This window comes from Antechinus flavipes, chromosome 4 (genome assembly GCF_016432865.1).
Source record: "Antechinus flavipes isolate AdamAnt ecotype Samford, QLD, Australia chromosome 4, AdamAnt_v2, whole genome shotgun sequence".
Classification (NCBI taxonomy): domain Eukaryota; kingdom Metazoa; phylum Chordata; class Mammalia; order Dasyuromorphia; family Dasyuridae; genus Antechinus; species Antechinus flavipes.
The window spans coordinates 382,055,178-382,113,959 of record NC_067401.1 but is presented as its reverse complement, the minus strand read 5'-3'; the positions used below and the strand labels follow the sequence as shown (position 1 = coordinate 382,113,959).

At 36.8% G+C, this 58,782-nt stretch overlaps 1 protein-coding gene across 1 annotated transcript; it reads left to right on the top strand.

Annotated features, from left to right (window-relative positions):
* The first annotated feature begins 11,960 nt into the window (after positions 1-11,960).
* Positions 11,961-35,940, top strand: LOC127559946 (uncharacterized). Its single transcript, XM_051994113.1, has 6 exons — positions 11,961-12,054; positions 22,797-23,051; positions 28,280-28,325; positions 28,556-28,662; positions 33,791-33,840; positions 34,813-35,940. Exons 1-6 carry the CDS (start codon positions 12,024-12,026, stop codon positions 34,987-34,989), a joined length of 666 nt encoding a protein of 221 aa, XP_051850073.1. The 5' UTR covers positions 11,961-12,023; the 3' UTR covers positions 34,990-35,940.
* The last annotated feature ends 22,842 nt before the right edge of the window (positions 35,941-58,782 follow it).

Here is a 58,782-nt window from a genome sequence, read left to right as displayed (position 1 = left end):
TTATGGAAAATTATGTCAAAATTTGGTTGCCTGGAAAAGCTTAGCATTACCATATATCAATTTCATGGCATGCTTGCCCAGGTTCTGGATAATGGATCATAACTCACCCTTTCCCAGTCATTAATGTAGTGGAACAAGGCTGTCTGCTGGCTCCCATGCTTTTTAGAATGATACTTTCAGCCATGCTGTCAAATGCTTTCAATGAAGCAAACATGGCATCAAGGTCAGCCATTGCACTGATAGTAAGTAAATTCTTCAACTTGAAAAGCTTACAAACCAAGACTAATGTGGAGGGAGTGTTGGTACATGATTTTTATTTGCAGATGATTGTATACTCAATACAGCTTTTGAAGCTGAGATGCAACAAAATATGGAGCAATTTTCTGCTGCTTGTGCTAATTTTATCTAATCAACACCATGAAAACATCAGTGCTCTACCAGCCAGCATCACACCATCCATTCGTGGTACCATTACAGGAAATTGTGAAGTTTTGAATTCTGTGGTAAGTTCACTTACTTTATACTTCCAGAGATGTCCACATTGCCAGAGCTAGCTCAGTGTTTGGGAGGCTCCAAAGTACAGTGTGTTAAAGGAGAGGTATTAGACCGATTATCAGACTGAAGTTCTACAGAGCTCTTGTGCTGACTTCACTGTTGTATGCTTGTGAAATCTGGATAGTGGAGCAGCCCCATGCCAGGAAACCGAATCGCTTCCATTTGAATTATTTTAGGAAGATTCTAAAGATCACCTGGCGGGACAAGATACCTGATACTGAGGTTCTTTATGGAACTAAATTGCCAAGCACTCAAACTCTACTGCAGAGAAAACAACTCTGATATTTCTGGCCACATTGTTCCAAGGCCAAATATACATTGGCCAAAAAGACTACTTTATGGAGAACTCACATGGGAGTAAATGCTCACTTAGTGGTCAGAAAAAGAGATGCAAGGATACTTTCCCAGTCTCGCTTAAGAACTTTGGAATTGATTTGCAACATTGAAAACACTAACACAGGACTGCCCAGTATGGCATGCGCTCATCAGAGAAGGTGCTGTGTTCTACCGGCAAAGCAGAATTGAAATAGTTTAGAGGAAAGGCAAGACGGGCAATTTTAGAGAATTCTACCCAGATATTTATATGGACTATTTGTATCCAATTCTGAGTTCATATTGGTCTGTTGTGATACATTGTAACTTGATTCTAACATAGTGGTATCATTTTGGTCCTCTTCTAGAAAAAAGAACAACCAATAAACTACCAAAGGCAGGATTTGAACCCATGTACTCACAGAATTGAAGGAATTCTGGGGGCTAGAATTCTCTTAATACCAAACAAGGGGTAGCAGCAACCCCAAAATCCCAGGTTAAAGGAGCAGAAAGTCCCAGAAGCTTTAGTGATACCAAGTCCCCAATTCTTAACCCATGTGGACTTTTTCTTGACTCTCTTTTCCTTATGGATTTCATTAATCAAAAGTATGGGATTAATTGACAATTGGGATTCATGGCCTTGGTCTCTGTCTCTGTCTCTATTACTCTGTCTCTCTGTTTCTGACTTTGTCTCTCTCTTTCCCTCTCTTCCCAGCCCCAGCTGTCTCTCTCTGTCTCTGCTTCTCTCTCTCTCTCTCTCTCTCTCTCTCTCTCTGTCTCTCTCTGTCTCTGTCTCTTTCTCTCTGTCTCTCTCTCCTTCTCTCTCTCTCTCTCATTCTCTCTCTCTGTCTCTCTCTGTCTCTGTCTCTTTCTCTGTCTCTCTGTCTCTCTCTGTCTCTCTGTCTCTCTCTCTCTCTTCTCTCTCTCTCTCTCTCTCTCTCTCTCTCTCTCTCTCTCTCTCTCTCTCTCTCCTTCCATTACCCAGGAGGAAGAGCCTAGGCCATTGTATTAAACCATTATTTGGTTGTAGAACTAGAGTAAGAAACAGCCCAGGTTTCTAGACATAGCCATAACTTTTACCAAACTGTATAACCATGGGCAAAGTACTTTATTTCCCTATACCTCAGTTTTATCACCTGCAAAATGAAGATTATCATGTTCACACTTCTTGCATTGTGAAGAATACACCTACTTTGTAAACCTTTAAAAAGTTTTAGTTTAGTGAGGTAAAAAATTACGTGAGACAAATTATCTCACGTAAAAGAGTCAAAAAGCTTTTATACTGGAGGGGAAGATGGGGGAAGAGAGATAAAGTGAACTTTTATCTCATTAGAATTGGCTCAAAGAGAGAATAACATACACACTCAATTTGGTATAGAAATTTATCTCACCCTATAGGAAAGTAGGAGGGGAGTAGGGATAAGAGGAGGGGAAAGGTTGATAGAAAGGAAGGCAGATTGGGGAGAGAGAGAGACAGAGACAGAGAGAGACAGAGAGAGACAGAGAGACACACACACAGAGAGACAGAGAGAAACATACATACACACATACACAGATAGAGAGAAAATGAAGAGGAGGAGAATAGGATGGAAAGAAATACAGTTTAGTAAAAGTAACTATGAAAAAAGCCAAATATTACTGAAAAATGACTGAAATTTTTTTTTTAAATTAGTAATTCCACAATTAGTCTCAGAAGGACCCACAGATGGAAGGAATAGTTTGGGGAGAGATTATGGAAGTTGTGTTTTGATTCATCATTTAGACCTGGGGGTCAATGATAGTGCTGAGAGGGGGATACATGGAATTGTAAAGTGGTGATAACTTCTTGTTGAGGAACTACTTAGAACATGCAGCAGAACATATATTTCTGACCACTGGGCAAATCTTTCTGAGACCAGAGGTAATGTCAGTATGGAGGTTGAGTAGTGCCATCTGCTGGAGAGTTATGCACAGAATGATGGCACTCAGGATGCCAAATTGTAAAGAACCTATTGTTTGTTCTTCTTTCTTCAAGAAGACCAATGACACTATGAGAATGATGTTTTCACTTGCATGTGACTTGGACTTACATGGACAAAGTCTCCAGGATACTCTCCTACAGAGGCATCAGAGTTCCATGGCAAGAAAAAGATTGAGTAGGGATAGTCCAGGAGAACCTTTAGAAATGTATACTGAGGTTCAAGTTACTATCTATCCCAGATGCAGATAAATCAATCAATCAATAAATATCTATTAAGTGCCTATTATGTGCTAGGCACTGGGAATATAAAAAAGAGTCAAAAGACAGTTCCTGACCTCAAGGAGTTTATAATCTAATGAGTGGGAATATAGGTCTCTGGAAAAGAGATAGTGTTATTTCTGTGAGTTCTGCCATTTTCTCAGAATTGCCAATAAATTTCTCCATCTTTTGAGCCTTGTGAACCATATGCTTGCAAAAGGAATAGGTGACAACACATGAAGGTGATAAAAAATAATGAAGTTTCCAGATTGTTTAGAAGGAGGGAAATAAGCCAGGAAGCTGAGAAATATCCTCAGCTGTCTGTACCTCTATGTCATGTGAAAGCCTCCAATACTAGGTTTACATCAGTATGTTGAGTAACTTTGCCTTCCAAGCATAAAAATGTTGCAACTTCTGCAATAAGAAACCTTGTTTTTGGTCTGAAAAATTACTATTCAATGACACCCAGGTTCATTTTGAACTGGCAATGCCGTAGTATAAAGGGAAAAAACCTGAATTTGCATTAAAGATTCTAGTACTGATTCTGCTATTAATTAGCTAGTGTGGCCTTGAGCAATCACTTTTTCCTATCTGAGCCTCAGTTTCCTTGTCTGCTAAATAAGGAATAGTAGTAGAATTATAGTTGTATAGATTGTGCAGCCCATAATCTCCCTTCGTGTAGACCAAACCAGATCAAAATGTATTTCTATCTGATTTTAACATACCAATGTATTTTTAAAAAAGAAATATATGAATATATGGCACGCTAAATCAATATGTAGCCTATAGAAATCCTTATGCAGGTTCCAGTGGTTCCATTTTTATTTGAGTTTGATGCCTCTAGACTAGACCATTTCTAAGGACTAGGCAATCTCTATGTGTTCAATTAAATTCATTCTTGGAAAAAAATAAGAAAATGTCTTGTTATGTTGGAGATGGCTTCTGCTCCAAGAAGCAGTGTGGTTCAGAGGGGAAGGTACTGGCTTAGGATTCAGGAGATGAGTCTGAATGTCACCTCTGGATGCTGTAAGTCAGCAAACCTTTCAGAAAACTATTTCTATAAAATGGGAAGCACAATACCAGCCTCTGCATACGTTAATGAGGAGTTGTGTGGGTTTTGTAAGCATTTAAGAAATTCAAGCTATTATAGGGGAGGGAGCCCTGGGGACTCCCTATGTGTGTATTGGATGTTTGTTTTTTTTTTTTTTTTCCACCTGGTTTGGTTTTCTTTGGTTTGGCAGACTGAGCTTTTCTTTCCACAGCATCTGAAACAAGTACTATCAAATGTCTCTGCTGCATTATCTTGCCAAGAGATCAGTCAGCTTGGGTGTGACTTTCCCCAAATAAACCTGTATCAAGATGGAGGAAATCAGATTAGGTAGAGGCTTTTAGCAGCTGATAACAGGTATGTCTCCAGAATCCTAGGAGTCCTTGAATTTGGGAAGATTCATTTCACAGGGTAAACTGCCTTCAATCCAACAGCAGAGGGCACTTCATGCAGGTGCAACATGCCTTCAAGCTCTGTCCAATTCCACCAGTTAAGATGTCTGTCTATTTATGCTGTTCTGTGGTTCTGCAAATGCTGAGGGTGTGTGTGTTTGTGTGTGTGTGTGTGTGTGTGTAAACAGCCAATCAATCAGCAATCAACAGATATTTATTAAGTATTCTCTACAGGCTCAGAGCTGGGAATACTAATTTTATTGTTCAGTTGTTTCAGTTGTGATCAACTCTTTGTGACTGCATTTGGGGTTTTCTTGGCAAAGATACTGGAGTGATGTGCTATTTCCATCTCTAGCTCATTTTACAGATGAGGAAACTGAGGCAAGCAAGGTGAAGTGATTTGCCCAAAGTCACATAACTAGTAAGTGACTGAAGCCTGATTTGAACTCAGGAAGATGAAGATTCCTGATTCAAGGAGTTTACATTCTGGTGGGGAAAGGCAAGACATAAAAGGAAGATGAAAAGGGGGTTAACTATTTCTTCCTGTGCCTGTGAATGGTGCATTTGATTCTGTGTATAAAGTAACTTCTGTATGTGTGTGTGTGTGTGTGTGTGTGTGTATATCTTGTGTGTGTCTGTGTTTGTATATGTATGTAAGTGCCAGGACAGATGCCAAAATTTGTTCCTCCTGGCTCAGACTGACTAGGAAATATACAAATTGCTAAAAACAAACTCAGAGAAAAAAGTATTTGTGTCAATAAGTTGCAAGAGGTCTTAGTTCATTTTGGACTAAAGTGAAAAGGGAAGACTCTAGAGAGGTGACATTTCAGCTGAACCTTAAATGATAGGAACGTTTTCTTTTTTTTTTTTCTTTATTAAAGATTTTTATTTTTCAAAACATATGCATGGATAATTCTTCAACATTAATCCTTGCAAAACCTGGTGTTCCAATTTTCCCTCCCTTCCCCCATCCCCTCCCTTAGACAGCAAATAGTCCAATATATGTTAAACATGGTAGAAATATATGTTAAATCCAATATATGCATTCTTATTTGTACAATCATCTTGCTGCACAAGAAAAATCAAATCAAACCAGAAAAAATGAGAAAGAAAATAAAATGCAAACAAACAACAATAAAAAGAGTGAAAATGTTATATTGTGAACCCCACTCAGTTCCCACAGTCCTCTCTCTGGGTTCAAATGACTTTCTTCATCAAAAGATCATTGGAACTGGTCTGAATCATCTCATTGTTGGAAAGAGTCACATTCATCAGAATTGATCATCATATAATTTTGTTGTTGCCATGTACAATGAATGATTTTCTGGTTCTGCTCATTTCACTCAGCATCAGTTCATGTAAGTCTCGCCAGTCCTCTCTGTATTCATCCTGCTGGTCATTTCTTACAGAACAATAATATTCCATAACATTCATATACCACAATTTACTCAACCATTCTCCAACTGATGGGCATCCACTCAGTTTCCAGTTTCTGGCCACTACAAAGAGGGCTGCCACAAACATTTTTGCATATGTGGGTCCCTTTCCCTCCTTTAAGATCTCTTTGGGATATAAGCCCAGTAGAAACACTGCTGGATAAAAGGGTATGCACAGCTTGATAACTTTTTGAGCAGAGTTCCAAACTGCTCTCCAGAATGGTTGGATCAGTTCACAATTCTGCCAATAATGTATCAGTGTCCCTGTTTTCCCACATCCTCTCCAACATTTGTCCTTGTCTTTTCCTGTCATTCTAGCCAATCTGACAGGTGTGTAGTGATATCTCAGAGTTGTCTTAATTTGCATTTCTCTGATCAATAATGATTTAAAGTATCTTTTCATATGATAGAAATGGTTTCAATTTCTTGCTCTGAAAATTGTCTGTTCGTATCCTTTGACCACTTATCAGTTGGAGAATGGCTTGAATTCTTATCAATTTGAATCAGTTCTCTATATTTTAGAAATGAGATCTTTATCAGAACCTTTGAATGTCAAAATGTTTTCCAAGTTTATTGATGATAAGAATGTTTTCAAAAGTCAGGGAGGCTATCCCACATAGGAAATGGATTTAGTAAAAGTGTGAAAGTGGCAAATAGACCAGTTTGGTTGGAGAGATAGTGGAAGATGAAGCAAGTTGGTTGGGGGCCACATTGGCGAAGCGCTTGAGATTAGAGTTTATTTAGTAACTAATGGGAAACTGTGATGGAATTTTAATCAGGGAATGACAGAATCAAAGCCCTGCTGCACATGGGATCGATTGCATCAAAGAGAAATTAGAAGCAAAGAGATAAACTAATAGGTGATTGCAATAATACAGGCAGGTCTTAATATAGGACTGAACTGGGATGCTGGCAAGAATATGCAAAGAGAGAGATTAATGTGATTAATATTGCAAGGACTCTTGAAGAATTACAAAAAGGGAAAACATTTTATGTAACATGAAGAACCATGAAAAATACTAATTAACTGCAATAGACAGAAAATTCTTCATTGGTCCCAATTATATTTTATGCTATAGTTTGTTTGAGCTTCATTTTACAGATAATAAGGCTTGGACAAAGTGAACAAGACTAAGAATAAATTTGTGCAGTTAAAAAAAGGATTTGTTGTCAAATGTTAATATATATTCATGGTAATAATAGCTGACACATATAGCACTTGTAAATTTGTCATGTACTTATGATACATGATCTTAAGCTGAGGCAGCTAGGTGGTGCAGTAGATTGAGCATCAGGCCTGAAGTCAGGGAGATTTAAAGTTTTAATCCAGCCTCAGCCATTACTAACTGTGTAATCTTGGGCAACCTTGTTTGTTTCAGTTTTCTCAAGTGTAAAATGGAAATAATAATAATAATACCCACTTCCCAGGTTGTAATAAGGATCAAATATGACATTAATTCTAAAGTGTGTAGAACAGTACCTAGCACACACTGTATTATTATTTATTTATGGGGCACACACTAAGCACCATATAAATGTCAGCTATTATTATTATTATGGATCAAATAGGTGGTTCAGTGTATAGAACTTAAAATGAGGAGGACATGAGTTCAATCCAACCTCAGACGGTAGGTAGCTGTGTGCTCTTCACCCTGTTTATCTCCGTTTCCCATCTGTACAATGAACTGGAGAAATGGGAAACCACTCCAGTATCTTTGCCAAGAACATCCCAAATGGGGTCACAAAGAGTCAGATATGACCGAAATGACACAATAACATTATTATTATCTTAACTGATTCTTGAGACAACCATATCGACCCAATCAACATATAGCATGTCACAAAACCTATATATTTGTGTTGGAGAAGCTACAATTACGATTATTTTTCTTGCATGTGACTAATTTCATTTGTCCTGCCTCTGAAATATCCGAGTTTTATGATTTGGGGAAATGTGTTACATGACTTTTTAGCACCCCAAACAACAAACCATGGCTTTCAGGTTGTAGAGTAGTTAGCTATCTGCACTGAGGGAGGGGTTTTCCTCCTCCGGAGTAGGTCCAATTATTTTCTCTATGCAGATGACTATTAGATCTTTATAGCCAGTTCTCATTTCTCTCAAGCTCATTTCGAATTTTGTACCTGTTGGATATCTCAATGCAATGTGTCTGGAAAATAATTTGTTATCTTTCTCCAACTTCCCTCCTTTCAAACTCCCAATTTGCTATCAAGGGCATCACCATTTTTCAACCTTGAGTTTTCCTTCTCTCACCTCACATAACCAATTGTCACTTCTATTTCCACATCTCTCCTTTATTTCTCCATCTCTTTACTTACATGGCCACCCTCCTCACTCTCTGATGAGACTATTGGGATAGTTTCCCAATCACTTTTCCCATCTCAAATTTTTCTCCCCCATCTCCATTCCATCTGTCACATAGCCACCAAAGACTAAATACAGGTCTGATCATGTCCATCCCTCCTTAATAAACTATATAATATATATTTATATACACACACATATACATATATTTATATATACTATATATATATAAATTGACTGCAAACTCTGCTTTCTACCTTTTAGTCTTCTTGCACACACACACTACTATGGGAAGCTAAGTGATGCAGTACTGAGCCTGGAGATAGGAAACCGTCTTCCTGAGTTCAAATCTGGCCTCAGACATTTCCTAGCTGTGTGACCCTGGCCAAGTCACTTTGCCCTGTTTGCCTCAGTTTCTTCATCTGTAAAATGAGCTGGAGAAGGAAATAGCAAACCACTTTAGTATCTTTGCCAAGAAAACTCCAAATGAGGTCATAGAGAGTTGGATATGACCGAAGCAACCCAACAACAATGACAATAAAAACAACAGCAACAACACACACACTCATTGTAGATCTACTAGCCTATTTTTTGTTCCAGACTCTCAATCCCATTACATCTTTGTACTGGCTCTACTGTGTTCCTAAAAGACATTCCCTTCTCACCTCTGTTTCTTAGAATCCCTGGTTTCTTCAAGATTCAACTCAAGCCTCACTTTCTTTTTTTAATTTTTTTTATTTTTAATAGCTTTTTATTTACAAGTTATATGCATGAGTAATTTTACAGCATTGACAATTGCCAATCTTTTGTTCCAATTTTTCCCCTCTTTCTCCCCACCCCTCCCCTAGATGGCAGGATGACCAATACATGTTACATATGTTAAAGTATAAATTAAATACAAAATAAGTCTATATGTCTAAACCGTTATTTTGCTGTATAAAAAGAATCAAGCCTCACTTTCTACATGAATTATTTGAGTGTTCAAATTTGTGGGGCAAATAGGTTGTACATGTACAATTATGTTACATATATTTCTACATTAGTCATATTGTGAAAGAAGAATCAAAACAAAAAAGGAAAAAAAAAACTATGACAAAGAAAAAGCAAACAAAAAACAAATAATAAAAAAGTGAAAATGGTATGCTTTAATCTGCATTTGGTTGCCATGGTTCTTTATCTGGATGTGGATAATTTAAGTGCCTTCCAAACTTTTATTAATTTTTCATATATGTGTGCATAAACAGCACCTAAATTAATTTACACATGTACATGTGAGTGTGCATGCATGTACATATATGTATATTTTAAGTGAATATATGTGCTCTGTTGCCTACATCATCTATGTCTACATATATGTACACACATATACAATATGTGTGTTTAAAGAGCACTGGATTGATTTACTTTGGGGACTATACCTTGCATTTATTTATCTGCATAGTCGCCACCTTTTTCTTAAACCTGGACAATCAACAACAATTGAACCCTGACTTGTAAAGTGTGACCATCACTTCTGCTGCAAATTTAACAGATGGCCCTTTATAGCCAATAAGTGTGGGTTCGAACATTCCCCTGATCCTAGAGCATCACATTAACTTGTTCTGTTTTCCAGTCTCTGGTGCCTTGTACAATGCCTTGCACAAAAGCAACCACTTAATTATTATTTTTTGAATCAAGCTGAATCCGTGGTCCAAGCTCTAAAGCAAGCTCTATCCCTTTTCTGGACCTCAGTTTACTCATCTATAAAATGAGAAAGTTAGACTAGAAAACCATATCTATAATTCTAGCCTATTTTATGACTTGAAGCATTCCCAGTTATACCTTGGGGTCAAACTAACCAGTCCAAGGGTTCTACCAGAAGATAGAAGAATCAGTTATACAGGTTGTACAGGGAGTTGGCATATGCACAAATTCATATATTTTGTATTTTAATCGCCATTTGATTTTCTTTCCAAGATTATTGTCATTTAACTCTGTAATGTTTATTGCTTTATTTAAAGTGACCTCAGTAAAAGCAACAATGTGTGATGCTCTGTTATGATAAATTTAGCTCTTCTCAGTAATAAATGATCTAAGATAATTCCAAAAGACTCATGATGGAAAATATCATCCACATCCAGATAAAGAACCACAGCAATCAAATGCAGATTGAAATATGCCATATTCACTTTTTTATTATTTGTTTTTTATTTGCTTTTCCTTTCTCATGGTTTTTCCTTTTTTGTTTTGATTATTCTTTCACAACATGACTAATGTAGAAATATGTTTAACATAATTGTACATGTACAACCTATATTGAATAGCTTTCTATTTTGGGGAGGGAAGGAGAAGAATCTGGAGCTCAAAATGTTATAAAAATGAATGTTGAAAATTATCTTTGCATGTAATTGAAAAAATACTGTTAAGGGCAACAAAAATAAATAAACTAAATAAATAAATGAATGAATAAACAAAAAAGAGAAGAAAGGAAGGAAGGAAAGATGGGAGGGAGGGAGGGAGGAAGGAAGGAAGGAAATGTAATGCCAGAGAAACTGAGGCAAGATAGAAATTAGAGAATATTTAATAATTTATTTAAAAGTTAAAGATTTACTGGGACCAAATGGATCCATGGTTTGGCTCCGGGCTGAATGAAACTATTATCTCCAAGAATTCCAGGCAACAATGTGCATTCTCAATGACCTATATACACAAGACTCAGACTCAGGGTATACTGAGGCGGGGGCAGAGTCAGGATGCTGAGAGCAGGAACAGGACTCTGATAGGATGGGACGAACCACTGGAGATGGGATGACATAATGGGGGGAGGAACCCCAGAGATGAGGAGAGGCATCTTGATAAGATGGCATTTGATATTCTGATAGCTTGAGATGAGGAGAGGCATTCTGATATTCTGAGTATAACATATTTTATCCTTATCAAATATTCTGATTAAGAGGGAGAGAAGGTTTGCAGGATTGAGCAGAACAATTAGGGAAACCTAGGCAGGACAATTCAGGGAAACTGAGTCAGGACAATAAAAGAGAACTGTGCATAACAGAAGAAAGGAAGGAAGGAAAGAAGGAAGGAAGGAAGGAAGGAAGGAAGGAAGGAAGGAAGGAAGGAAGGAAGGAAGGAAGGAAGGAAGGAAGCAAAGAAAGAAAATTAAAAGAAAGAAACATGACTTGCTGAGCTCTTTGATTCAATCTCTAATCTAGGCCTTATTCAAGTGTCATCCCATCCAATATTGTGACTAGTGTACAAAAGGAGAAAGGAATGAGAAATGTGTTTGTCGAATTGTTTAAAGTGAATTCTCTTTTGTTCCTGACACTGCTTTTGTCCAGTTACCAAAGCCCCTTAAGTGTCCTACAGATTATTAGGAAGAAGAAGTTTACAGAGAGAAGCAATTGTGACTCTTTATGATTCCCAGACACTGCCTTCTTGACCAGATTTGTTTTCAGGGTGAGAGTGGGAAGAGAAGTAAAAACCAAATAAACAAAACAAAACAAAAAAAACATTCAGTCCTCATTTTTCAGAGGAAGAAACTGAGGCTGGGAGCTAGTTCTTCCACAAGCCCTATTAAGTAGTAATTTGCATGTTTCCCTCTAGGCTGGAGGCTGGCTTCAGGAAATGAAGACGTTCTCTCATCACGAGGGAGGGGCCTGAGAAAGACACTGGGGATGGAGAGGATGGAGGAGAATCCATCACAGCACAATTTGTGGTGAAGCTTCTTCTCTGGAACAGACTTGGTCTCCTGGAGCCGATGGCCCTGCTGCTTCTGATGCTGGTGGCAGGTAACACCTTCCCCCCCCCCCCAGTTGGGTTCTTTTTCCTTGGGGTCCCACTCATTTGTGATTTGGGATCATTTAATTGGACTGGGTTGGTCCCTCCCTGTACTGAACTCTAAGGGTCCTGAGGGGAAAAGAGCTGAGTCTCAAGTGTAGGGGCTTCTTCTGAGACGGGGTGCATGGTGATGCTTTCTTACATTATTGCTTATCTTTTTGACTTCTGTGTCCTGTCTCTTCCCTCTTCATTGTAAGGTCAGCAAAGGCAAAGCTCTTTTTCCACTTTTTCTTCCCACAGGACCTACTTAGTTTAGCTAGCATCATCTTTTTAAAAATTAAATTAACTAAAAAAGTTAATTTTTATGAATGATAATGTACTTTTTCTCCACTGCCACTCCCAACCCTGAATGCAAAGAGAAAGGAAACCCTAATAATAAAGTGTGGAATCTCTGAGGGGGTTGGATTGGGTCTCACTCCAATACAGTGCCTGGTTGTCTAAAATAAATAGCAAAAGCAAGCGTGGATGAAAGGGAAATCGAAGCTTTTTAGAAGAGAGCAAGCTATTTTAAATGGCTCTTGTAGGTAAAATTAAATTTCAGATTAGCCTCTATTTATTAGTGCAGTCCCATCCAGACCTCTAATTAGTAATATTCATTTGCATTTAGAGAGCAGCTAGGTGTTGAAGTAGGCAGAGTGCCAAGCCTGGAGTTAGGGAGACTCATCCTTCTGAGTTCCAATCTGGCCTCAGATATTCCTAGCTGTGTGATCCTGTTTGCCTCAGTTCCTCAACTGAGCTGGAGAAGGACACTCCACTATCTCTGCCAAGAAAACACCACGTGGGCTCACAAAGATTTGGACATGACTGAAATAACTGAATAACAACAACATTGGCATTTAGGGAGTTGTTGTGAGTTCTTATAGAATAATAAAAAGTTGAAGTGGAAGGATCCTTAGGAAATAGCTAGACTAATCCTCCCATTGTACAGATGGAGAAATAGAGACCCAGAAAGAGAGATTGACTTCCTAGGGTCACTAAGATATTTATTGGCAGTTAGGGAGTTGCATTGTATCTTTATAGAATCAGAAAGTCAAGTTCTTGGTTCTCTCTACTTAGCTTGATGATTTTGGCCAAATTACCCTGTTTCTTTGAACTTCAGTTTTCTCTTCTATATGAGTTGAACTAGATGATTTCTACCACATTTCCCAGATCTAAGAAGCCTGGATTCCAGCTGCTGGAGTATTTGGCTCTTCCTCCATGCCTCAGGGAGTGTATGCAATGAAAAGTTTTATAGTGAAGCATTGTTTAGTTGCTCTAGCTTGTCCCAGTGGGATGAATTTAGGGAATCAATTGATCTATGGACAGTTACACACCTGAAAGGGGTCGGGCACCATGTTGGGCGCTGGGGACAGAAAAGGACCAGTGATTTTTCGTTGGTATAGGGCACTTGAGTGAGAAAATCTGCTACTTTGCAGAGTTGCCCAAAAAGTACCTAAGTCTCCACAATTGATATGTGTCAGAAGTGGGATGTGGATCCAGACCTTCCTACCTACAAGCAGCCCTCAATGCAAAGGCAAAGTGAAATGAGTATATATATATAGTGTGTGTGTGTGTATGCTTGTGGGTATGTATATTTATATATGTATACTTGCATATGAACACACATACATCTCTATGTATATATGTGTGTACACATATAAATATATGTTTATGTGTATGTTTCATATGTATGTATATATGCTTGTGGATATGTATATTTATATATTTGCACTTATATACATACACATACACCTCTGTGTATATGTATGCATGTATGTGTGTTAGTGCATATATTTATATGTGTGTATATGTACTTTGGGTATGTATATTTATATGTGTGTGCACTTATATACACACACCTCTGTGTGCATTTATACAGGTATGTGTACCTATGTTTATACACGTATATTTATGTGTCCATGTGCATGTGTATAAATACACACCTGTGTGGCTGCATGTATATGTAAATGTACATGTGTATAAAACAAATACAGGCATGTATGTATGTTTGTGGGTATGTGTATTTGTATGTGTAGGCACATACATCTTTCTGTGTGTATGTATGTTCTATGTGTATGTATTTAATGAATATTAATTGATTTATGGACCTCTGCCTCTCGGAATCCCTAATTTTCTTCAAGACTTAGCTCAAGCCCCACCTTTTATATAAAGTCTTTTCTGATTCCCCACTCCCAACTGCAACTGTCTTTCCCCCCAAATTATCTTGTAGGTGTATGTACGCATTTATGTGTAAGTATATATACATACATGTATGTATACACTTACACACTCGCATATATGTAGTATGTGTGTCTATATATATATATCTGTACAAGAGAGAGAAACATGTGAAGTCCCTACTATGTGCCAGCCGCGGCGTAAACAGTGGGAATAGGAAGGGGAGCAAAGGATAGTTCTTGCCCTCGAAGGCTTCACATTCTAATGGGAGAGACAAGATAAATATGTATAGACAAGCTATGCAAAATCCGTAGGAAGTAATGAAAGGAGGGAAAGCCCGGGAATTTGGAGGAGGTTGAGAACAGCTTCCTGTGCAAGATGGGATTCCCTGAGGACTTGGACACCCCGAAGCCATGAGATGAGGAGGGAGAGTACTCCAGACCTGTCGACAGACAGAAAGTTCTGGGAACTGAGAGATGGAGAGGGCCAGGAGGCTGATGTCACTGAATAAGATATAAGAAGACTGGAAACCTGGATTGGGGCGAGTATGTTATGAGGGGTCAGAGAGACCATTTCGTAGTCGATCCTGGATGAGATTGGGAGCCAGTGGAGCTTGCTGAGGAGGGAGACGGTAGGAATGAAGACTGGTGGCTGAATGCAGTACGAACTAGAGAGGCAGGCGGAGCCTCCAGCAGGCTGTTGATCTGGCGCAGAGGGGAGGTGATGAGGTCTTGGACCAGAGAGGCAGCAGTATCTGAGGAGCAGAGGAGCACGTTGCAAAGGGGAAAGTGAGGGATCCAGGACAGCTCCTAGGCTCTGAGCCTGAGGAACTGGGAGGACGCTGCTGTCTTCGGCAGTAATAGGGAAGAGAGGAGGGGGAGAGGGATTGGGGGAAAGATAACAAATTCTGCTTTGGACATGCTGAGTTTGAGGTGTCTGCCGGGCCTCTAGTCTGAGATGGCTGGAAGGCAGTTGGTGACATGATATTGGAGGTCCACAGATTGGGACGGGACAGGTAGGTGAGGAGGGAGAGCATTCCAGACATGGAGGACATGTGTATCAGTTTAAATTCCACCTCTGCCTCTTGCCCGTGGTGAAGACGTTTAATGTCCCTGATCCTCCTCTACCTCATTCGTAGCAGAGTGCTGGAACTATAACCAGGAATACCTGGGTTCATTCCTGCCTTGAATCATTCACTGGCTGTGTTAAGTTACTTAGCTTTTCTCAGGTATCCCTCATCTGTAAAATGAGAATAATAAGAACAATACCCAACATCCTTACCAATGGAGGGGTTATTGTTGAGGATCAAATGAGATCATCTATATAAAGCAATTTACTGACCTTACAGCATTATGTAAATGTCAGTTGTTATTAGTAAATGATCTCTCAGGCGTCTTCCAACTCCATATTCTATGATCTTTGAGGGATTTGCTCTAATAGCACTAAAGCCCAGATGCTTTTTCTTGAGGCTTTGGAGTGCTCTTTGGGGAAAAGCATTTCCTAAAAGCCTTACAAAATGAGACACCTTCATAAGCTCATGTCTTAGGCTTTTAACTAACAACCTTTATCTTTCTTTGAGATGAAATTCCAGAATAAATAGAACTCCATTTAACCTCAAGGGCTGTTGAGCTCCATTATGCATTTCACAGTAGCCAGTCTGATTAACCTAAACAGAATCACCCCCTTTCTCTCTCCCAACTCTACTTGGCTCTGCTCAAAACCATTTATTTCCTGTCTGCTGATTACTGTTCACTTTCCCTGTATCATCAAATAAGCCTATGAAGATTAATTTTCCAAATGAGTTGCTCTCAGGATCTCTGGAGAGTAAATCTAAGTGTCCTGTGGTAAATGAATTCTTTAGAATGGGATTCCAGGATAAATAGTGTTTTCTTTCTTTATCATCCTTCAGAGACATACATGAATTAGCAAATCATCTTTAAACCTTCTTTTTCTTTTTCCTTCTCTTCTTCTTCCTCCTTCTTCTCCTTTTTCTCATCCTCCCTGCCTTCCTTCCCTCCTCCCTTTCTCCTACAGTTTTTCTCTTCATCCTTTTTCTCCTTCTATCTTTGAGGATGGAGGCTGATGAATAGGAGAAAAAAGATCTTTTTCTCCACTAGCTGCAGAGAAGTCAGAGCTAAGTAGAGGCAAGCTTCCCTTCTAGAGATGGAGGAATGAATAAGGGTAGTTAGTATTGTGCTGCTTTAATCAGAGGTGGAAAACCTTCTATATTTACAAGAATCCAGCTGAACCACTAGCAATAATTACCCCTGAATTTATAAGTCTTCCAATGGGAGTTCAAATGGAAAAAGCCCAAGCATTTATTAGCCTTCAAATCCATTCTCTCTGTGGAAATTTACAAATAAAGATAACTGGGGAGGAGTTGAAAGTGTCAGTAAATAGTTTTGATGATAAATGAGCTTAGGAACATAAATGATAACATTTCCTGGCTCCAAAACAAATTACTCACTCCTTTCTAAAAAAGCCCACAGGCCTTCAGAGACAGGAGCTGAACTGGCATTACAATGGGGGACCACAGAACACGGTTAGGATGGATTGTTAACCTAATGCAGAGAACAGGCTTCCCTGGCAACTTACAGGGTAGACTTGACGTTCAATCAGAATGGACACTTAAAATAAAAATTGAGGCACAGACACAAGTTATCTCTTTCCAAAATTTTTCTTTTCCTTTCCCCCATCCTAGTCCATTAAAAAAAAAAAAGTCCTCTCTTCTTCTTTTGTGTGTGTATATGTGTGTAGGCCATCAGGGTGAAGTGACTTGCCCACGCACCTAGTAAGTGTCTGGATTTAAATTAAAGTCCTCCTGACTCTAGTGCTGATGCTCTATCCACTACACCCCCCAGCTGTGCCTTTTCTTCCTTCTTTCAAACCAATCCAATCCTATCAGTTAACAACCTATGTGAGGAGCACCACGCCAGGTGATGGAGTATGTGCAACAATCACAGAATTGTAGGATTTTGAGTAGGAAGGAACCTCAAAGATCCTTATTTTACAGATGAATAACTGCCTGACCTCTGGAAGACTACATTCTAGTAATATCATAGAGTGGCTTTGGCTTTCCTCACTATATTACTGAAAGATGGGCAATGTAAGAATTTTTTAATTCTTAAAATTTCCATTTTATAGATGAGGTAAATAGGGCACAAATTATTCAATCACAAGCATTTATTTAATGCCTACTATGTTGGGTGCTGGAGATCCAAAGACAAAAATAAAATTACTCCTGCCCTCAAACAGCTTATGTTCTTTTAGAAGAGAGAACATGTTTATAAATATACATTCACAGTACATACATACATATATGTGAGTATGTATATTTGTATAAGTATACAAAAATATGTGTGAACAAAAGGTGAATGATTTGCCCTGTTTTGAAATGATGCCCGAGGAATACTAAAAACATTAGCCCAAGGTAAGGCAAACAAGCAAACTTAATGAAAAGAGAGAGTAGAGGAGGAATTGGTACATGTTCAACTGAGAATCATCTGCCAGCCCTTCAGAGCCTTAGCCGACTTTTTCTGAGGTAGGGATATGGACTCAGGGAGTTCAGCATTTATATTTATAAGGTCACTTATCTGGGTTGTCACTTAGCCTAACTAGGACATTTTTTCCGTGATTTACTCTTCACGACCCCATTTGGGGTTTTCTTGATAAACCACTGGAGTGGTTGGCCATTTCCTTCTCCTGCTCATTTGACAGAAAACTGAGACAAATGGAGTGAAGTGACTTGCCTAGAATCACAGAACTAGTAAATGGCGGAGGCCAGATTTGAACATAATAAGATAAATATTCCAGACTCCAGGCCCTGAGCTCTCTATCCACTGTGCTCTCTGGCATAGGTTTCGGCTAATGCAGCTGTTAATGACCCATGATGGCCCTCGGGTGCTTTTAAGTGTTAAAATCAAGACAAAATCCCTGGAACTTCTTGGTGCTATGACCACCCAGAGTGTCTCTATACTGAGGGTCACATAGCTAGTAAGTTTTGGAGCCAGGATTCAAATTAAGAAATTTAGTAGAATTAAATAGAAAATCCTAGACTTGGGTACAACTGTACCGATACGAGGCTAAAGTGTGACATTGCTAGATAGAGTTTGGTGTGAAAATGATCTTAGTTTTAGTGGATTTTAAGCTGAATGCAGGGCTATAATATATCATGGCTGCCACCAGAGCTAATCCTGGAAAGAAATATGGTGTCAAAAATGATGGAGGCGAGAGGTATTGGGCATTCAGAAACAACAGTGAAAATAGTCCCCACTCTCTAGAAGTTTATAATTCAGCCAGGGAAGGCAATGCCTACAGACACATCATGTTCCAAAAGTCCTGGTGCTTTTGGAATCTTTGATAGCCTTAAGTTATTAAAAGTCAGAGTTGGAATTCAAAACCAAACCAAATCTCAGATTCAAATCTTTGCTCTGCTACTTACATGCCATTCCTGTGATCTTGAGCAAGTTATTTCATCTGTCTGTCCAGACACCCTTTTCTAAAAAATAAGAGGGTTGGGCTACTGCCTTCCAAACTTCAGCTCTAGCTCTTGGGTGTCTACGAATCCAGGGAATGTGCCCAGAGCGATTTTTTTGGCATTAACACCATTTCAGGATGGTTTGCTTTCTGTCTCGGTCACAATGATGTGCAGCTAGCCAAAGGACAGCAATACTTCTCAATCAGGGTTATTTCCAGTCGAATCATCCATCTGCTGCTGCTATTTCTCCTTCCCCCAAGGTAGCAGGAGAAAGGTGACCCTCTGCAGGTCTCTTGGAATAATGGCATTTTGCTTTCTGCTGGAAGATAAATATTAAAGCAATTGCTTGAAGGTTGGGGGATAAATTTAGAAATATTCTAGACAGATAATACCTTCCTCACTTATCTTCCTAGCACACAGGTTACCATTTTAAAGAGGAAAAAAATTGCAAGGGAAGGAGGTCCCAATCAGGCAAAAGTCTTATTTTCAAGTTCCAGAAATGCTATGTACATTTTAGTGGGAGTTCAGATGCTAGCTTGAATGAACCTCTCCCCAATCCTCATGTCTTCTGTTAAGAAATTCATAACTGATAGAGGAACCAATATTCCCAATGTCCACAGCTCTGGGCTGCTCTTGCTAAAATAATGAAGTCTTTATTGGCTACCTCACCAACTACTCCCCCTTTTTTGTATTATTTCTTCCCTACTGAATCCCCTCTCTCCTTGTTGATGGCCCCCTCATAACTGGATTCAGTTAGAGAATCTGGGTTCAAATCCTTCACAATCACTTAAGTCACCTAGGGCAAGTCACTTATACTCCCATCTTTATGTAATATGTACATGGACTATAGAATAAAGGTGGCCCTAGTGTAATATGGATGATAATGATAATAAAAATAAGGATAATGATGATTTGTATAACACTTTTAAGGTCTGCAAAGCACTTTACAAATATGCTCTCATTTGATCCTCACTACAATTCTGAGAGATAAGTGCTATTATTATCTTCATTTTACAGATAAGGTAAGAGTTTAGGGGATTTGCTTAGTTAGCAAGTAACTTAGTAGCTGACATAACTAGTAAATATTTGCAGTTGGATTAAGCTCAGATCATCCTAATTCCAAGTTCAGTACTCTGTCCCCTGAACCACCTATTTGTCACAAAATAAAGATAGATGGAAATGACCCTATGCCATATCTCTGGGGAGATTGGCTATCTATCTTTTGGGGGAGATGGAGGACTGAATTGATTGGGGGAAGCTACTTCCTCGGTCTCCTATTTTTAACAATTTGATGAAATTGTGTCTATTATCAGATTTGTGACTTAGGAAAGGAAGAATGGTATCAGACTGTGGAAGATCTTGAATGTCAAGCATGACATCAGAACTATCAATATCCAGACTTTATTTTCTCTTCATATAACCGCTATCTTTGCCTCATGACTTTCTGCTGGCCCGTATCACTACATACTACTATCTCACAGAGATGTTCTCATTGTACGGTCCTTCCAGGGGTTTGCCTTCTCACCAAACCCCTGAAGGGTTTTGGACCCAACTTTCTGGGTACTCTCTCTCTTCTGTCTGATTTAGAGGCCTGTTTATTAAATAAATTAGATTTCCATTTAGTGACCCAAGGAAAAGAGAAATTAATCAGATACTCCTCTGCATATTACATTTTCCATTAACAGCAACTGCCCTCCAAATGAGTGATTTGTTGATAAACTAAACACCACACCCAGGGAGGAAAGACACAGGCCACATCCTGAGAAGTGACACAACTGAATTAGCTGTATTGAAAAATATATATTAAAAGAAATGTTCCATAAAAGAAATTCACAGATTCATGTACAGCCCCTTCTTCTTTTTTATAAAGCATATGGAAACACTAATTTTATTTAATGTTTGTTAAATTCTGATTGAAGTATTAAAAAAAGAAGAAGGCATTCTTTGTAGGCAGTCATCAGAGCTATGAGCAAAATGCTAGAAGCAGGACTGGAGTGCTCTGTACTTTTCTAGGTCTCAAGGTGAGTCTACCAAAACCTCTATTAGGTTATGAGAACCAGCCTCTGAAGCTAGTGTATATGTGTGGAAGGATGGGGAAAGGTGACAGTTCCCCCAAAGGCTAGGGGAGGGTTTTGACACCAAAGATGGAGCAGTAGCCCTCCAATTTCCAGAGATTGGCAGCTCTTTGGATGTCAGTAATGGGATTTCCTCTTTTTACGGAAAAGATATGTGACACCCATTAATAATGATCCCATTTTCTTGTCCCCAGACATTGTAGGACAGTGGTTGGATAGTGATGTAGGCTCAGAAGACTCAAATTTAGAAGGCAGAAAGTTGTTATGTAGAATCCCAGGAATTAGTGTTCTTCAATTGGGCTAAAGTGTGCATTACCATTATTCTAAAAATAGGGAGAGATCTTCCCAAGAGGTTAGATTGTAAGGTAAAATAATGATGGACAACAGATTGTATAGGTGAGCAGATTAACCCATAGGTAGGAAGCCAAGTCCTAAGACATTTTTTTTTTCCTTTCAAGGCAAATGGGGTTAAGTGACTTGCCTAGGGACTAGGAAGTATTAAGTGTCTGAGACCAGATTTGAACTCAGGTCCTCCTGACTTCAGGACTGGTTCTCTACCCACTGTACCACCTAGCTGTTCCCCTAACAGAATTCTTTTATGCTTAATAAATAACTCATTCACTGCCAAGGGGAATGACCTGGAGATGTGTTCTTTTGGAGAAGAGAGAAGAAAAGCTTTGCTTTAAGAAATTAATAGTATCAGATTTAGAACTAAAAATAACCTTAGAGGTCAGGTGGCTCAATGCATAGAGCCAGGCTTGGGAGTCAGGGACATCTGAGTTTGAATCCTTCTTCTAACCCCTTGTTTGCATGACTCTGGGTAAGCCTTTGAACCCCTTTCAACCTTGTTTTTTTCTATCTCTAAAATGAAGGGATTGAATTTAGTACCATAGGTTTAAAGTTGGAAGGGACCTTAGAGTCCAATATCTTGATTTTAGAAATGGAATAAACTGAGGCAGATATTCAATAACTTGACCAAGGCCACACAACTAGTAAATACATGAGGTAGGATTTGAACTCAGATAGTTCTGTCTTTGAAGTCCAATATGCTATCCCTTAGTCCAACTAGCTACCTCTTAAATCACAACTTTCCCTTTATAAAGAGCAAGATTTTTTTTTTTTTTTTTTTGGCTGAGGCAATTGGGATTAAGTGACTTGCTCAAGGTCACATATCTAGGAAGTATTAAATGCCTGAGGCTGGATTTGAACTCAGGACCTTCAGAGCTTGTGCTCTATCCATTGTGCCATATAGCTGCCTAGGGAGCACGCATTTTTATATTGATTTAAGGTTTGCAAAGAACTACATATACTATCTCTTTTCATTTTCAAGCCTCCTTTCAATCCCATGAGGCTGATCCACTATGCCACCTAATGACTACATTTCCAACAAGCAATTTCAATTCATTTATTATAGCATTTGCAGTTGATAAATGCTTTTGCATTTTTTCATTCATGTTTTAAAAGTCCTAATAATGAACATATCCAGCATATGCATTTTAGGCAAAACCATACAAACCTGACATAGAATTTATTTTTTTAAAAAATAATATTTTATTTTCTCCAATTACATGTAAAAACAATTAAAAAAATTTTTTTTAGAAATAGGAGTTCCAAATTCTCTTCCTCCTTCTCTATTCTCCTCCCTGGCTCAGATGGCAAGCAATTTGATATAAGTTATACATAGTCAATCAAGTAATATTTCCATATTAGTTACAGACATGGAATATATTGTAGTAGTCAGAGTTCTGTTGGCAAAACTATATCCAAGGTCAAACTGTCCCCCTCCCTGCTGTCTAGCCTCTACTTTTGCTCTGTCTTACCTGAATTTGCTTCAGGTACAAGAATTCCTCATAATATCTCTAAATGGCATGACCAGATCTATCCATAATTGGTACTTAATAACTACTTGCCGATTCTTTGATTAATTCTGACTTGGGGTGGACTTCCCTTAAATACTGAGAGTCTATACTTCTCTCTATTCCAGCAGGTCTCCCTGGAGCATCTGGAGCCATGGAAGAGAAGACAATGGAAAATCCCTTGGTATGGTGTGTCTGCTACCCACTACACAACACCTCAGAGCACCTTCCATGCAGGTTAGAAGGGAATGATTGTGTTAGGAGCCTTGAACTCTGGGAAAAAACCACAGCTGGCAGAGGAAAGAATTGCACACAGAAAAATAAGGCTGAGGACTTCCAAACCCTTAATACTTCATTGAAGAATGACTTCCCACTCTGTAGAGGTAAGACAGGCTAAACCATAGGACCACCCTTGGCAGTTTAGCAGCACAGATAGTCAGAGAACCCAGATTTGAGTGCCAAACTTCTCTTTCTTTCTTTCTTTCTTTCTTTCTTTCTTTCTTTCTTTCTTTCTTTCTTTCTTTCTTTCTTTCTTTCTTTCTTTCTTTCTTTCTTTCTTTCTTTCTTTCTTTCTTTTTCTTTCTTCTTTCTTTTTTCTTTCTCTTTCTTTCTTTCTTCTTTCTCTTTCTTTCTTTCTATGTGTCTTTCTCTTTCTTTCTTTCTTTCTTTCTTTCTTTCTTTCTTTCTTTCTTTCTTTCTTTCTTTCTTTCTTTCTTTTCTTTTCTAACCTAGTTTGATGGTTACTACCCAAGTGAGCTTCATAATCCTCCATTTCCTATTGTGAAGGGTTGAATTCAATGCTTTTTGAGATCCCATGATAATATTTATCCTTTAAATGCAGATAACTTCTAAATCTATTTTTATCATTTTAATCTTGTTCTTTATCTTTATTTTACTTGCTAGACATTTCTACTTGGATGTCCCGCAGGCGTCTCAAACATAGCTTGTCTAAAACAGGACTGCTTATTTTCCCCCTCTAAACCTTCTTATTTCTATTGAAGGAGCCTCTATCCCTTCAGTTTTCCAGATTCATAATATATAATCGTTTTTGACTTATTGACTTCATGTAAGGGGCAGCTAAGTGGCCCACTGGATAAAGCACTAGCCCTACAAGGAGGAGGACCGGAGTTCAAATATGGTTTCAGACACTTATTAGCTATGTAACCCAGGGCATTACCTCTTAAAAAACCCAACCAACCAACCAAACAACAACAATAACAACAAAATCATGTATTTTAGATCCAAATGGTCTAAATTTAGCTTTCCAGTTCCCACCTCAGTGCTTTTGCAAAGGCTGAGACCTATTCATGGAAGGTATCTTCTCCTTACCTCTGCCTCTAAGAATCCCTCAATCTCCCTTTTGACTCAGGTGTCAGTCACCTGCATTAGAACTAAAGGTACCACCCTTCTGGGCTCCCACTTGTCAGTGATTTTTTCCTCTTAGTATTACCTTATGTTCATCTGCATAAATGCTCTCTCTCTCTCTCTAAGGGAATGTAAGCACCTTAAGCACAGGAACTGTTTTTCTTAAACTCTGTACATTGGAAATAATAATTGGATTGAGTTAAATCCAATTTAATCTAATAAACATTTGCTCAGCATAAACCAGCTTCAAAACACAGTCCTTGCTTTTAAGGAGTTGACAATCTTATGCCCAGACACAGTAGCTATCCTGCTAGCTTCATGCTGGGATGCTCTCCTGACATGTAGCTATTCAATTCAGTGAAACAATCATTGATTAGGCTTCTATTCTGTACAAGGCATGGAAGCTAGGTAATATAGTGGATAGATCACAAGGCTTGAAGTTAGACTTACTAGCTGTGTGATCCTGCACAAATCACTTCACTCTTTTTGCCTTAGTTTCCTCATCTGTAAAAATAAATTGGAGGAGAAAATGGCAAACCACTCCAGTATCTCTGCCAAGAAACTTCAAATGGGCTCACAAAGAATTAGAATAACTGACTAAAACTAAATAACTAAAAACTAAATGACAACTGTCCAACACTGAAAAATACAAAGCCAAAAATACTGAATCAAAGAAGTAATTTGAAAAAAAGAAATCTGAAAAGATAGGCTTGAGCCAGAACATGAAGGGTTGTGAATGTTGAATATGGATAAAAGTTTATATTTAGCTCTGGAAGCAATAAGTAGTGGCTAAAGCTTCTAGACCAAGGGAGTGACAGACATTTTATCACTTCAACATGGTTGTAGGGATATTGCTTCAGCTGTTATGGTGAAGATGAATTGGAAAGGGAAAATGATTGAAAGCAGTAAGGCCATCTAAAAGACTATTGCAATATGACAACAGATTTTTAAAAATTATTAATGTTTTGCTGATTTTTTTCTCTTTTTTTTTTTCAAAAAAAAAATCTTGGTTATAATGTATGACTCTCTGATACAGGATGAAGGCAGTGAGGGGAGGATTCAGGCTGAGAAAAGGCATTTAGGGTCATTTTTGTAGCTCTATAAAGTATTCTTTTGATAGTTCTATTGGTATGATTATCACTGGCACTGATTAAGTATATTAGCTTACATAGGATTATCATTTTTATTATGTTGGTCTGGCTTTCCCTCTGTTCTCTGTTCACAAAAATATGAGTAACTGTGTCAATTATCTCAGCAGGGAAGCAGGAAAAGGGCCAGAAGAAGTATGAGTGATAGCAATTTCAAAGTTATTAAGGAAACAAAAGGCTCAATAGATATTGGTGTTTATCTCCTGATGTCATTATTTCCTGATTGATCTTAGATGGCTTCCTCCTTTCTCAACAATTTCTCCATTCCACTCCACAATGGCTGATACCTCTAAACTAACTCATGTCTCTGAGAAGTCAGTTCCAAGTACCAGAAATCTTGCCTTTCCACTTTACTGGAAAAGAATTCCTGAATGCAAGTGATAAATCATTCATCTCTACTTTATAAAGGGGGAGAAAAGGAAATTAGATTGCTGTTAGGAGCAGCTTTTTTGTGGCATCCATGCCCAGAGGTCTTAGGATAAATTCTATTGCAATGTTAATAACCTGTCATAGTGAGTCATGGCCTTGGTACTTAACTGGAGGGAGATCAGACTTACACCTCTGACTCTTCATCTTCTGATCTCCCTACACAATATTGATCAAAAGCAAGCATCATTTCCCACCAGAGATGTAACAATGGAGAGGAATCAAGAATTTTTCTCAGGGCACCAAAACTTAGAGGGCAAAAAATTTTTAACGTATGCATTCATTCAGCAGGTGAAGAAATCACTATAATAACTAATTCTCTCTTCTACACAGCTAAATTCATCATAATTGCTCCTTGTATTATTTTGCTATCTTGTATTATAAAATTGATCTTAAGGCACGTTTCCAGGAGGCTTGCCCCACAGATATTTCCTACTTCTTCATTTGGCATCAAAATAACAAATAATAGCTCCATCTCCTATATACCCTCCTTTCTGTCTAGCCAATTCCAAACCTTTATGTGCTTCCAAATGTTCAAATAAATGCCACAAGCATTTATTAAGCACCAACTTTGTGAAATACAGCATGCTAAGTGCTGAGGGCAAGTTTAAAAAGCTAGTTAAAATATGGTACTTCCTCTCATGGATCTTGTGACCTAATGAGATGGCATAATGCATGCACAAATTAATTTCAATTCAATTAAAAGTCATTTATTAAACACTTACTTTATGCAAAATATGTGCTAACCTTTTCCACTAGAGTACCTTCCACAAAGATGTTAAGTTTAACTCTTGAGACCTGTATCTTTGTTAGGGATATATTTAGAGGATGTAGTTATAATTTGACTTTATTGTGATACAGAAAAGAAAATCAGAGTGGAAAGGGGATTGTACTGGAAGAAGAGGAAAGGGGAAGTAAAATGGGATAAATTGCATCACATGAAGAGGCAAAAAAGACCTATTACAATTGAGGGAAAGAAGAGAGGGGTAATGAGCATTATGTGAATCTTAATTTCTTCAGATTTGGCTCAAAGAGAGAAATCATACATATATAGTTTGATAGAGAAGTAGGAGGGGAAAAGTGAAAGGAAAGGGGGAGACTAATAGAAGGAAGAACAAAAGTAGAAGGGGAAAGGTATAAAAAAGGGGGGAAGGGCTGTAAAAAGAGAGGGCTGATTGAGAGGTGGTGATCAGAAGAAAAACACTGAGGGAAGGAAAAGGGGAAAAATAAAGAGAAAAGTATAATTTGAGGAAAACAAGATAGTGGGAAATACAGTTAGTCATTTTAACTGTGAATGTGAATGGAGTGAATTCTCCATAAAATGGAAGCAGATAACAGACTGGATTAAAAGCCAGAATCCTACAAAATATTTTTTTACAAGAAACCCATTTAAAGCAGAGTGATACATGCAGAGTAAAGCTAAAAGCCTAAAGCAGAATCTATTATGCTTCAGCTGAAGTTAAAAAAAAAAAAGCAGGGGTAGTGATCCTGATCTCAGATCAAGCAAAAGCAAATATAGATCTAATTAAAAGAGATAAGGAAGGAAACTACATCTTGCTAAAGGGCACCATAGGTAATAAAGTAATATCAATACTAAACATGTATGCACCAAGTGGTATAGCATCCAAATTCCCAAAGGAAATGTTAAGACAGCTGCAAGAAGAAATAGACAGCAAACCTATAATAATGGGAGATCTCAACCTCACTCTATCAGACCTAGATAAATCAAACCACAAAATAAATAAGAAAGAAGTTAAAGAGGTAAATAGAATGTTTGAAAAGTTAGGTATGTTAGACCTGTGGAGAAAATTGAATGGGGACAGAAAGGAATATACATTTTTTCTTGATAATATATGAAATTTACACAAAAATTGACCATGTTTTAGGGCATAAAAACCTCAAAATCAAATGCAGAAAGACAGAAATAGTATATGCATCTTTTTCAGATCATGTAATAAAAATTACATATAATAAAGGGTCAGGAAAAATAGATAAAAAAATTAGTTGGAAACTAAATAATCTAATTCTAAAGAATGAGTGGATAAAAAAAAAAAAACAAATCATAGACACAATTGATAATTTCATCCAGAAGAATGACAATAATGTGGCAACATACCAAAATTTATGGGATACAGCCAAAGCAGTTCTTAGAGGAAATTTTAGTGTGTCTTCCACACGCTCCCTAATTCATAATCATCCTTCTACATCTTCTAATAATAACACCTATCTAATCATATCCATCTATCTAATTGCACCTTCCATCCTTCTAATTGTTCCATTTTAGAAGCTCTTTGTTATTGATGATTCTATCCCCTCTCAGTTCTTCTGTCCCTAATGAAAAAGCACTGAATTTGAAACCAGAAATCTTGGAAACTGATCCTGGCTTTTCCTCTTAATAATTGTATGAATTCAGGCAAGTCATTTTATATCTCTGAGTCTTAGCTTTCACATCTGAAAATGGGGTAATGATATTTACACTAGCAACTTTACAGGACATTTTAGGTGATGGGCTTCCTATGTGACTGGCAATGAAATATTAGTTATTTTAAACATATGTTTCCCTTAATATGATTATAAGAATCTTAGGACTTTAGATCTGGGGAAAGAACTAGAGATTACATGTGCTTATTTGAACTTCAATCAGGCTACCACATTTTCTTTTTTCTTTCTAGGAAATAGCAATACTACCATCAGTCCATTAATTAATGACAACACCAGGTAAGTAAGAAACCAGTATGTAAGACTGGTAATTCTAAGAGATTAGCCATGTAAGAGGGGCCATATGGTATCCATAGCCTGAGAATACATGGACTTTGGAGATTGGAACAAAGGGAAGATGAAGGAGTTGAAGCAAGGAAAGTATAGAAGGTAGGCAGGGTCACTTCATGGCATAGTACTGAATCCAAATGGGGAGGCTTTGCTCATTTCTCCTCTTTGTCTCTCTTCAGCTTTATCATAGTTATCACCACCCTTACCTGTTCTGCTGGTGTGCTCATTCTCATCCTGCTTTCCGTTGGTATCATGTCTATGATAATGAAGAACTGGAGGAACAAGAGTGAGTTTCTTTGGCATTTATCAACTATTTATTAAGTGCCCACGATGGACATAGTCAGCCTACCTGGGAAGAAGAGAAGGAAAGATCTGATTAATTGGAATGATATGCTTCTACAGGAGATAATAGACACATGGGCTGGATCTGGGTCACACTTGGACACCTCTTGGACACACTTTAAACTGGTTGTATAAATTGTGTAAATTGCAAGCACTAAGCAGATTTCTAATAGAGGATCAATTTTTTAGGTCTTGAATTTCTATTTTATTGATTGTCTAGACTTAAGAAAATGATAGAGAAAATGATAATAATGAAGTTTAAACAGAATTTTTTTTGGTTTTTCAGAAGTCTGGTTGTTAATAAAAAATAGCAACACACTCTTGGTTGGACCATATAGTTTTTTCTTTTAAAAAAATACATTTTTATTTCTTCTTTGAATTTTTTTCAATTACATATAATTTTTTCCTTTAATTTCTTTTTTTTTTCCTTATTACTAAAGCCAACATTTCTAGTACAATGCTGAATAATAGTGGTGATAATGGCCATCCTTTTTTCACCCCTGATCTTATTGGGAACGCATCCAGTTTCTCTCCTTTACAAATAATGCTTGCCATTGGTTTTAGTTACATATTGCTTATTGTTTTAAGGAAAACTTCCTTTATCCCTATTCCCTTTAGCATTTTTAATAGAATTGGGTACTGTATTTTGTCAAAAGCTTTTTCTGCATCTTTTGAGATTGTCACATGATTTCTGTTGGTTTTGTTCTTGATATGGTCGATTATGGTAATAGTTTTCCTGATATTGAATTGGCCCTGCATTCCTGGTAGAAATTCTACTTGGCCACAGTGTATTATTCTGCTGTTAAACTGCTGTAATCTCTTTGCTAATATTTTATTTAAAATTTTTTCATCAATAATCATTATGATGATTGGTCTGTAATTTTCACTCTCTTTTTTGGCTCTTCCTGATTTAGGTGTCAATACCATATTTGTCATAGAAGGAATTTGGCAGGACTCCCTGTTTTTCCAAATAGTTTACATAGTATTGGAATTAATTGTTTTTTAAATGTTTTGTAGAATTCACTTGTGAAAGTATCTGGCCCTGGAGATTTTTTTCTTAGGAAGTTCATTAATGGTTCTATTTATTTTACTAAAATAGGATTGTTTAAGTAATTTATTTCCTCTTCTGTTAATCTTGGCAATTTATATTTTTGCAAATATTCATCCATTTTGGTTAGGCTGTCAAATTTGCTGTCATACAGTTGAACAAAGTAGCTGCTTTAATTTCTTTTTTATTGGTGGTAAGTTCATCCTTTTCATTTTTAATACAAATGATTTTTTTTCTTTCTTTTTTCTAAGCAAATTAACCAGAGGTTTATCTGTTATGGGACAAAACTCTGTACTTGAAACAAGGATTCTTAACAAGGTATTAAGTCAGTGGAATTGATAAGACAATGGTTATCTAGTTTAGTATGGTGATTAATAGTTCTCTAGTTCAGTACTCGTACTTAGTACTTAATATAGTTCTACAAGATTAACACCTATGATAATGTAATTATAATAGAGCATATAAGCTGGAACAAACTCAGTGGGACAGATTGAGTCCATCTCACACCACCATGGTGGTTGGCCTGTCCTCCTGCATTTCCTCCACTGAGACCAAGCTAGTCCAGGCCCCAGGCAAGAAGACTTTAACACCTGGCTATTCTCATGGTGATTACTCTACTGAAAGGAAGGCTGGTCCAGAGACCTCCAGAAAACCAACCAGAACATTACATTTATCTAATAAGACTTCCTAGCTGTGTAACCCTAGGCGAGTCACTTAACCCCGATTGCCTAAGCAAAAAAAAAAAATATCCACAGAAGAAATCTCAAAGAGACTGCCTCTCAGTCTCCTTGTATCATCCTCTCACAAGAGAAAATCCGTTCTGCAGATCTCTGTTGGATCTCCAGCAACCACTGTCAACAGCTCTCCTGTGTATTCCAACATAGAAATCTATCAAATCTAGGTTTTCTAGGATCCTATTAACCTCCCTAACTTCTTTCTTGATTATTTTGTGGTTAGACTTGTTTGATTTTGAAAGGGTAAGGTAAAACTTATATAGTTTTGCTGTCTATTTCTTCCTGTAACTGGCTTAATATATTCTCTAGGAATCTGTATGCTCTACCACTTGGTGCATATACATTTAAAGATTTAGCAATTGAGGTTAAGGTTACTTGACCAGGATCATACAGCTGGGAAGTATTAAGTATCTCAGACCAAATTTAAACTCAGGTTCTCTTGACTTCAGGGCTGGTTCTCTATTCACTGGGCAACCTAGCTGCCCTCAGTGCATACATTTAGTATGTTACTACTTCATTGTTTGTGGTATTCTTTATCAAGTTGTACTTTCCTTCCTTATCTCTTTTAATTAAATCAATTTTACTTTTGCTTTATCTGAGATCAGAATTGCTACTCCTGCTTTTTTTTTTTTTACTTCAGTTGAAGCATAATAAATTCTGTTCCATACTTTTACCCTTATTCTGTATGTATCTCACTGTATCAAATGTGTTTCTTGTAAACAACATATTGTAGGATTGTTTTTTAATCCATTTTGCAATTTGCTTTCATTTTATAGGAGAGTTCATTCCATTCACATTCACTATGTGAATTTACCAACTCTGTATTTCCCCCATCCTATTTTCTCCGTATATATATATTTTTGTTCTCTCTTTCCACGCAGTCCTTACTAGTGGGGTTTTTTGACCAACTTTACCCACTACATTATCTCCTATTACCCCTTTCCCCTTCTCTTACCTTTTTTCTAAGTATTTCTGCCCTCCTTTCTACCCAACCCCTCCTTTTTCTTTCCTCTTTCTCCTTCTACTTCTTTATTAGGATTAGACAAATTCCTATACCCAACTGAATAATTAAGTTATTCCCTTTTAGAGACAAATTGATGAAATCAAGCTTCAGACAATCCTTATTCCCCTTTCTTTTTTCCCTCAATTGTAATAAATCTTTTGTGCCTCTTCATGTGATCTAATTTGTCTCCTTATACCTTCCCTTTCCTCTTCTTTCAGTACAGACCTTTTTCCACCTCTTAACGTCTTTTTCTTTGATATCATCACATCAGAGTCCATTCATAACCACATCTTCTGTCCATGTGATGCCCTTCTCTGTTTGCCCCGGTAACAGATACAGTTCCCAAGAGTTACAGATGTCACTTTCCCTTTTAGGGATATTAAAACCTTTAAATAATATATATATTTCCCCCCATTTACATTTCTATGCTTATACTCTTGAGTCCTGTATTGATAAGTTAAATTTTCTATTTGCATGTTGCTTTTTTTTTTCAATAGAAGTGATTGAAAGTCTCTTACTTCATTGAAGATCTATTGCCTCCTCTGAGAGATGATGGTCAGTCTCACTGGGTAGTTAATTCTTGGTTGTAACCCTGGGTCCTTTACCTTCCAGAATATGTCATTTCAGGTCCCCTGACCCTTTATTGTAGAAGCTGCCAGATCCTGAGTAATCCTGACTGTTCTTTCTTGATAGTTGAATTAGTTTTTGTCTGGCAGCTTACGGTATTTTTTTCTTGATATTATAGTTCTGGAGTTTTATAACAATCTCCCTTTCAGGTTTTCTTTGTAGGATCTCTTTCCAAAGGTGATCAATGAATTCTTTCAATAACTATTTCCCTCTCTTTCTAAAATATCGGGTGCAGTTTTCCTTGATGATCTCTTCAAGAATGCTAGTCAGGGTCTTTTTTTGGTCATGCCTTCAGGTAGACCAATAAATTTTAAATTGTCTCTTCTGCATCTATTTTCCTGGTTGGCTGTTTTTCTAATGAGGTAGTTCACATTTTCTTCCATTTTTTCATTCTTTTTAGTTTGTTTGATTGATTCTTGTCTCACAGAGTCATTAGCTTCCATTTTCTCTGTTCTAGTTTTTAATGAATGATTTTCTTCAGTTAGCTTTTGTATCTTTTTCCATTTGCTTAATTCTATTTTTGAAGGTGTTGTTTTCTTCAATTTTTTTTTTTTTTTGCATTTGGCCAATTGTATTTTTTTTTAAGAAACTTCCTTCCTTGTTTAAACTGTTGACTCTCTCTTGCATATATCTCATTTCTTTTCTCATTTTTCTTCTATTTCTCTTATTTGTCTTTTAAAGTCTTTTATGAACACTTTAGAGGAAGCCTCTTTGGGCTTGAAGGCAATTCATATCACTCTTTGAGATTTCCTCTGTGGACATTTTGTCCTTGCCTGAGTTGGTATTTTGGTCTTCCCTGTCACCATAGTGGCTTTCTATAATTAAAGCTCTTTTCTGTTTATTGCTAATTTTCTTTTCTTTTCTTTTGGTATTTTTTCTTTTTTTTACTTTTATGGGTGAGCTCTGCTCCTGATATAAAGGGGGCGCTGTCCCAAGATTCCTGTGCTGATCTGAGTCTTGGCTTTGAATAGAGGGGCCCCTTGTGTTTGCAGGAGGTAGCTTTATCTGCTCTTTTCAGGAAACAGCCTGGTTTCCCAGAGTTTGCCTTCTGAAATGGGACTAGGGGCTTCCCTACTGATCTGATCCTTTACTGAGCCAGGACCCAGGATCTCAGTTGCTGATTTCCTGTGATTAAGAACATCTCACCTGCTTTCCCAGAGTCTTTGGAGCTGGGCTGAACACAATTTTCACCTAATGAGACTGACCTTTCTTAAAGTTTTTCCAATATATCTTGAACTGGAGAGCAGTTTCATTCCATCAGTCTCTGTCCAAAGGCTTGATTTATGTGCTTTTTGAGGGAATCTGGGAGAACTCTAGCACCTTCCTGGCTTCACTCCACCATCTTGGCTCCAGCCCTGAAAGTCTCCAATTACATATAAATTTAAAAAAAATTCTTTGTTTAAAATGTCAAGTTCTGAACTCTCCTCCTTCTTTCCAGTCCTCCCTCACCTCTTGAGAAGTTAAGTAACATAGTACCTTACACATGTGAATTCATACAAAATATATTTCCATATTATCAGAGGCAGAGAGCTGCTTTTCCTTCTGAGAATCAGGAATTAAGAGGAAGTTCAAAGTTAGTCACACTAATGGGGTAGATCAACATATTTAAGGAATGAGCTTTCCCTTTTTTGTCTGACTCTGGGCTTTATTTATTTTCTAGGGATATTTAAGAAACAGAAGAGATGGGACAACATTCTCTTCAAGTCTAAGGTAAGAGATCAAAAGAGGAAAACGAAGTACACCCAAATCTTTAAGTCAAGCATTTTCATGCTATTTTTTAGACGGCTCAGACATGAACAATGGACAAACAAATACTGGTTAACCTCACCTAAGATCTTACTTTGTTCTAAAGAAGTGACATTATACTAGCAAATAGTTCTATAGGAATTATTTTACAAAAACTTATTAGTGATTGAACAATGGTACTTCCTAGTTTGGGGATATTATAATAGAGTGGTCATTATTGTTATTTTTGGTCTAAAGCTCAGTGTTGGGAACTCTTGGTATGGAAACTACCTGCACTGAGAAATATGAGCACTTATCTATAAGTTATAGTCTTAGTTGCTTAGGGCAGTGGGAAGTAGGTGTATTTTCAATGGTCATACAGATAGTTCAGAAATACAGTGATATAATAGAAGAACATTGGATTTGGAGTCAGAGAATTTATATTCAAATTCCACCTTTACTATTTACAATTTGTATGTCCATGGATTGCTTAATTTAATCTTCTGAGCCCCACTTTTTTAATAAAGTAAGATGGGGATGGGGATTATATGGCCTTTGGAGGTCATTTCTAGCTCTAAACCTCACATCCTATAAATCAGAGTCAGAATTTTGACCAAGGTCTTATCCAGTACACTAGACAATTATTATATTATGATGTATTAATGATTTGTTATGCAATGACATGAATAAGTTTGATGATATCCATTCAGGAGTTACCTGAATATCATTAAGTACAACTGAACAACCTTGAAACAAATGGAGTGATTAATTCCCTCTGACCAACCAAATTTATCTGCCTTTCCCTTGCTCTTTTCTCTCATCCCCAAAGTTAGCCACATCCCTCATAATTGCACACTGAGATCTCAGCATTTCATTTATCAAACAGATAAATCAATGTGGTTTTGGGAGACCAGAAGTTTATGATGTTCTATCTAACCTGATATTCTCTCTTGTAAGGCTGTACATTACCAACCTGATGCAATATATTCCAATGTGATCAGCCTGGTTGCCCAGAAGGAAGATGATTTTGCCATTTATGCCAATGTGCCATGCTTCCAGTGCCCGAGAAAAGTCTCACCTGTTGTCACCTATGCTCCTGACCAAATGGAACATGCTTCTGTTGTATTCCTCTGATGGGAGACCAGAAAACTATTCTGGAATGTGAGAATACAGAGATGAGAAAATCCAGAGAAGGTAGTGAAAGAAGGTTGCCAAGCACAGTATGATGATATATATTTTAAACTGCTCATCAATCCTCATGCTTATAGGGACAGAGATGAGAGCACGAATATTTTTAGTGTCTTGGAAATACAGGAGACATTCTTTAAGTAGGACAGACAATCTAACATGCCTCATCAGGGGCCATGAGAGGATTGAGGTTATGGGCCCACATCATCACTCATGCAGCCCCAAAATGCCCAAGCAAAATGCTGTTCTGTTTCCAAACTGGAAATCAGCTGATGTGATTCCCTCTTCAATTCTTGCCATCCCAGGGCAAGAAATGAGAAACTGGGGCTATGGGAAGCAGCACAATGCAATGGGAAGAAATGCTAGATTTAGAATCAGTCTTCAAATCCTTAGGCACTCCTGTAACTTCAATTACTTTAGCTCTCTGGATCTCAGTATCCCCATCTATAAATTAAAGTCATTGGACTAGATCTGGAGTTCTTAACCTTTGTATGTATGTTACAGATCATTTTGGGGAGTCTGGCAAAGCCAATGGACCCAATCTCAGAATAATGATTTTAAAAATAAAATATTTTAGCAATATGAAATAAAATACTTAGGATTACAAAGGAAACATGATATTGAAATAAAGATGTCTTCTTTTTTTTTGGCCATTCAAGTTCATGGATCCCTTGAAAGCTATCTATAAGTCAGGTTAAGAATCCTTGGACTAGGCAAGAGGTATCTTGAACTAGATTAAAATGTCATTGGGAAATAATTGACAAAATAAATGAAAATAAAATAAAATGTAGCTAACATTACATTTTAAAATTAAGCCAACATGCTTGCATTCTGGGATCCTTATGTACAGTATCTGACAAATGATAGACACTGAATAAATGATTATTGATTAATTGATTACTGGTTCCCATTTCTATTTGAATTTGGTACCACTGGACTAGATGACTTTCAAGAATCTCTTTAGCTCTACAATAAAGAGTCTAGATTCCCAGCAACCTTTCTTCTTCCTTCTTGTCCTACAAAGTATTGCTATTGCATAACAGTAGCCATCAACAACAACAGCCACCACAAAGTTTAAACAATAATGCCCCAAGCAAGAAATGAAAGTCATAGAATCAAACAAACTATCTTTCCTGAGATTTTCCATATTTCATTTACAAGCCAAACCCCAGAAGTGTTGGGATGATGGTCTCCTTTCTTCTATTGCTGCTACTAGTCCTTTAGGGGGAAGTATTCATTAAGCATTTACTCTGTCAGGTGCTCTGCTAAATGCTTTACAATTTCATCCTCACAACAAACCTGGGAGGGAAGTGCTATTATTATCTTGTTATTGAAGAAACTGAGTCTGACAAATGCGACCTGTCCAAGGTCTCTCTCTCTCTCTCTCTCTTTCTCTCTCTCTCTCTCTCTCTCTCTCTCTCTCTCTCTCACACACACACACACACACACACACACACACACACACACTGCACTTGTAGTTCTCACCTCTGGAACAAGGGGAGAGAAGATGTGCATTTCTCATCTCTTCTCCAAGGACAACTTTGATCTTTCAATTATATAAGCATTTGGTTTGGGTTTTGGCTTTTTCCATGTATATTGTCATCATAGTTCACTGTGCCTCTTGTATAGCTGGTTCTGCTTATTTCCCAATATATTGATTTATATGGACTCACACGCTTCTGTATCTATATCTATTATTTCTTACAGGAAGGGAAGTATTTATGCCATTACTGTGCTAAAAGCTGGAGATACAAATACAAATATATTCTACCTTCAAGGAGCTGACATTTTCTTTTTTCCTCAATAGTATTTTATTTTTCCATATATATGTAAAGATAGTTTTCAACATTCATTATTGTAAGACTTTGTTTTCCAATTTTTTCTCTCTCCTTCCCTTCCCTTCTCCCTCCCCAAGACAGCAAGTAACCTGATATAGGTTAAATATGTACAATCCTTTTAAACATATTTCCATATTTGTCATGTTGGGCAAGAAAAATCAGAACAAAAGGAAAAACCATGAGAAAGAAAAGTCCAACAAATGAACAACAACAAGGTGAAAATACTATGCTTTGATCCACATTTAGTCTCCATAGTTTTCTCACTAGATGTGGATGGCATTTCTGTACCAAGTCTATTGAAACTGCATTGAATCACTTCATTGTTGAAAAGAGCCAAGTCCATCATTGTTGATCATCATGTAATCTTGCTGTTATGGTGTACAATGTTCTCTTCAGTCTGAAGTCCCAGGATCTCCATGGGTTGCTTATAGATCTCAATATGGAAATTAACTAGTGATGATTGAATACTTAAGTTTAAGATGAAAGGAACCACCAAACAAAGATAATATCATTAACAAGTGTTTGTCAGTTTTTTACCTCGGGAGATACACTTATCATTATCAAACTATACCATTCTAGTTTTTATCTTATTACAAAAAAGTAATTTATATGATAAATCACTGAGATCCTCCCCCAAAAAAATTCATATAGGTAACAAATAGTAGAGTTGGAATCAAACCCATGTTCTCTAAACATCCATCACCCTTTTGGATATCACAATAGTTTTATTAGCACATTAAAGACCTAACCTTTTAATTCATTTGTCACCATTTTTTAAACCTTGAGATTCATTACAATATTTCACGCACATTTAGAGTTCTCCACACAACTGAGAATGTTGAATATTTATATTCCTTGCAGAAGCAGAAGCTAGGGAAGTTGAAAAGGTGGAGAAGTAAGAAAACTCATAGTAGATTTGATGGCATGTCTCAGTTAAAAGAAAATGAAGAGTATTGGGGCAGTTAATATGTTTAACTCTGAAAGAGGAAGAAAAGGAAAGAAGCATTTATTAAACATTTATTATGTTCCAGGCACCGTGCTAAGAACTTTATAAATATTTTGTCATTTAACCCTCCCAAGGACTCTTAGAGGCAGATACTTTTATGATTCCTCAGGAAACTGAGGTTGGCAGAGATTAAATGTCTTTCCCATACAACTGTGTCTGAGAGCAGATTTGAATTTAGTTCTTCCTCCCTCCTGGACCAGTGTTCTTTTTCATTGCATCACCTAGTTGAAGGGGTAAAGAGCACTATAAAGAAATGAGCACTGGAATCTGATTTAAACTCCAGTGTTCATTTCTTTCAAGTTCTAATTATCTGAACCTTAGTTGCCTCATCTGTAAAATGGAAATAATAATACACTATACAGTTTTTATGAAGACAATAATCTGCAAATCTTAAAGCCTTTTAGAAATTTGATTTATTTTTATTGTTACTGAATATGAGAGAGCAGAGTACTTGAAAGAGACAAGAAAGGATGACCTTAAGGTTTTAAAAGAGAAATGAATGGCCCCTTCCCCCAACTAGGTGATGAGTTGTCAGTGGGTATTTCCTGTGGATGTTCCACCAATATTTATCTTCTCCCAGATCTTCCCCATACTGATTTCTAATCTTACGTCAAAGGGGTCTGTGTTAGCTGAGCTAGATAATTCTTTCTTTTTTTTTTTAGAACAAAACTTTGCTATTTATTTTTACTTATTTTAATGTATTGCCAAGTAATCTTAGGTTAATCAATATTCTTTGTTATCCTGTTTCCAGTATCTGTAGAACTCTTTTATTTTATTTTATTTTTTATTTATATTATAGGTTTTTATTTACAACATATATGCATGGGAAATGTTTCAGCATTGACAATTGCAAAATCTTTTGTTCCAACTTTTCCCCTCCTTCCCTCCACCCCTTCCCCCAGATGGCAGGTTTACCAATACATGTTAAATATGTTCAAGTGTAAGTTAAATACAATATATGTATTCATGTCCAAACAGTTATTTTGCTGTACAAAAAGAATCGGATTTTGAAATAGTGTACAATTAGCCTGTGAAGGAAATAAAAAATGCAGACAGACAAAAATAGAGGGATTGGGAATTCTATGTAGTGGTTCATAGTCATCTCCCAGAGTTCTTTCACTGGGTGTAGCTGGTTCAGTTCATTACTGCTCTATTGGAACTGATTTGGTTCATCTCATTGTGGAAGAGGGCCACGTCCATCAGAATTGATCATCATATAGTATTGTTGTTGAAGTATATAATGATCTGCTAGTCCTGCTCATTTCACTCAGCATCAGTTCATGTAAGTCTCTCCAGGCCTTTCTGAAATCATCCTGTTGGTCATTTCTTACAGAACAGTAATATTCCATAATATTCATATATCACAATTTATTCAGCCATTCTCCAATTGATGGGCATACATTCATTTTCCAGCTTCTAGCCACTACAAACAGGGCTGCCACAAACATTCTTGCACATACAGGTCCCTTTCCCTTCTTTAAAATCTCTCTGGGGTATAAGCCCAGTAGAAACACTGCTGAATCAAAGGGTATGCACAGTTTGATAACTTTTTGAGCATAGTTCCAAATTGCTCTTCAGAATGGCTGGATGTATTCACAATTCCACCAACAATGTATCAGTGTCCCAGTTTTCCCACATCCCCTCCAACATTCCGCATTATCTTTCCCTGTCACTCTAGCCAATCTGAGAGGTGTGTAGTGGTATCTCAGAATTGTCTTAATTTGCATTTCTCTGATTAATAATGACTTGGAGCATCTTTTAATATGGCTAGAAATAGTTTCAATTTCTTCGTCTGAGAATTGTCTGTTCATATCCTTTGACCATTTATCAATTGGAGAATGGCTTGATTTCTTGTAAATTAGAGTTAATTCTCTATATATTTTGGAAATGAGGCCTTTATCAGAACCTTTGACTGTAAAAATATTTTCCCAGTTATAATTCTTTCTTTAAAACACAATTATGTGGGAAACGAATGTGAACCATTTGCATTTTTGTTTTTCTTCCCAGGTTATTTTTACCTTCTGAATCCAATTCTCCCTGTGCAACAAGAGAACTGTTCGGTTCTGCACACATATATTGTATCTAGGATACAATGGGTTTCAGGACTGAGCCAACTCCCTCTCCCTCGCTCCTGCCCCTCTCCCCCATTCCCCTCCACAGATAATAAAGATGAAACTGTTTGTCCTTCTGGGTGGAGTCACTGAGGCAAAGTTGAAGGAGATTTTCTCCTTTAAGGATTTTTAGAGTCTGGGGTTCCCTCTTCAAGAGGTGGTTAAAAAGTTTGTGTGATACACATTTTAGAGACTCAAGGAAATTATACTCATGACTTACCAAGCAAAGTAATGCTGAATTTACATTCATTCGTTATATAGTTTTATTGATCTGGTTTATATATCAGGAAGATAGATCTAGGCTCCAGTACTACCTCAAACACAGTTTGGTTGTACGTCCTTGGAAAAGTTCATTAATCACTAAGGATCTCAGATAACACTCAAGACTAAATTTGCTTTGATAGAAGGAGTTATGTCATTGAGTTTCTTATGCTAATGAAATCACAGGTTTAGTTTCCCCCTGTTTCAACCTATTCCATTAATGCCTTTTCTTATTATAATACAGTCATGCCTCCCTTCTCTCCCCTACCTAATGAGCCTTACTTCATAACAATATAAAGTAAACAACTCAGCAAAACCAAATGGCCCCTCACCCAAGTATGATGACATATTCAGTTAGCATTCAGGGAGCAGAAAAGTGGCTTTCTTTCTTTCTTTTTTTTTTTTCCTTTTTCTTTTTCTTTCTTTCTTTTTTTTTTTTTTTTTTTTTTTTTTTTGCTCTGTGATTCTATTATTATAAGGAACTCCTAATGATAAAACTCCTTCTGCTGAAACAGATTGACTCTCTGAAATTACAATTTTAGAGATTTACTTAAGTCTCTAAAAGGTGCAGCTAGGTGGTATATAATATACTGGGCTTGCAGTCAGGAAGATGAGTTTTCCTGAGTTTCAGATACAGCCTCAGACACATAGCAGTGGTGTAACCCAAGACAAGTCACTTCACCCTGTTTGCCTTGGTTTCCTCATCTGTAAAATGAACTGGAGAAGGAACTAGCAAGACATTCCAGTATCTTTGTCAGGAAAGCCCCAAATGGGGTCATGAAGAAGCTGGTTGGACATAACTGAATAACAAGAGCAACAACAACAAAGACTTTAAATGACTTTTCTATGGAATCCTGGCCAGTGTGTATTAGAAGTGAGACTTGAAGTCATATCCTCCTGTAAGACTTTCTAATCATTACTAACCATGTAGTATCTTCTACATACAAATTGCAAAATGTCATAATTGGAAGAGTCTTTGGAGATCATAGTTCAACTTTTCCATTTTATGTCTTCAGAGCATGCTTAGGAACTTTCCCTTGCTACCATTCTGATGAGATCCTGGATATCCAAATGGTTTTTAACAGAGAAAGCCTGAAGCACTGACAGGATTATAATACTCTCAGAGGCAATTTGGGTACAGAACTGATAGGATCATCTCAGCTTTAAGAGAACCTTTTGTTCTTAAGCAGTCCCATCTCAAGAGGAGGTCTCTACTAACCCCACTTTATTGTTTCCAATCAGAAAGCCAAATTATGATGTCACCCCCTTCCCTCTCCCCCCACCTTATATTTCCCCTATGTAAGATCTGCTCATATAGTAGATCCTGGCTAACTTCTTCAGTAATTTAATCCCACAATTAATAGCATACCTTATGACTCCTCCTGAGCCTTGTGAGTCCCTTTGTCGTTACCCTTATTATTTGCTAAAATCCTTTTTCTTGCTAATTTCTTTTGGAATTTAATCCACTCTTGGCAATATGATAAAATCATTATCCCTTAATTTGGAGATTTATTCCTACAAATTCTTTTAAGATTATCCATGACATTAACTAATAATCTCAATGTATTTGGGGAGTATCACCCCATACCCAATTATTTTGGTGTGTAATTTCATCATTTTGGTATTCTGGTACAGGAAGATGCTTCCTGTACCCTGTTACTTCAACAACCCTATGGGAGAAGGGAGATACAGGGTGCTAAAGGAAAAGAAAACTGAGGTTCAGTGGTGAAGTTCAGAGAATTTCCTCTCTGGGCTGTAATTTCTCCACATGTAAAATGAAATGATTGAATAAAATGATTTTCCAGAGCCCCTTCCAGCTCTATCACTGTACTTTTATGGGGATCTCTCTACCCAGAAGCATAAAGTAATAGAAAAGACATGATGCTTTGAATACATAAATAGCCATAAGGAGATCTTTTAAGTGATTAGTGAATATATCAAATTGGGAATCACTTTGCAAATAAAGTATAAACATTAATACAGTATGACAAAATCTGGAAGTCCCAAAGTGAATTCATTATTAGTTAACTTGTTGAAAACTTACCAACTATGAGGGAGTCTATTCCTCAGATAAGAAGTCTATGCTCTAAGTTTCCCATTTATTAGTGTAATTATGGCTAAGCCACTATAATATCTGCTTTTTACAAAGCTTTTGGAAGACTTGAAGTGGATTGTGGTCCCTTTAAGATCCTTTCAGATTGATTTGTGATTCAGATTATTCCCAGTCCCTCCTTGGTTGATGCATTATCAGTTCAGGAATACTGCATCTTTGATTCACAAATCCTGATAAAAAGCACCCCTTTGAATTCCAATAGGAGATCCGGGCTTGTCCCAGCCCCCACTGAATCTGAGCCAACTTGGGACTCCACCCACAAGCCCCCTTTAGCTAAATCTCTCATTATAAAAAGAGCCAAACTAAAATCCTCTCTTTGCAGAGGTTCCAAACATTCCAGCTCTGTGCTTGTTATACAAGGGTCTCTGCCCACTGGAATACTGTTTCCAGTGCCATCTTCTCTTTACTCTCACCTATTTCCTTAACTAGACTTTAACCTTACTTCCAATTTCCATAATAAACCTCTTTTATCAATCTAGTTTTTCAGGTCTGTAAATTCCTTTACAGGGGACTCTTGCACCACCAGAAGGGATTTCCCCCAAACTCCTATCATTGTGCTGAATTCTGAGGGGTTGCACGGGAGCTCCATTTGATTCCATGAACCCTGAACCTGCCACTAAACCTCATTTAACTTCCTGATCACCAGAAACTCTAATTTCATTTAGGTACTCCAAATCTAAACCTCATCAGGCTCAACTAAGATAATATATTTGAAAACAAATACTCAAAGATCTATAATTTTATCCTGAAGGGGAACTTCAGGTGTGGAAAACTTTTAGGATTTTCCCTAAAAACTCTCTCTACTTTTGCAAATTGTATTATTATTATAGTATTATATCCCAAAGAGTTGTTTGGCCTGCACAAAAAAGGTTAAGTTATTTGTCTAGGAACAACCAGTTAGTGTCTGAGATGAGTTTGAACTCAAGTTTCCTTGGAACCCAGAACCCTAAAGCACTATACTATATGCTTTTGTATTTGAAAGTATTCATTTACAAATAAGTATTGAATGAATAGATATCGTAGAGAAAATACTTTTTAAATGTTGAATGCTACATAAAACAATGAGATATATTTTTCCATCACCCCAGAACAAATTCTTTAAGTCAATGTCCTAGTTTATAAAATGGGAGTGAGATGTTAAGCTAAAGTACCTTCCAGCCTTGAAAATTCTTTTTAACATATATTTTAACATATTTAACATGTATTGGATTACCTGCCACCTAGGGGAGGAGGTAAGGGGAAGGAGGAGAAAATTTGGAACACAAGGTTTTACAAGGATCAATGTTGAAAAATTACCTATGTATGTTTTGTAAATAAAAAGCTTTAATAATAAAAAAAGAAAATTCTTCTTAAAAATATAAATGTGAATCCTAAAGAATCATAATCTGAACAGTAGTATAGGATATCAGGAATTTTTTTTTATCAGAATATAACATGAACCTTGTCTTCCTCCATGAACCCTTCTCAAATTATGACTGACCTTGCCTATTTGATAAAAGTAGCATGCAACAGTTGAGAAACATGTCAGCAGGTTTTCTGAAATTGTCTCTCAATCTGGCAAATGCATATTTTTAGCACCGGAAGTCAAAACCTCAAAACTTTCCATTTAGCTTCACAAATTAGCACTCCCAGGGAGCAATGATATGACTTGGGGCCAAAGATTTCATGCTTTTCACTGGACTTTCCACTGTAAAGTCAAGGGTTGAACTGGAGATACTCCCACGGGGTTGAATATTCCTCTTCTTCAATCCCAAGAAGTGGAGAAAAAGAAGGAAGTTTGGGGAAGGCATTAAATATGTGCCACAGATAGTGTTTATTCACAATTGCCCGCCCCTTGCTGAACTCTTTTTACTCAGAAGCAGTCCGTTAATATATGGAGGTTCAAGGGGAACACTTGCCTTTTGGATAGCTTCTCTGTCAAAGAGAAATGTAAATTGGACAGGATTTTTAGTAACAACCCCTTCCCTCCCCCATACCCCCACTGCAATAATAACAATGTTTACATAATTAGAAGTTGGAATAGAACACTTCTCAGGCATCTGAGCAGCTGCTAGAGCCACTTCCAATCACACACATACTTTAGACCTTTGTTATGACCAGAGACTCCTGGTTCATCACTTGGTCTCCATGATAAGAGAAGGGGAAGAAGAAGAGGAGGCTGTGCAAAAAAGGACCCGAACCAAGCCCTTAAGAACCACTTGCTCTGTAGGATGTGAGGGGAGATTGCCTCTTTTTGAGACAATCTCTTTTTGAGTACATGACCAACATCAGCTCTCCCTCAAATTTCCAGCAATATAAGAAGGGGATTTCCCTTCTTTCCCTGCACTGTTATTTATGGCACCTATGTGCATGTGATCTTGAGAACTTGTGCATGTCTTGGCAAGCCTGGGACTGCAATTCAAACCCTCCCCTCCATCTTCTACTTTGTGATTCTTTTCTTGAGTACAAATCATCCAACAGGGACACCAAAATATGAATATTTCTAGCAGTAAGCTAAGGAACATAAGTGAGCAGGAGTTTCTGGATGTTGAGTGAAAGCAAAAGATGCTTCTGGTAACACCACCATTCCAAGAGAGAAAATTATTACAGTCAGGAAGATAAATTATGTCATGCTTTGCCAAAAGTTCTAGTTCTTGAGTTGCTATCCAGATGAGATGGACTGAGAGAAAGTGAAACTTGTTCAGCAGACCCACAAGGTTCTTGGGAAGTGTCTAGGTAAATAGATAGATAGGTTATTTCATTGCAACTAAGTAGCAGTGTTGTATAATGAAAAATTTTCTAGACTTGTTCCTAGCAAGCCAATGCTTACTGGTCAATGCTTTAAGCATGTTTAAAGGTATGTTTATGAGTCTTTTGTTTTTGCTTAGGAGGCAGTTGGTGATGCAGTGGATAGAGTACTGGATCTAGAGTTCACATTTGATCTCTGACACTTATAGTATGACCTTGAACAAATCACTTAACTTATATTTGCCTCAGTTTCTTCAATGGAATAATAATTAGGATAATAATATTACCTATCTCGTCAGGGTTTTTATGAGAGTCAAATGAGATCATATTTGTAAGTTGCTTGTCAAATAGTAGGTTTTCTACATATGCTTATTTTCTTCCCTTTCCCCCCTTTTATAACCCTCAATTCCTTTAGGCGGTCCCCTAAACATGAGTCATTCACAAGCTTTATTAAAGAGATTTTCAGTGGAGTTCTGGGATTGGGACATAAGAAATCAGAGACTGTAAGAAATAATAATCTCTTTTCTTTGGATTTAGCACCCTAAAACTGAGCCTGATCCATGTATATTAGGAATCAGAATCTCTTATACAAGTAAAAACAAGGCAGGTGACATTTATTTAAGTGTCTTTATATATTATATTTCATATGAACTTCATTACCATCTAGTGAAAATAAGCAATTCCCATTTGACAGGTGAAAAAAAAGAGATATTGATTGACATACAATCCAACAAGCATTGTAGATGAGATTGAAATTCAGATCTTCCTATATCAAGTCCAGAAAATTTTCCATTATACTACACTGTTATTTAGATGCAATAAAATAACACATTTATCTATCTTTTTTTTAAAAAGTACTTATTTAAAACTTAAATGCAAAATAAGAAAAAAAAAAAAGAAAAATACAGGAAACAAAATCGTCATGTACCCAGCAGAACATTAAAAAGGATTTAAAGTATTTAACAATAAATTTCTATTTCAAGAAAGGATATATAATAATAGAAGACATTGTATTTGTGATTGTCCAACTTTGCTTTGCTTCCTTGGAAATTTTCTTTTGTTCTCTGCATTTTTTATTTTAATTCTTTTTTTCCCCTTCCCCCCTACCTTTCCCCTAACAGGTTACAACAGGTTACAATCAAGCACAGGTACATGCATGCACACATACACACACACACACACACACACACACACACACACACACTACTCTTATATATATACATACCTACACACATATACATATACATATATATGCATCTAAAATAACTTTATCCCTCCCCCTTATTTCTTTATAGATTTTGGAAGGTGCTCTATCCTTCTTGATATATAAATGTATTGTTCCTGCTTTAATCCATTCCTGACGAGAGCAGGTTTTCAGAACTACCAGCCTTCTACCTCATCTAATTACTCTGTGTTGGTTCTTGCTATTGCACTTCATTCATCTCACATAATTACCATTTTTATCTTTTCATAGATAGTTTTGCTTTTTAGAGTAATATCATACTCAGCTCTACTCTAATCTTTCTTTTGGACTACTCAATTACTAAAGTCAGTGTTAGGTATATGGTTTACATTTCCAAGACTAAAACATAAATAATTTGTCCTTATTGAGTCCTTTGAAATTAGTTTTTGATGCTGACTTTTTATGCTACATTTTCTATTGAGTTCAGTTTTATTGAAGACAAAATTCTGAAAATCTGAAAGTTCATTGAATATCCATTTTTTTCATTCAACATTATGCTTAATTTTGCTGAATATAATATTTTTGGCCACAGGCTTAGATCTTTTGATTGTTAATATATAGTATTCCAGGACCTGTGGTATTTTTTTGTAGCTGCTGACAAATCCTATGTAATTCATATTGTAGCTCCAGCATATTTGAATTGTTATTGTTGTTACTGTTTATCGAATTTTCTCTTTGATCTAGGGGTTCCAAAATCTAGCAATAATATTTCTACATGTTTTCCTTGTAGGATCTTTTTGAAGTGATGAACAATGGATTTTTTCTATTTATACTTTCCCTTCTTGTTTTATCACTTCAGGATAATTTTCTTTAATTATTTTTTGTATTATTATGTCAAGTTTTTTTTTTTTTTTGATCATAGTTTTCAGGTAGTCCAATAATTCTTATGTTTTCTCTTCTTGATCAGTTCTCCAGATCTATTGTTTTTCTTATATTTCACATTCTTTTCTATTTTTGTCTTTTTTTTTTTTACATTTTATTATTTCTTGGTCTCTTTGAACTTCACTGGCTTCCCCTTACCCAATTCTAATTTTCAGAGTCATTTTCTACTGTAAGACTAGATTTCCCACATGTGCAAAAATGTTTGTGGCAACCTTTTTTGTAGTGGCTAGAAACTGCTGAATGGATGTCCATCAATTGAAAAATGGCTGAATAAATCATTGTAAATGAATGTTGGAATATTATTGTTCTGTAAGAAATGACCAGCAGGATGATTTCAGAGAGGCCTGGAGAGACTTACATGTACTGATGCTGAGTAAAATGAGCAGAACCAGGAGATCATTATACATGGCAACAAGAAGAATATACAATGGTCAATTCTGGTGGAGGTAGCTTTCTTCAACAATGAGATGATTCAAACCAGTTCCAACTGTTCAGTAATGAAGAGAGTCATCCACACTCAGAGAGAGAATTGTGGAAACTGAGTGTGGACCACAACATAGCATTTTCAGTCTTTCTGTTATTGTTTGCTTGCATTTTTGTTTTCCTTCTCAGTTTTTTTCCTTTCTAGATTTTTCTTGTGCAACAAGATAACTGTATGAATATGTATTTATTGGATTTAACATATGTTTTAATATATTTAACATGTATTGGACTGCTTGCCATCTAGGGGAGGAGGTTGGGAGAAGGAGGGGAAAATTTGGAACAGAAGGTTTTGCAAGGGTCAATGTTGAAAAAATTACCAATGCATATGTTTTGTAAGTAGAAAGCTATTTAAAAAAAAAGGCTCTGGACTTCTTTTTGTAACTGGCTGACTTTATTTTCATAATATATTTGTTTTTCTTGGATTTTTTTTTCCTCAATTTCTCTTATTTGATTTTTAAGGTCTTTTTTGAGTTCTTCTATAAATTCTTTGGGGGCAGGTAAGCATTTAACATAACTCTTTGGGGTAGAAGAAGCTTTTTTTAACTTCACTATCCTCCTCTGAAGATGATCCTCAGTCTTCTCCATTGCCATAGTAACTTCCTATGGTTGGGTTCTTCCTCCTTTGCCTGCTCATAAACAAACAAACAAAAATCCAAAAACTTAATAGTGTAATCACCCCTAGTCCTTGGGTAGAAAGCATGACGCCTCTGACTTCACTTCAGGTCTCCCCTCTGGCCTGGAGCCGGAAATCAAGAATTCCATCCTCTTGTAAAGCCCTCAGTTTCCCTGCCTCACTGCTTCTGTACTCACACATATGTTGGTTCCTTTTTGCCCAAGGTCTTAGCACCACAGCTGGGCCTAGCTTGCTTATTAGCAGAGGCTCCCTCCATCTTCCCAGGCTCAGACTCCAGACCCACCCACCCCTACTATGCTGTGGGGGAAGTGAAAGTTCTTATAGTTGGGGCTGAGGCTACTTCTGAACCCAGTTAGCCCCAGAGTTACCCACTTGCTGTTTCAAAGGAGTTAGTCTGGAGGTTTTTACACTTCAGGTGGGTTAATCCCTCAATCCTGGGGACTTTCTGCCCTGCTTCTCCAGCTGTTCTATGCTTAGGAGGACTCCTGTTCTGCCCCAAGTCTTATTTGTTTTTTGCCATCTATGTTTGCTCTGAAGTACAGTTTTGTTTTGTTTGTGGAGAAAGTCTGGAGAGCTTGGAATTTTCTGACCTACTCTTCTATATTCCCAGAATCCTCCTATCTATTTGTCTGTCTATCTGTCTCTATATTCATCTATTTAACTAACCAGCCTAACATATATATGAAATCACACACACATACACACTTATTATTATTTTATTTTATTATTATATATTATTTAAATTATTATTAGTGTTTTATTTATTAATTATTGTTTTATTATTTATTATTTTTATAATATATCAAGAATAAAAACTTGGCTCTTTTCAACAGTGAGGTGCTTCAGGACAGTTCTTATAGTCTTGTGATGAAGAGAGTCATCTGCACCCAGAGAGAGGATGGTGGGGACTGAATTTGGATCACAGCATAGTATTTTCATTTTTGTTGTTGTTGTTTGCTTGTATTTTGTTTTCTTTCTCATTTTTTTCTTTTTGATCCGATTTTTCTTGTGCAATATGATAATTGTGAAAAAGTGAATCGAAGAATTGCATGTGCTTAACATATATTGGATTACTTGCCATCTAGGGGAGAAGATGAGGGAAGGAGGGAGAAAAAAAGAATGAAAAAATTTTTCTAAGAAAACTGCTGAGAAAAAAAATCACTAAAGTCTTTTCTGGTAATTTTAACTCTGTTCCTTACTGAGACCTATGGAGTATCTTATAACAGAAAAGAATAGCTGGCTTCAAGGAAATCTATCTAGTAAAGGAAAAGTTTTGCTTTTGGGTTTTGCATTTAGTCTCTTTGAATAGAGGAGCACCCTGAAATCCAGGTCACCTTTCAAGTTAATAATCAAAGCGAATGAGATCCCAAACATTCTAAATCCCGAGGTAAATGAAGGGCTACATTGTTTTGCCTACATCATGCTGAATATATTTTGTAGCCACAATGTTACAGATAGAAAGCCAGTTTGCTAATCTGTACTATCTACCCAGATTGTGTAAGAGAGTCCAGACACATATGAAGAGTTAAGCAGATAGGAGCTTCCAGCTGTCATCTATCTCTTCTTGCTCCACTAGACTTAGTCTTTCAGATTGCTATCTTCTCAAACTGTAGCAGCATCCTTGCCTCTAGGAAACTACAAAACACTCCGTGGAGAAAGAATCTCCCTCCAGGTAGGCGCCTGAGGAGGGAGAGGGAGGCATATCAAGGGGGTAGATGCCAAAATGCAGAAATGGAGTAATTTAGGGTGCGGTAATGCTAATTTCTTTAACATAGGAGAGAGTGGGCAGGTGTGTAAGTGAGGCTGAGGGGGGTCCCAAATGTCTCTTGCTACTTAAGTTCGAGGGAGGAGATTCTTTATATCAAGCCTCAGTTTTGCAGCGGAGATCCTGAGTTTGGAGCAAAAAGGCCTGGCTTTGAAACTACCATTCATTGGTTGTGTTCTTTCTGAACCTTGGACAGTGTGGTGTAATGGACAGAGCATTGGACCTGAGTTCAAAGTCAAGCTCCAACATTCACTTGCTGTGTGAACTCGGTAAATGACTTAATTTCTCTTAGTTTAGTGTCTTCATCTGTAAAACAAAACTAATATTACTTGTACGACTGCTCTCAAGGGTTGCTATGAGAAGCAAGTGAGCTAATGAATGTATATGAAGATATGTGGCAACTTGAAAAAATGCCACATGAGTGACAGCTATTACTATGAGTAATCCAGTGATGGCTTTCCAAAAATCTCCCTCAGGCTGCACTTTCCCACTGTATGGCAACTTTATTGTGTGAAAGAGAAATCATTGACTCTGAATGGAAAACTTTAGCCGGGATGGGAATCCGGAGACCATAATAAGGCGCAGAATAGATAATCAATAACTATTTCTTGATTGGTTCTTGTTCTATCTCCACTATGGATGTGGCTGACATAGAGTGAATTATATAACCTCTCTGAGATTTAGTTTTCCCTTCTATAAAATGAGGAAAATAAGCTCTGCTACTTCCCATCTATGTTGTAAGAACTAACTGATGAAATTAATCAGAATTCAAACATAAAGGAATAATCTTCTTTCAGCTTTTCTTAGTATTCTCTTACTGTCCTCCTTCTACCAATACTTTTCCAAAAATCACTTAAGTGGAGATATTTTGGATCCCCCCTGCCTTTTTATCCAGTTCAAATTGATTTAACACTATATATTAAAATACTTACTCCATACAAGGCTGGCACAGAAAATAGCAAAGCTAGAAATGATACAGATCATGACCCTCAAGAGCCTATGATCACTATAATAAGGAAAAAAGGAGGATAAATATATGACTACAAAGGTACAAAAAGAGAATGAGATAAACATAAAAGAAAATGAAAAAAAAAGATCCAGGAAAAATATTCAGCTAAATTTGAAGAAGAAAATTAACTTTCCACTGGAGGGTGATCAGTTAGATTTCATGGAAGCAGTACCTGAATTAGGTTCTTTCTAAAATATAAAGGTCAAGCTAATAATAATGTTAACAGATTTGAAAAATCATTGTTAAAAGAATGGTGAGAAAATCAGCATAATAATTCTCCACCAATAAAGCTGTGCTGGAAAACAATTTTGCATAAAAAGTTACTCAAATTAATTATAAAAACTTTTGCCCCCCAAATTCCCCTCATAAGATTATAGTTTAGGGAAGTTATTGATAGCAGAAACAAACTGATATTTACAACAATTTCTTGGCAGCATTATTTGTGATACCAAAATTAGAAAACAAAATATCAGTCCATTGTTTAGGGAATGCATGTACAAATTATGGTCTATGAATGCAATGGGATAGTATTGTTCCATAATGAATGGCTTGTATGAAGAATTCAGAGAAACATAGAAAGCCTTGTATAAAGTAATTCTTAAAGCCAAAGAACAACAACCAAAAAAAATAACCCTAAAAGAATAATATCAGAATGACTATAATCATATAAATGAAATCAGCATGGAGAAACAATGAAAGTAATCAATAAAATGATCATTTTAATGTTTTATTTTCAAAGTTAAAGGTACAAAACTTTTCTGTTAATAATAGATAAGATATGAGTTGGGGGAATATATGTGTTAATAGGCTTTATTCACATGTTCGTTGGAAAGTATCTATCTTGTCCAAATAAAATATATCCACAAATAAAAGAATGAAATTTTTAAAAAAGATGAATGATGTATGATATTGGGCAAGTTAAATGTCCCTTTCTTGACTTTGATTTCCTCACTTATTAAAGAAAGGAGTTGAACTAAGTGATCTGTAAGCTACTTTCATGGAATTGGGAGAGTTGGGAGATATTGTAGCATCAGTCTTTCAACACTTACCCTACCCAATTATGGGCATCCCATCCCATGTACATATGAAAACATATAATGAGGGCAAACTGATTTTATCCCAAGGCAGCCTATTCTACTTTTGAGTAAAATGCCATTGCTTAAAAATGTGTTTTTCTTACATCAAGACTAAATTTCTTTCTTTGTAATTCAATCCATTTCTGATGTTACTAAGATCAGAGAACTGACCATATATATACCAAATACCTAGAAAATAAAGTTGACTTCTAATTTCTCTATGATTCTCTTTAGTCAGAAGTATTACACATTGAGTTTCCAGCTGAACCAGATTAAAATGTTAATTGGGAGATATTTTAAAAATAAATAAAAAATACAACGAAAGAAAGATATTATTATATTTTAAAACTAAGTCAACATGCAGTGGCAAAGATTCTTATGTATACATTAGTGACCCCCATTTCTATCTGAGTTTGATACCACTGCTTTATAGCAAAAAATTCCAGGGATAGGACTTCATTACAGATTGGTTTTTGAGGATACTTATTAATTGATTAACTGACTTCATCTATATCTGTGCATGTACCATGCCCAATAATAGTTGTCTGCATCGGTTATTAAACTGAATTGAAGTTATTGTACCTAATTCTTTTTGAGTCTTAATATTTGTGTACCTGCCATAAAATGACTTTGATCATTCCCTTGGGAAGTCCCCCAAATTTTTTTATTTTGTATAAATCCTACGTTTATTTGTTTGTTCCTATGTCTATGTTTCACTGAATTCTCCAGTATTTGCCATCATTTACATAGTAGTAATATACTTGCTCAGCTATTACCCAGTCAATGGTTCTCTATGTGTTGTAATATCCATGTAGAATATAGCCAGTAAGTGGCCAGTAAAAGTTTTTGAAGAAAAAAAAATCTGGTTAGACTCAGTAGGGAGCATTATTTTAACAGCAGTATTGATAAGCATTTATTAAGTGCTTACTATGTGCCAGGAACTGAGTTAAGATGTATTGAGGAACTGGGAGAAAATGGAAGCAGGAAACCAGGAGTCTACTAGAATAATTCATGAGAAAGGAGGTGAGGGTCTGATCTAGGGTTGGTAGCCACATGAGTGAAAAGAAGGGGACAGATACCAAAAATATTATGGAGTTAAAAACAAAGAAACTAAGAAAATCTTCATCTGTAAAATATATATAGCAATATCTGATTCATCTGTAGAATGGGGAAAATAATAGCATTTATGTCCCACGGCTGTTGTGAGAATCAAATAAAATATTTGTAATGAGCTTGGTACATACATGCCTGGAGCATAGGTACTCGTTATATGTTGTTATTTTCCTTAGGTTGTTATCATAGGTAAGGGGCTTTATCAACCTTAAAATATTCTAAAAATGACAGTTATTATTTTATTTCTCTCAGATCATCCAGGCCTCCCCCTCTCATTTCAGAAAAAGATACATTTTTAATGTTCTTCGACTCTTATGATTTCACGCCCATTGAAGTTGCAATGGTTCATTTCATTTTGGAAAGAGTATATGGGGTATTTTCTTCTGTGCTTCTAAACCATATGAGTCCAAGAATACTAAAAATATATTCTCATATGTGATACAGACAAGTCATATCATTTCTCTAAGTGTCAGTTTCTTTCTTTATTGAACAGGGATAATATTTTCACTCCCTGCCTCACAGGGAGGAAAGCCTTTTATAGAACATAAACTGCTCCAGAAATGAGAGCTATTATTTTTGTTCCAGACCTGTGATTTTGGCAGTTTGAGAAACTCTCAGTTTAAAAACTCTCCACTGATATAGATATGTTTGTAACTCATAGTCCTAAAAAAACCCGCCTTGGACATGGAAACTTTAATGACTAGCCAGTAGTTACAGTTTGGGGTTCAAAACAAGAATTTCCTGATTTCAAAGCCAGGTCTCTAGAGCATAGATTGCTGGAAGTAGAAGGAAGAGGGACTTAGGGCTAAGTGACTTGTCCAGGGTCATATGCCTAGTAAGTAAGGCATGTCTGAGTCCAGAGTTGAACTCCAGGGCTGATGCTCTATCTACTGCAACACTTAGCTACCTCACAGGTTTTCTTAACCTGGAATCTGTAAATTTATTTTAAATATTGTTGTGGAAAAATATATATATTAGTTATTTACTACTTGTGGAATCTTAGGCAAGTCACACAAGTAGTAAATAACTAAGATCATATCCTCTGCCTGCAAAGCTGGTGTTCTTGCCACTATACTATATAGCATATTTTCCTTTCCCCTAATTCTTTAAGTATAGCCTTTAAATGTTAGGAACCCTCCTGAATATTTCAATTAATATTTAGGATTACTCCATTGCAGAATTAGAGATAAATTTTAAAAAAAAAGCCTAAGAGGTCCTCTAGGTCAGCCCTTAACATTATAGATGAGGAATTGGAAAGCCCAAGAAGGGAAGTAACATATGCAAAGTCACACAGGCAATCACCAGTCCTGGCCAGGTGACTTGGAGTTAGGAGGATCTGAGTTTAAATGAACTCTCAGACATTGATAGTAGACAAGTCATTTTAACTTCTGTCTGTCTCAGTTTCCTCAATGAAAAAACAGGGTAATTTTAGCCCTTACCTCCAAGTATTGTTATGAAGATCAAATTAAGTAATATTTATAAAGTGCTTAGATTTGAACTCTAGGATTGGTATTCTATCTACTGCAACACCTAGTGCATTTGTTTTTAAGTTGTTTTCAATCATGTCTGACTCTTTGTGACCCCATTTGGGGTTTTCTTGGCAAAGATACTGCAATGGTGTGCCATTTCCTTCTCCAATTCATTTTACAGATAAGAAAACTGAAGCAAACAGGGTTAAGTGACTTGCCCAGGGTCATATAGCTACTAAATATCTGAGGCTAATGTGAACTGAGGAAAATGAATCTTCCTGACTCCAGACCTAGTGCTCTATCTGCTGTCTGACACTTAGTAGGTACTTAATAAATGTTTGTTTCTTTCCTTCGTTCCTTCCTTCCTTGCTTTCTTCTTTCCTCTCCCTTTTCCCTTTTCTTTCCTCCCTTCCCTCTGGGAAAGATAAAAAAATAAGTGACACAGTCCTTGACCTCAAAGAGATCATAATCAAGTATGCCTTAGTAAATGTTTGAACTAATGGAAAGGAGAAATCCTAGCGTTTAAAGCAGAAAATATACTGGAATAACAGTGAGAAGACCTGGGTTTTACAACAATTCCTAACTCAACAATTTTCTAAATCTTGAGCCACTTTACTTTTAAAAGTATCACTTTCTATATTTGCAAAACAGAGCTAAATCTTTTCTTTTAGATTTCCTATACAAGATGGTTGTGAGGTTCAAAAGAGGCAATGATATTTGTGAAGGTATTTTATAACTGTTATATATGTATATTATATATGTGCACATGCATACACACACACATATATATGTAACTATAGTACATATAGTAATGTATCACTGTCCCATTAGAGTCCTTCACAACTTGGACCTTCCTATCTTTCCAGTTTTTTATATTTTAATTGACCCAGCTATGTTAGCCTTCTTGTTATTTCTCCAAGTCCTAATGTTGCATCTTATCAGTGACAGTCCTCCTGCCTGGAATTTTCTGTCTCCTTCCACTGCTCTGCTGGTTTCCTTAGTTTGACTCTTCAAGTGATCTTTCCCAAGTATCTCCCCACCCCATCCCCTGAGAGTATCTTTTATTCTGAGATTCCTTTCCATTTATACAGCATATATCTTCTATGTATGTAGTGATGTGCTTGTTGTCTTCTCAGTTGAAAATGTGGGCTCTTAGAGATTGGAAATCATGTTTTGTATCTTCAGTGCCTGCAAAGTACTGATACACAATAAGTGCTTAATAAATGCTATTTGACAGACAAGCACCAGCAGATGTGGGTAATGAATGGTGGTACCGAGTTGAGGCATCCAGGAATATGGTAAGGTAGCATAACTTTGATGGCATTTTCCTTTTCATCTGCCTATTACATAATACAGTCAAATTCAAACAATCTCTGGCTTGTTAAATTCCCCTTCCCAATTTAAAACCCATAAAACTGAGGGAAAAGGGCCCACTACTGTCAGGCAGGCTATGAAATCTAAATGATTTGTCTTTCTTTTCAAGTCTTCAGATTTCATTTGACTTCTCTTTCCCTCTGCTCCATCTTAGCCCCTTTCAATTTTCTATTCTGACCTCAATTTTAAACCAGTTTTTTCAGAAGCAAGCAAAATAAAAGTGAAAAAAAAATGTGGGCAAATAAAGGGCTCATTATGATAATTTTGGCACCGACTTCAAATAAGACCCCAATATGGCTCTTGATTCAAGGAAAGAGAATTTATGGAAGTTTTGACTAAAGGCCCAAATTTTGGAATGGATTTATATGAGCTGGTTCTGGTTCCAGAGGAATCTCTTTTCCTTAAGGCTTCCAAATAACAAGTAATTTCAAGATCCCCATGAGGCAGGGCCATTGAATTATCAGCTCATTTGATACATGTCAAATATCTTAGAAAGGAGCCTTAAACTCCCTTTCTTTATAATGGAATAGGGACCTCTAAAATTACACACACACACACACACACACACACACACACACACACCATTAGCTTGTCTAAGTTTGATTACCCCCTCAAATGCTAAATTTACTTTTGCTTGGTGGATGGGCTTTATACATTAGCAAATGTTTCTACAGTTAAGTAAGATCTTAATAAGCAGTTGAAAACTTTAGGTGTTGAAATAATGGTATCTTTTGCAATTCCTAGACCTTATCCTGTGCTGGGTTTTATCTCCAGAATTTACGCCAAATAGATGTATAGCCTTGACCAAAAAAAAAAAAAAAATTGCTCACTTATCGACATTTTATTACTTTCACCTTCAAACCCTATCCTGTTCTGGACTTCTCTATCTCTATTGAGGATACTGTCATCTTCTCAGCTTCCCAGGCTCACAGTTTATATCTTCTCTCACTCACCCCATGTATCTAATTTGGCACCAAATCTTGTCATTTCTAACTTCACAATTCTCGCTTCCATCTTCTTCCCTCTACTCACATAGACACCACCCCAGTACATCTCTCATCACTTCTTGCTTAGATTATTGCAATTCTCTTCTAATTGGTCTTTAATTGCTAGAAGTCTTTACCAACTCTAAAGTATCTTCCACTTAACAGCCAAAGTGATTTTTTGAATTTTTAAGTCTGACAATATTACTCATCTATTCAATAAATTTCAGTGACTCCTTGTTACCTCTAGGATTAAATATGGTCGTCCATTTGGCATTTAAACTTCAGCACAATTTGCCCCTTTCTTACTTTTCCAGTCTTCTTATACTTTACTCACATTCACAGAGTACATTTCATGTACTCTGTAATCAGTAACATTATTCTTCTTGCTGTTCAAGATTCATCAAACTCCATTACCTATCTTCATGCTTCTGAATCTCCTGAACCCCACTTTTGGGGTTCTTCTCATTTCTACTTTTTAAAGGAGAAACTGGTTAACAGGTGAAGAAGCTGGAGAAATTAGTATCTGTACCAAGGCTGTACAAATAAGATCTAAACAAGATAAGTTGTAGATAAGCAACAGACCAAAGACACTAGAATTAAGGGGAATCAGGAAAAACTTCCCATGGATGTGAAATTTTAACTGGGACTTGAATAAATCCAGGGAAATCAGGAAGAAGAGATGAGGATAGGGAGACTCTCAGGCTTGAGGGACAGTCAGGGATCATGTCCAGAATCTGGATTTGAAATGTCTTGTTTGAGGAAGATTAAGTAGGCAATCGATTGCAAAATATATGAATAAGGTATAAGAAGATTAAAAAGATAGAAGGGTCTTGGCTATGTCTTTGAATGCCAAACAAAGCAAGGTATGCTTTATTGCACTTCATTTTATTGTGATTTGCAGATAATTGCATTTTTTTAAATAAATTAAAGTTTTGTAGCAATCCTATATTGAGCAAGTCTACAGGCACCATTTTTTCAATAGTATGTGCTCCCCTTGTACCTCTGTGACACATTTTGGTAATTCTCATAGTATTTCAAATGTTTTCCTTATTATTCTATCTATTATGATGATCTGTGATCAGTGAGCTTTCATATTACTATTGCAATTATTTTGGGATGTCAGAAGCCACGACCATGTAAATCAGCAAACTTAAATTATATACACGTGCACACACACACACACACACACACACACACACACACACATATATATGTTGTTTGTATTCTGACCACTCCATTGACTTACCTTACCTGTCTTTCTTTTCTCAGACCTCCCTAAGACACAACCATATTGAAGTTAAGCTAATTAATAACTCCACAATAATATCTAAGTGTTCAGATGAAAAGAGGAGTCAATCTATGAGGCAAACTTCAGTGTTGTCTTGTTTTAGGTAATTGCCACAGCCACCCCAACCTTCAGCAACCACTTAGCCGTCATTGAGGTAAGCCACCCATCCTTACCAGCAAAAAAAGTTATGCCTCCCTGAAACCTCAGATGATGGTTAATAGTTTTAGCAATAAAGTATTTTAATGACTTACTAGATTATAGTATTATGCAAATATAATTTTTATATACACTGAGAAACTGAAAAATTTGTGTGACTTGTTTCATTTCAATATTCACTTTACTGCAATGGTCTGTAATAAAA

Bases quoted from the DNA above. Each gene is read 5' to 3' on its own strand.
- LOC127559946 (XM_051994113.1), top strand. From the start codon at position 12,024: ATGGCCCTGCTGCTTCTGATGCTGGTGGCAG. The intron at 23,052-28,279 runs GTAAGACAGGCT...TTTTCTTTCTAG, and splicing joins TGACTTCCCACTCTGTAGAG to GAAATAGCAATACTACCATC. The intron at 28,663-33,790 runs GTGAGTTTCTTT...TTTATTTTCTAG, and splicing joins GAAGAACTGGAGGAACAAGA to GGATATTTAAGAAACAGAAG.